Source organism: Rana temporaria, chromosome 4, assembly GCF_905171775.1.
Source record: "Rana temporaria chromosome 4, aRanTem1.1, whole genome shotgun sequence".
NCBI classification, from domain to species: Eukaryota; Metazoa; Chordata; class Amphibia; order Anura; family Ranidae; genus Rana; species Rana temporaria.
In genome coordinates this window covers 12,714,759-12,786,847 of record NC_053492.1, presented here as the reverse complement: position 1 = coordinate 12,786,847, position 72,089 = coordinate 12,714,759, and the positions used below count along the sequence as shown (strand labels likewise).

The window sequence follows — 72,089 nt, the reverse complement described above, 5'->3', positions numbered from 1 at the left end:
GAAGGGAACATGTGACAAGTGTGTGGGTCCACCAACATGTGAATGTTTTGTGTCATCCACAGATGTGCAGGAGGGAGCTGGTCCGTCTGCTGCCGGTGGCCATCCCACGCCATCTTCCCCGGAACAACCTCAGCCTGACCCCCTAGGAAGCCAAGCTCCTGCGGTGGAGGGGAGTGCCCCCACCTCTCCTGTCGAGGTGGTTGAGGAGGAGACGGTGACCCTGGATCAGGGTTGCCTCTATATAGAGAAGGCCTCTGTTTTACCTGGGCCCTCTCACACCTCCCCCCCATCAGGGCAAGCCCCTCTGGCTCAGCCCCCAGCAGGGGAAGCCCCTCAAGGGGCTCACCATACAGCCGGTCCCAGGCATCCTCTGCCCCCAGGAAGGCCACACGGAAGTCCCGTGGTGTTCCAGATTCCGTGCAGGACCAGATAGCAAGGGACCAGACCCGGCATATGGGGGAAATAGCCGGGAGCCTGCACTGGGTAGCTGACAGCATGGCCTCCTCGGCTCTGATCACTGATGCAGTGCAGGATGTCAGCGGCAATTGTGCAGCAGTGGTCACCTGCCTGGGGGAGCTGCAGGCCACCACTGCCAACCTTGTTTCAGAGGTTCAGACCCTCACTGTGGCGGTCCAGGCCAACACGGCTGCCATCCAGGAGGAGGGGAGGCAGGGGCAGCACAGTGGTGCAGTGGGTAGCACTTTTGCCTAGCAGCAAAAGGGTCGCTGGTTCGAATCCCGACCACGACACCATCTGCTTGGAGTTTGCATGTTCTCCCTGTGCCTGCGTGGGTTTTCTCCGGATACTCCGGTTTCCTCCCACACTCCAAAGACATGCTGGTAGGTAAATTGGATCCTGTCCAAAAATTGGCCCAGTATATGTATATCAGTGTGTATGACTGTGTGTCCGAAGCGTGTCGAGATCCTACGGGGTAAAATGACCGCACCAGCCAAGCAGACACTGGCTGGAAAAAGCGCCCAGAGGCGATTCAGTTCGCATGTGTAGCGCTATACAAGTCATTCATTCATTCAACCTCACCCGCCAGCTGAGGATGCAGGCCCAGTCCAACCTGTTCCTCGGCCGCATTGCCGTGGCCTTGGAGGGCAGGCAGCCATCACCTGCCAGGAGTGGCAGACCTGGGGATCAGCCACCTCCAGATGCCCCACCTCCTCCACCCGAGGCTCCCCCAGGCAGGCAGCTGAGGAGCCAGAAAGGTGCCACCAGGCGTAGCCCACGTCGTGGCAAATGAGTGCCGTATTTTTTTTGCTTGTGCTCAGGATATGAGTTTTTTTGATTTTATTTTTGACTGCACACGGTCAGTAGTGCTGCTACAGTGTGACTGGTGTGTGAATGTGGGGGTGACATTCCTGCCCGCAAAGGGGTTTCACCCTGGGTCGTCGAGGAGAAGTGATCCCCACGACCGTGTGAATGTGGTATGAATGGACAGCGACATAATTGGGGCCTTGGCGCGGCGTTGCTGCTCCCAAGTCCTGCATGGTGTGCCATGATGAATGTGTGTGTTTAACATCCAAAGATGCCTACCACAAGGCATCTCCTGACTGCTCTTCCCTCAGGAGACGGGGTACCCTCGGTTAGGGGGGGGACTGTGTGGTTCGGGGGTCAGGTCATCACCAGGCCCTTTCTCATGGTGTAGTTGTGCAGCATGCAAAATGCACCGATGATCTGGCACACAAAGTTTGGGGAATACAACAGGGTACCCCCGAACTTATGCAGGCATTGGAAACTGGACTTCAGGAGGCCAAATGTGCGTTCCACCACTGCACGGGTACGTATGTGTGCAGCATTGTAGTTGCTCTCTCCTCTGGTTTGGGGATTCCGGAATGCAGTCAGGAGATGGGGCCCAAGTGCATATGCAGAGTCACCTGGAAGGGAAAAGACAGGAGGATGTTAGTCGTGCATGTGCCCCTCGTGATGTCTGCATCATGGGGTCGGACAGTCATGCCTGACTCCCATGTCACTCACCAACCAGCCAGCTGTCCCTGTACACCTTCTGTTTGAATTCTGTTGGGATGGGGGGCGTGGCCAAGAGCGGCATGTGAGCAGACGTGCCTCACAGAGCTCCCTACCAGCATCCTGGAAACGATCCTTCTCCCGGCCGAATTACACCCCAGAACGGGTCCCGGAACATACTGCAAGGTAGCCACTCACCTCGGGAACGATCCGGTGCCACGTACGACAGCTGTACCGGCATGATGACCCGAAAACAGCTGAAGGGGGACGAGATGCTGGATGTCCAAAATGGCGCCGCCGCGCCGCAGCGGGCTCGAGGAGACAGGAAAGAGCAGGGTAAGCAGCCGCCCAAGACTCCCAAGGCACAGGGGAGGGAAGCCCCCCTAAAGACATGCTCTACTATGCGCAGAAAATGAACAGTGTGGCGGATCGCCCCTCGGATGAGGAGATGGATGCCACGCCGGCCATATTCCAAACGCTGCAGGCAGGGGTGTCCTCCATGCAGGCCTCACATCAGGCCTCGGCCCAGCTCCCCCTGGAGGTGTCTGAGGAAGAAGGGGGGGAGGACGTGGAGCAACCCACCCTGGCAGAGATCCTTAAGGCAGTTAATAAGTGCACTGCCTCAGTTCAAACGTTACAGGTACACTTTGGGGGCCTGAAGGAGGAGGTGGGACTGATACGCCATGACATCCAGAAAATTAGGGAGCGCACTACTGCGGTGGAGGGCCGCGTCAGTGAAGTGGAGGATAGAATGGCTCCCATGATTAGAGAACTACAAGTAGCAGCCAGGATGGCGACAGCCAATGACATAAGGAACGAAGATATCGAGAATCGCCTGAGGAGAAGTAACATTCGTATAGTGGGACTGCCAGAAAAGACGGAGGGCAGGGACCCCACCGCATTTGTGGAACATTGGCTGAAAGAGGTATTCGGCGAAGAGGCTTTTACGCCATTCTTCTCAGTCGAGAGGGCGCACAGGGTTCCACCTAGGCCCTTACCCCCGGGCAGCCCGCCCCGCACTATGCTGGCTAAACTCCTCAACTACAAAGATAAGGAAATAATCCTGCGCCTTGCCAGAGAAAAGCGCAACATACAATTTAACGGGGCTAGAGTCTCTTTTTACCCCGACTTCTCGGCGGAAGTACAGAGGCGCAGGGCCAAGTTTGGGGAGGTGAAGAAAAGGCTATACCGACTGCGTGCCAAATATGCCATGTTGTATCCTGCTAAACTCAGAATTATTGCTGGAGGTAGAGCGCAGTTCTTTGAGTCGGCGGCGGAGGCCTCGGGATGGCTAGATGCCAATGAACACCTGGTGAGACAAGCGGAAGGCCCAGCGGCAGAAGCGGATTGAGTCCCGAGCACGATGAGTCCCAAGATGTTTACAGGGGAACAGATAGCTTGCCTTCGTTACTAATCTGGTTTCTTTCCCCAGTGGGGGGTAATCTTCTCATCCTTTTTGTTTTGTTTTTTCTCACAATTTTTTTTTCAATTTTTTCTTTTTTTTCTCGATTTTTTTCTCCTAGAAGCCATGTTTATTCAGATACAAGGTCATGCGACCGGGAGAACAATATTTCTATTCACACAGGTGGTGAGCTTGTGTATTTCTCATGCGACCAGACTTGCAGCTGAAGTACCCAGAGAGGTACAGGGCCTGTACGGTTGAATGCCTGTTGCATCGAAGGCCTACATGGGTTCTTGTTTACACCCAGAAGTTTTTCAGGTTTGAGTTTTATTTCTACTTGTTTTTGTTTTTTTTGCTTCCGCATTCCAGAGAATCCCTAATTAGAGGTCACCAGGCAACACCTACGAATTTTCCTCCTTACTTTGAGACTGGGTCCCTGATAATTGGTCCTGATACTGATGCTGGATGCCGCCAGTCTCACCTACCGGTACTGTATCACGCTACACGGAACCCTTTTGTACTGCTTTTTTTCTTTATCTCCCCATGCTACTTTTTACAATGGGATATGCTGACTGTTTCCACAATTTTTGCTGCGACGTGTGTGATTTTTACGGTAGTGTGCTGGACTGAAGGGATGGGGAGGCGGATCTCTGCTGGGACACTGGGGCTATGTACAATAATGTGTGATGAATATGTGTGTTGGTATGATGGATGCGGGGGTCCATCACAGGCCGAGTTCGGCAGGTGGGCACCCTTATCCAACCTATTGCAGGGGGGCCTTTGCTCCCCAGGGGTTCCGTGATGGCAGGTATTCCGTTGGTCTCGTGGAATGTCAGGGGTTTGAGTGAACCACTCAAGCGCACCATGGTATCTACTGCACTTAGAAAGCACCTCCCGGCGGTGTGTGTTCTCCAGGAGACCCACCTGACCCCAGAGACAGTGTCATGGATGGGATTTGCTTGGGCGGGATGGACATATCATTCTACCCACACATCCTACTCCAGGGGGGTGAGCGTGATGATTCATAGAGCGCTAGATTTCCAAATGCTTGACTCCAGGGTAGATCAGGAGGGCAGGTTTGTGTTTCTGTTCTGTAGACTGCACCAATTGACCCTAATATTAGCGGCGGTGTACGTCCCGCCCCCATTTAACCCCACGATAATGCGCATTCTTCTGGCATTTCAGCTCAGTCACCCGGGGATACCACTAGTTCTGGTGGGGGATTTTAATGGGATAATTGACCCGGTTCTGGATAGGCACCCTCCCCCCCTGGGCGGACAAGTGAGGGCTAGGCCCGCTTTGGCTAAGTTCATGGACGAGGTGGGGTGGACGGATCCCTGGAGAAATAGGAACCCCTTGGAGAGGCAGTTCTCTTGCTTTTCTAAAACCCACATGTCACTTTCAAGGATCGATTTATGCTTATGCTCCCAGGATGCGTCCCAGTACATCGAGAAAGTGCAATACCTTCCTAGAAATATCTCGGACCATTCTCCCCTTTTGCTTTATTTGAGGGTCAGGCCAGAGCCACACCTACCAAGGGCACCGTGGAAACTAAACGCCTTCTGGCTGAATCTCTTTCCATCCCACACAAAAATTGGCCGTGAAATAACAACCTACTGGCAAGCTCATGTAGACGGCCCCGACCCGGGGGTCACATGGGATGCATTTAAGGCCTTCCTGAGGGGGATATTTATATCCGAGGTTAACGCTGTTAAGCATAATACAAATGCACTTAGAGAGCAGGCTGCACGCATGGTTAAACGCTTAGAGGCAGAATACATCGCCAACTCAGGGGAGGGTGCTCGTGAGGCGTGGATAGCAGCTCAAGATGCGCTTAGCAGAATTGATGCTTCTACCGCAGACAAGAAAAGGTTCTTTAACAAATTAGCTTTTTATGAGGAGGGGGAGCAGACGGGCAAACTATTGGCCAAAATAGTGCACTCACAGGAGTCATCCCCATCCATTGGGGCCATACGCAACAAAGTGGGGAAGGTGGTGAATACCCCAGATCTGGTCATGGGCGAGCTAGTGGATTTCTACTCAGAGCTCTATGGCACGAGGCAGGCACACACAGTGGAGGAGGTTCGGGATTTTCTGCAGGGGATAGAGCTACCGTCTTTGACGGAGTCCCAGGCAGAGACTCTAGAGGCTCCCATTACTATGGAGGAGATGGTTGCTGCCACTGACTCTTTCCCCAATTCCAAGGCACCTGGGGACGATGGCATTCCCATTGAAGTCTACAAGCAGTATGGCGAGGTAATCCTACCCAGGTTGCTCCAGACACTGAACTCAGCCAGGGTTTCGCAGCGACTCCCTGACTCTATGAGACAGGCGAGCATAGTCCTACTACTTAAACCAGGAAAGGACCCACTAGACCCGGGCTCCTACAGGCCGATATCGCTCCTCCAGACCGATATTAAAATTCTAGCCAAGGTATTAGCTGTGAGACTTAATAAGGTCATAGCGTCCATTATCCATCCGGATCAATCTGGTTTTATACCGGAAAGGTCCACAGCCATCAATCTCCGGAGGCTTTTCCTCAACATGCAGTCACCGGCGGACAATCTTGGGGATAGGGCACTGCTGTCGCTTGATGCACACAAAGCATTTGACAGCATCGAGTGGCAGTACCTATGGGCGACACTGTCAAAATTTGGATTTGGGCCGATATTTCAATCCTGGGTTCAACTTTTGTATAACTCCCCATCGGCGGTCATTAGAGAGGTGGGCAGAGTGTCTTCCCCATTCCCGTTACACAGAGGAACCCGACAGGGGTGCCCCCTGTCTCCTCTGTTGTTCGCCATCGCCATAGAACCTATGGCTGAGATGGTGCGCTCCAACCCCTTAATATCCGGCTTCCAATATGGACAAATACACGAAAAAATTATGCTTTATGCGGATGACACTATGCTGCTGCTCGGGGACACGACGGGCTCCCTAGGGGAGGCCATGTCAGTGATTCAAAGGTTCGGGTCGTATTCTGGACTGAAAATTAATTGGACCAAGTCAGCAATTATGAGGCTAGACTCTACAACGCCAGAGGGAACCGAGCTGCAGAATATCCCTGTATCAGTGAAATTTAAGTACTTGGGCGTTTGGGTCACACCGCAACCGCGTGATTATATCAATCTGAACCTTTCCCCCCTACTGAACCGGATTAGAGACAAGGCGAAAATATGGTCAAAACTGAAAATGTCCCTAGTAGGTAGGGTAAATCTTATAAAAATGATTTTTATGCCACAGCTCCTGTATATCCTTCATAATACCCCGATGGTAATCCCCCTGAAGTACTTTAGAATAATAAATTCCCTATTCAGGGCCTTTCTCTGGCTTAACAAGTCCCCTAGAATCAAACTAGAACAGTTACAGAAGCCCAAGGAGCTGGGAGGGCTCGCCCTCCCTAATCCGTGGCTTTACTATCTGGCAGCCCAATTACAGCACATTGCCCGGTGGGTGTCGGGAGGTCGCGGAAGGGATCCTGTAAATGATTTGTTGAGGCACTCCACAGGCGCGGATACAGTAATTATGGGCCTAGAAGCATTACAATTTGCCAAATCTAACAAACGCTTTCCCACCTATGCTTTGATCCAAAAAATTTGGAACAAGGCACGACAGCTACAGGATGTTGAGGGTTTTACAAGGCACAGTCCCATATGGAAAAACCAGTATTATAAGGAATTGGCTCAGCTGACCTGTGAGGAGAGATGGAGAAGGATAGGGGTGACACATTTGGTCCACATTTTTTCGGGCGGTAGGCTACGTTCCTTTGCGGAATTACAGGAGAGATTTGGACTCCCTCAGTCCATGCACTTCTATTATTTACAGCTCAGGCATGCCGTTAGGGCCCAAGCGGGAGATAACCCCTGGACCCTCTCCTCCGCCCCAATCTTCCAATACATGTCGGGAGTGAAATGTTTTAGGGGCTTTATTTCAGATTCATACTCCATGTTGCTGTCCTCATTTCTGCCGGGGTTTCCTGCAAAGGTGCTGTCTTCTTGGGAGAGGGACGTTGGTATCTTCGAGGAGGATCAATGGGAGGGAGCATTACAGGCAGTTCAGGGGTGCTCACTTAACGCTGCACAACGTCTATCACAATTGTATATCTTGATGAGGGTACATTACACGCCTGCAAGATTGTTTAGAATGGGCCTGGGGGAAGATGATATCTGTTCCAGATGTGCACGAGACCGTGGGGACCTCATTCATTTAATGTGGAGGTGTCCCAAGTTACACCTATACTGGAGTGGGGTTCTTAGTACTCTGTCCGCGGTGTTTTCGGCCACGGTCCCCCGGGACCCGAAGGTCTGTATCCTGGGGATCCTGGACGATATACCGGTGGAGGACAATCCTAAGCAGGCTATTGGCAGGGCCCTTTTCCAGGCCCGTAAACTCATTCTTCATCATTGGAAGGCGGTTGAGCCTCCCAAGATTAATGAATGGATAGCACAGATGGGCGTCACGTTACGCCTGGAAAAGTATATTTACCAGCACAGGGGCCGACGGGGGAAGTTTGATCTCCTGTGGGCTCCATGGCTAGATACCCCTGGGCTGGCACCTCTTGAATTGGTCCTGGAGAGACTATTGGTTTAGATGCTGAGGCGGGTGGCGAAAGCATGGTGGAGGATGGGGCTCAGTTAGGGACTGGTGGGTGACGTGTGTAATAATGCCAATTGTATGGAGTGCGGAGGGAATCTCTATGTTTTGTTTTATAATGCTGGTCTCCCCTTCTCTTTTTTTGTTTGGGGGGGGATTGTTCTATGCAATGCCAAACATTTTCTGGAATAACTGACTTAGTTTAGTACAAATACTCTGTACCTGTGATTGTTGTCATATGTGTCAATAAACATTCTTTTTGAGGGAATTCTGTTGGGATGTTGCTTTGACGGTATATGTAGTTGTCGTGGCTGGACCCTGGGTGTTTGGCACAGACGTGCCATATGAGGCATTGGGCATCCGCTATCACCTGTACGTTGATGGAATGCCACTGCTTCTGATTGCGGTATATGTGCTCTGTGTCACGGGGGGGCTGTAGTGCCACATGTGTGCAATCAATGGCCCCCACGGTGCGTGGGAATCCTGCAATCCTGTAGAAATCCTGCATTGCCTTCTGCCGCAGATGCTCATGGGTGGGTCTGATGATGTGTGGGACATGCATGTGAGGATTGCGGGGACAACCTGGTGCACGCATCTGCTCATGGTGGATTGTGACATCCCAGCCACGACTCCACTTGTACGCTGAAAAGATCCACTTGCAAGGAAATGGAGTGTTGCCAGTACCTTGACCAGTGGCTGCACTGCATGTGCGCGATGTGTCTTGCTGGTGATGTCATCATGCAGGGTTGTGGCTAATTCCAGGATGGCAGCAGGGCTGAATCTGAAGATGCGATACACCTCCGATTCCCCCATGCCAAAGACGTTCATGCGCGTTCGGTATATCCTCTCCCGTGCCCTCCTACGTGCCGGTGGACCCATTAGTGGTGCTAGGACCACGGCTGCCCCTGGCAGACAGATGTGTTGTCCTGCAAGTGGGGTTGCTCAGCTTGTCTGTAACGGTGCTGCTGTAGCTGCTCTACACCTGACCTGTGCACGTCTGGTGCAGAGATAAACCAGCTTTTTGATGGAATAACTTTAGGCCGGACGCACGACTTATGCGCACCACGTGTACCCTGCGTCGGGCGCACGTACATGCGTGAATCGCCGTATCTCCCTCATTTGCATATTTGAATAGGAAATCAATGGGAGCGCCAGATGCGTCCAGCGTAAATATGCGCCCACAATACGCCTGCGTAGGAAAGTTACGTCGGTCGGAAAAAGAAGCCTATTTTCAGGCGTATCTAGTTCTGTGGGTACGGCGCATAGATATGCCGGCGCATATTTACACTTACGCGGCGTATCTGTAGATACGCCGGCGTAAGTCTTTCTGAATCTGGCTAATTGAACCAACCCTCCAAATCATTTTGGTGGAGGAGGGATTATAGTGTGGGGTTGTTGTTCAAGTGAAGGGAACTCTTAAGACATCAGCATACAAAGACATTTTGGACAATTTCATGCTCCCAACTTTGTGAGAACAGTTTTGGGATGACCCCTTCCTGTTCCAACATCTTAGTTCTAATAGTGTGTATGGGGTCTTAGAGTGCACCAGATTGTATGTAAGATTTGTATCTGCCTGTGTGTGGTCAGCCAGCTGGACTGGAGTGGAGTCTCCTTCTAGTGCTAGCCTGAGGCAGTGCGGGCTGTGAACGTGTATCACGGACAGTCTCATTGCTCAGAATAAGTTCCCCATCATACCCCAAGTCAAAGACAACGCCCGAGTTGGCTAGCCACTGCAGGGGCGTGTGTTTCGTGGCAGTGCCGCTTAGTGATTGGTCCAGAGTACAGCAGGTATAGTCAGTGCAGTCTCAGGAGACGGGAGGCAGCATTTTGGGACCTCTGCAGATTGTTTTAGTTATGTAAACGTTTAAGTGCTGGCCATTGCACTATATAAATATCATAAAGTAATCGAACAATATAGTTTTTAAATCACTAGTAGCGCTGTAAAAAACATATAAACAAAAAAAATATATATACGAAAAAATATATATATAAAATAAAGTCCACTGTGCTCAAACCGAAAACATTTTTTTAACCCCTTGCCTACCAGGCACTTTGACCTCCTTCCTGCCAGGCCAATTTTCAGCACTGTCGCACTTTGAATGACAATTGCGCGGTCATGCAACATTGGCCCAGATTCAGGTACATTTGCGCTTTATTTGCGGAGGCACAGGGCAACGATTTTGCCCTGCGCCCACGCAAATATTTTGCGCTGCCCTCGATTCACGGAGCAGTAGCTCCGTAAATTGCGAGGGCGCGCCGGCAAAATTGCCCGGCGTATGCGCGCGCAATGTAAATGATCCCGCCGGGGGCGGGAATCATTTAAATTAGGCGCGCTCCCGTGCCGAGCGTAGAGCGCATGCTCCGTCGGGAAACTTTCCCGACGTCATTTGCGACGTCCTTTGCGACGTCATTTGCCGCGACGTCATTTGCCGCAGACGTCATTTGCGACGTTATTTGCCGCAGAGTGAACGTGAATGGCGTCCAGCGCCATTCACGAATCACTTACGCAAACAACGTAGATTTTAAATCTTGCGACGCGGGAACGTGGGTATCCTATAGCATTGGCTGCGTCTGCTATTAGGATGTGTAACGTTACGCGAAACCCGACGTACGCAAACTACGTAATTTGCGTACGCAGGGCTCACGCAACGTTGTGAATCGGTGTTAGTATGCAATTTGCATACTATACACAGATCACAATGGGAGCGCCCCCTAGCGGTCTTTGCTAGAATGCAGCCTAAAATCTGCGTGGCATAAGAGCCTTATGCCATGCAGATTTTAGGCTGCAGTCGGCGTAGCGATGTTCCTGAATCAGGAGCATTCACTACGCCGGAGCAAGTAAGCAATTGCGCCGTGTAACCTATGGTTACACAGGTGCAATTGCTTCTTGAATCTGGGCCATTGTACCCATATGAAATTTTTATTATTAATTAAATTAATTATTTTTTTTTTCACACAAATATAGATTTCTTTTGGTGGTATTTTGCTAAACAAACAAAAAAAGACTGATTTTTTTTGTTATAAAACAGGTAGGTATCTTTTCTCCTTCACTGATGTGCACTGATGAGACTGCACTCATGGGCAGGTGGCACTGATAGGCAGCATTGATAAGCAGCACTGGTAGTCAGCACCGACCGGAGACACTGATAAGAAGGCACTGATGGGCACTGATTGGCAGCACTGGTGGGCAATGTTGCCTGAGTTCCCTGAGTATCAGTGTAGATATCCCTTTAACACAAGCGGGTTATCAGCTCTCTCCTCCTCTCTTCGTGCTCTCAGTGTGAGGAAAGGAAAAGTGATGGCCGTCTTGTGTTTACATCTGTGACCAGCTGTGATTGGACACAGCTGATCACATGGTAAAGGGCTGCTGTGATTGGCCCTGTACTCTGATCTGTGATCAGCTGAATCCTTCGTACTCAGCGATCACAGAGTGCGCCACAAGATCATGGGAGTATGTCCATGTACGCCCTCCCGACAAAGTAAGCCTGTGCTGTAGCCATCTTTAGCGTGGGCAAAAAGTGGTTAAACAAAGTATAAGAATCCAGTGAATTCTGTCCTAAGAAACTTTGAAGTTCTTTTATAAACACAAAGTCCACTCCTGTGTCTTTTTCTACTTTATACATATATCACTAATAGTGACTACCACCAATCACCCCAATCCAGTGTAACTCACCAGATCCTATTGCCTCTCATATTTCAGATAGGCAAAAGCACATTAGAACAGAATCCTGACTAGTGTTGCTTCTCCTCAACAAACCCCTGTCCTTCTGAACTCCGCTTTGAGTGTGATAATAGGCTCATGAGATGTAAGGGAAAAAATGCTTCTAATAGTGTAATAAAATCCAAGGGCCAGATTCACAAAGAGATACGACGGTGTATCTACAGATACACCATCGTATCTCTGACTTACACTGGTCCTATCTATGCGCCTGATTCATAGAATCAGATACGCATAGATAGGGCTGAGATCTGACAGTGTTACACTGTGTTACACTGTCTGATCTTTTTTTCAATTTAAAAATGGCGCCGGGGGCGTTCCCGCTGATTTACGATAAATAATATGTAAATCAGCGAGATACGCAAATTCACGAACGTACGCGGACCCGACGCAGTCTTCTTACGACATTTCCGTAGCGGCGTACCCGTCGTATACTTACCCCTTCTTTTATCAGGCGCAGCCAATGTTAAGTATAGCCGGCGTTCCCACGTCGAATTTGAATTTTTTAACGTCGTTTGCGTAAGTCGTTCTCGAATACGGACGGACGTCGTTTACGTAAGCGTCGAAACCACTGACGTCCTAGCGACGTCAGTGGGAGCAATGCACGCCGGGAAATTTCGCGGACGGCGCATGCACATTTAAATCGGCGCGGGAACGCGCCTGATTTAAATAGTACACTCCCCTAGCCGCGGAATTTGAATTCCGCCGGGGGATTTAGGATCCACCGTCGCAAGTTTGGAGGTAAGTGGTTTGTGAATTAGCCACTTGCCTCCTAAACTTGCGGGAGCGGATCTTAATTCACGTAGATCGAGCGGATCTATAGATCCGCTGAGCTACGTGAATCTGGCCCCAAAAGTCTATATTTTTTTTAATATATAAAATGAGGCTCACCAGGCAAATTCTTGAAACTCAGCATATCACATATAGCATACCGTATATACTTGAGTATAAGCCGACCCGAATATAAGCCGAGGCACCTAATTTTACCACAAAAAAATGGGAAAGCGTATTGACTCGAGTATAAGCCTAGGGTGAGAATGCAGCAGCTACTGTAAGCGGAAAAGAGGGTCAACAATGCCCATTTGCACCCTCACTTTGCCCATTTGCAGACTCGCTGTGCCCATTTGCAGCCTCACTGTGCCCATTGCATGCCTCACTGTGCCCATTGCAGCCACACTGTGCCCGTTGCATGCCTCGCTGTGCCCATTGCAGCCTCACTGTGCCCATTGCACGCCTCACTGTGCCCATTTCAGCCTCACTGTGCCATACCTGATCAGCCCGTGTCATGCATTGCAGTCAGACGCCGGCCATCCAGTGTACAAAAGCCGTGCCTCCTCCTCGTACTCGTCCGTGATAGGCGGAACATTAATTTTCCATGGGACGAGGACAAGAGGACGTCTGTGATAGGCGGAACACTGAACAGTGACTCACTGCTGGGAAACTGAGTGTTCCCCTATTACGGGACGAGGAGGAGGTGCGGCTTTTGTACACTGGATGGCCGCCGTCTGACTGCATGGCATGGCTCATCAGGTATGCAGATGACACAGACTCGAGTATAAGCCAAGGGGGGCATTTTCAGCACAAAAAAATGTGCTGAACAACTCGGCTTATATACGGTAATTCACATGCCCGCTGTATGTACAGAGGATCAATAAACCCACTTCCTGTTTATGCCCATCCACTAGGGTGACCACGTGTCCCGGACTGCCCGGGATTATCCCGTAATTTAAATTTGAGTCCTGTGTCCCGGACACCTTCAATCCGGGACAATACATTGTCCCGAAATGAAAAAAGGACTGGCTGCCAGCCTGCGACAGTGCCACTGTAATAAAATATTGCCAAACTCACTGGTTGCTACGGCCGCCCCGCTTGGCGTGTAGCAACCAGTGACGTCACATGCAGAGTAGGCATGTGCAATTTTTTAAGTTACGAATATGTTTTCCGTCAATTTTCGTTATTTTAGTTAACATACGAATAAACAAATGGTTTAGCGCAATTAATAACGAATAACGATATTTTCAAAATAACGAATATGAAAAACAACGAAGATACGAAAGATGAAAGAAACGAAAACATAGAAACAACGAAAATACCGAACCCAAAAAAAATAATAATTGCGAAAAACAAAATGAACGAAAATGCAAACTTACTAATATTCGAAGACCGAAAAGAAAACAACCGAAATGCCGAACAAAGACTAAAAAACGAAAATCAAAACTAACGAAAAATAAATTACGAATCTTCGGAAATCTGAAATGAAAACAACGAAAAAACAAAATAATGTAAATTAGCTTTCGTTAGTACTGAAATATTTCTGGACATTGATCAATAGCCACTGAGCGCTGTCCCTTTCCTCCGAAGAGGTTTGTTCCTTCACCCAATGAGCTTCTTTCTCATTACCTCCTGGCTCATTGTGTCTTTTTCTGTGTTAGACTGCAGTGCATCTAATTTCTAGATTTGTATTTGTAATATCTGACATATTTTAGTTTTCTTCTACATCAGACTTCATTCTAGACAGGGTGTGTGTGCTAACTAAGACAGTCAAGTCAATCGCAGTAAAGTACAAATTACAAAATGACGACGAGTAGTGTGTCAAATAAACGTAAAATGTATTCTAACAGAATTACGAATGCAATAAAATCTACAAAAGTAAGTTTTTACAATCAAAGGAAATTAGACACGAAAATACGAATGATCATAAAGCAACGAAAATATATTTCTTACGAAAATACGAATGCGGCATGATGGAAAATATATTGTAAATACGAATAGCAAAACAACGAAAATTAAACTAATGTAAAAACGAAGGAACTAATAAAATCATTTTAAAAATACGAACGCGGCAGAATACAAAATATAACGAAAATACGAATCTCGATTCAACGAAAAATAAACTAACAGAAAAAAACGGAAACGGAAAAAAGAGTGTTACGAAAATACTAAAGAGTACGAATACGATAACTAACGTCTTACGAAATTACGACTCGCTACGAATCACGATAAACGAACAGAAACGAAACAGAAATAAACAAACTTTTTTGCTGTGCACATGTCTAATGCAGAGAGGGCAAAGGGAGGCGGCCCGCCAAGGGAACAGGCCTTTACCAGTACTGCCTCCGTCTCCACCCCCGGCCGCGGCAGCAGCAGAGAGAGCAGCATCGCATTCGCAAGTCACTCACATCACCGCTGAATCCGAGTCCTCCGACCAGACCTTAACCTCCAGTCCAGTGGCCTCTCGGCGCCGGCGCCGCGGGCGGCGGCATTCTGTAGTGCCTTAGATCCACCGGCTCGGCTGAGCCTCAGCTGTCCCCGGTCGGTCCCGTCTCCCGACCTCCCGCTCCCGCAGTGCATTTCAGGCTGCAACCCGTGCCTGCACAACATCCGACCTCCTCCTCCCGCCCGAGCAGCCCAACTGCCTGCAGGACCAGGGAACCAAGAAGTAAAGAAGACCAGCCCTGGCTGAAGTCTGCCCCACGAGACCAGAGTGACAGAGTCCAGATTAAAAGGTTAGCAGAGCAAATGAAACCGGAGCAGATGATCAGGTGACAAATAGCTTCTGATGGGGCACAGTGTCACAGTCACGGCAATTGATAGGCACACTCACACTGGCACTGGCAGCATTTGATCATGGGGCACAGTAGCGGTAATTGATTGGCACACTGGCACTCTGATGGGGCACAGTAGTGACAATTGATGGACACACTGGCACTCTGATGGGGCATTGTAGCAACAATTGATCGGCACAATGGCAGCATCTAATGGGGCACAGTAGCGACAATTGATGGGCACACTGACAGCATCTGATGGGGCACAGTAGTGGCAATTGATCGGCACACAGGCATAATCTGATGGGGCACAGTAGCAGTAATTGATCGATACGCTGGCAGCATCTGATGGGGCACAGTAGCGGTAATTGATGGGCACACTGGCAGCATCTGATGGGGCACAGTAGCGGCAATTGATCGGCACACTGGCAGCATCTGATGGGGCACAGTAGCAGCAATTGTTCGGCACACTGGCAGCATTTGATGGGGCACAGTAGCTGTAATTGATAGGACAACTGGCAGCATTTGATGTGGCACACTGGCGGCAATTGATGGGCACAGTGTCAGCAATTGATGAGTACAGTCGCTACGTTTGATGGCACAGTGGCGGCAATTTATGGGCACAGTAGCTGCTTTAATGGGAACAGTGGCTGCAATTGATGTTTTGTTTTTTTTCAGTTTTTTTGCGCCCCCCCCCCCCCAACAAAAATTTTGAGCACCTGCCACTGCTTTGCCACACTTGTCAGCCTAATTTATTACTGTCCCCCACTTATCAGCTTCATGTATTACTCTCACAGTAATACACAAAGCCGACAAGTGGGGGTCGGGGGGGCCAGTAATACATAAAGCTGACAAGTGGGGGACAGTAATATATGAAGCTGACAAGTGGGGGCAGTAATACATGTAGCTGACAAGTGGAAAATTTGAAGGTGATACAGGGGAACAACAACTGAGGGGACAATAATAAAGAAGGTGACACAAGTGGGGGACAGTAAGGAAGAGGAAGGTGACACAAATTGGGGACAGTAATGGAGAAGAAGGTGACACATGTGGGGCGCAGTAACAAAGAAGGTGACACATGTGGGGGACAGTAATGAAGAAGGTGAAACAATTGGGGGACAGTAATGAAGACGAAGGTGACACAAGTTGGGGACAGTAATGAAGAAGGTGGCACAAGTTGGGGACAGTAATGAAGAAGGTGAAACAAGTGGGGGGCAGTAATGAAGAAGAAGAAGGTGACACACGTGGGGGACAGTAATGGAGAAGAAGGTGACACATGTGGGGCGCAGTAACAAAGAAGGTGAATAATGTGGGGGACAGTAATGAAGAAGGTGAAACAATTGGGGGACAGTAATGAAGACGAAGGTGACACAAGTTGGGGACAGTAATGAAGAAGGTGGCACAAGTTGGGGACAGTAATGAAGAAGGTGAAACAAGTGGGGGGCAGTAATGAAGAAGAAGAAGAAGGTGACACACGTGGGGGACAGTAATGAGGAAGAAGGTGACAAAAGTTGGGGTCAGTAATGAAGAAAAAGAAGGTGACACACGTGGGGGGCAGTAATGAAGAAGGTGAAACAATTGGGGGACAGTAATGAAGAAGGTGACACAAGTTGGGGACAGTAATGAATGAGAAGGTGACACAAGCAGGGGACAGTAATGAAGAAGAAGGTGACACAAGTAGGGGACAGTAATGAAGAAGAAGGTGACACAAGTTGGGGACAGTAATGAAGAAGAAGGTGACACAAGTAGGGGACAGTAATGAAGGTGGCACAAGTTGGGGACAGTAATGAAGGAGAAGGTGACACAAGCAGGGGACAGTAATGAAGGTGGCACAAGTTGGGGACAGTAATGAAGAAGAAGGTGACACAAGTTGGGGACAGTAATGAAGAAGAAGGTGACACAAGTAGGGGACAGTAATGAAGGTGGCACAAGTTGGGGACAGTAATGAAGGAGAAGGTGACACAAGTAGGGGACAGTAATGAAGGTGGCACAAGTTGGGGACAGTAATGAAGGAGAAGGTGACACAAGCAGGGGACAGTAATGAAGGTGGCACAAGTTGGGGACAGTAATGAAGAAGAAGGTGACACAAGTTGGGGACAGTAATGAAGAAGAAGGTGACACAAGTAGGGGACAGTAATGAAGGTGACACAAGTTGGGGACAGTAATGAAGGAGAAGGTGACACAAGCAGGGGACAGTAAAGAAGCTGACAAGTGAGGGGATATGAAGGTAACACGGGGGAACAACTGAGAGAACAGTAATGAAGGTGACACAGGGAACAGAGGGGATGCTAATAAAGGTGAAACACAGGGAACTGAGAGGACATCGATGAAAGAGACAGAGAGACGTGAGGGGACACTAAACAGGGTGAATTTGATAAACTTGCCAGAGTAAGTAAAGTACAAAGGGCCAGATTCACAGTCGAGATACGACGGAGTATCTCAGATACTCCGTCGTATCTCTCAGAGTATCTATGCGACTGATTCATAGAATCAGTTACGCATAGATAGCCCTTAGATCCGACAGGTGTAATTGTTTTACACTGTCGGATCTTAGGATGCAGTACCGCGGCCGCCGCTGGGGGGAGTTTGCGTCGTAAACCAGCGTCGGGTATGCAAATTAGGAGTTACGGCGATCCACGACGGATTTTCGCATTCGCTACGTCGCCGCTAGTCTAGTTTCCCGTCGCAAAGTTAGTCGTCGTTTTAGGTGCCCTAACTTTAGTCAGCAAACGTATTGCTGTATAAAGTATGGCCGTCGTTCCCGCGTCGAAATTTAAAAATCAACGTCGTTTGCGTAAGACGTCCGGGAATACGAAAGTACGCTACGCACGTCGCCGTTCGAAAAAATGACGTCACTTCGCGCAAAGCACAGCGGGAGTTACGAAACGGAGCATGCGCAGTAGGTCCGGCGCGGGAGCGCGCCTAATTTAAATGGCACACGCCCATTTAAATTACGCGGGCTTACGCCGGAGGCTGCCAGCGTAGGTTTTCATTGCAAGTGCTCTGTGAATCAGGCACTTGCGATGAAAACTTGCGGCGGTGTAACGTATCTACGATACGTTACGCCGCCGCACATCTACATGAATCTGGCCCAAAGTGACTTTATAAAAAAAAAAAAAAAAAAAAACTAAAATATATTTTTTTTTTTGGGGGGGGGGGGGGGGTTTGGCATGGGTGCGGGGGGGGATGGTTGTCCCTGAATGGCAGTTTGGAAATGTGGTCACCCTAATTTCATATTGTACTTGTTTGTAACCTAAATATTGAAATGTGCACTTAAAACTGTAATTTTGTAACTTTTGGATATGCCAGTAAAAACTTGGCTCTGCCAGTAAATTGTGGGTGTCATGTCAGTAAATTTCAATCTGGAAGGTTGGCAACACTGTTTCTATCCCCCTAGTGGGAGTGGAGATGACCCATCTATAAGAAGATACAGTACGTATACACACAGCACAAGGCCGTGTTCACACTATGAGATGTTTCTCAGGTCTGCGGTTCCTCTGACTTCCACAAGATGGCGATCTCACTACTCAGACAGGAAGTCAATATGGAAGACAGGAAGTGATGTCAGGTACACACAGGAAGTGAGTTCAATACAGGCAGGAAGTGCCATGTGATACCAGGTGGAGAGAAGATATTGCTGGAACTGGAAGGAGGTAATAAGATGTTATTTTTCTTCTGTTTATTGAAAAGACAGAGCCAGGTCTTCATGATGGATGGGTTTGTTGTCACCGGCTGCAGGACACCAGGTGCAACCAAAACCAAATACACAACCTAGTGGTGACCCCCTGCTTGTGGACCCCCTCCCCCATCTGCATTATAACCTTTGTTTTTGCCTAGCACCCAGGAGTGAGTGTTTTTTCTTTTTTTTCTTTTTCTGTTAGAAGAATTTTTGTTCTGGTTGATTTCTTTGTCTTTAATCAACTGCGGTGCTGGGTGATAGGTTGCATAAATATAGATTCAGGTAGTCCCGCCAGAACTCTCATGGAACGTATGCAGTTCCTTGCTATGGTGGGCTTAACTGCGACAGCGTGATCTGTATGGGGCTTGACCCCTCGACAGACATGTACCACTGTAAGACCTGACATTTGTAACTCCATGTTCACACTTATGAGCTGTGGGAAACGCTGCAATCCGTGCGTGTTTCCCCGCACAGCTTTGCAATCCCACTGCCCTTGCAATCCGCTGCCAGTGTGAATACAAAGTTACCACACCCCAAATTAGGGTTGTCCCGATACTAGTATCGGTATCGGGACCAATTCCGAGTATTTGCGGGAGTACTCGTACTCCCGCAAATACCCCCGATACCGAAATAGAATACTCCCACTCCCCCCGAAGCGGGGAACATTACAGCATTCGTTTGAAAAGCTGTAGTCTTTCCCGCCGCGTATAGACACTCCCCCCTTGCTCGGGTGAACTGTCCAATCCCGAGCAAGGGGGAGTGTCTATATGCAGCGCGGCGCGAAAGACTACAGCTATTCAAATGAAAGCTGTAATGTTCCCAGCCCGTATTAACCAAGCGGGGATGCGGCGCGGCAGCGGGGATGCGGCAGCATGTATGGTAAGGGGGACATGGCTGCATATATGGGGGGGACATGGCTGGATATGGGGGGGACATGGCTGGATATGGGGGGGACATGGCTGGATATGGGGGGGACATGGCTGGATATGGGGGGGACATGGCTGGATATGGGGAGGACATGGCTGGATATGGGGGGGAGATGGCTGCATATGGGGGGGGGGACATGGCTGGATATGGGGGGGGGGGACATGGCTGGATATGGGGGGGGGGACATGGCTGGATATGGGGGGGGGGACATGGCTGGATATGGGGGGGGGGACATGGCTGGATATGGGGGGACATGGCTGCATATATGGGGGGGACATGGCTGCATTTGTGGGGGGACATGGCTGCATTTGGAGACACATTTAAAAAAAAAGTATCGGTATTCGGTATCGGCGAGTACTTGAAAAAAAGTATCGGTACTTGAACTCGGTCCTAAAAAAGTGGTATCGGGACAACCCTACCCCAAATGCAGTGCGTCTGCTTGCACCAGATCGCATGATGCTAAAAAAACATGCGATTTGGATTGGTGTTGCTCCAAAAAAAGGTGTATGCACTTCTTTGGTGCAATTTGAGCCTATTCAAAATGAATGGGCTCAAAGCACACCCCGACTGGCTTGCATGTGAATTGCACAAGAATGCGGTTCCTGTGCGATTGGTGTGAACTGAGCCTTAGGCCAATCTTCATAGGAGGATCAAAGGTGTTTTTCCACCACTGGATGGAGAACTACAAGTCCTAGGTTTGTTTTGGTGGACTGTGAGTAATCGGGTTTGCACACAAGTATTCCCTTGCCCCAAGTGTTTACTTCTCCCCCTTCCTCTTGGTTATGTCTGATATTGATTTATCTTTCATGGCTTTTCTGGGGGGTTAGGGGCTGGAAAACTGTAGAGCAATGGCCTGGGGGAACAGATGCATCCCTTTGCTTGCATTTTTCCAGCTCTTGGGGCACTATTGCTCCCACTGACTCCAACAATGTGGCACTATTGCCCTCACTGACACCAACAATGCCATGACATTTTCTACTCTTACTGGCCTCGCCCCCCTAATATATGAAGGATAGTTAACGTGGCCATTTGTTTAGAAAGTTTGGGAGGGTAGAGGGCTAGTGCAGGGCTCGACAAATCCCGTTTTTTTTTTTTGAGCTGGCGCCATCTGGTGGTGAGCCGTTGGTATTACAAGTTACCACCAGATGTGTAAGCTGGCGCCATCTGGGGGTGGCCGTTGGTATTACAAGTTAAGCATTACAAGTTAAACAGCAATTCTGATGTAATTTTTCACTATTTTCACTGCCATCTTCTTCCCTCTAATTAGAACCCCCAAACATTTTATATATATATATATATATATATATATATATATATATATAATTTTATCCTAACACCCTAGAGAATAAAATGGCGATCGTTGCAATACTTTCTGTCACGCCGTATTTGCGCAGCGGTCTTACAAGCGCACTTTTTTGGGAAAAAATTACACTTTTTTTAATTAAAAAATAAGACAACAGTAAAGTTATCCCCATTTTTTTTAATATTATGAAGGTTATGTTACGCCGAGTAAATTCATACCCAACATGTCACGCTTCAAAACTACGTCCGCTCGTGGAATGGCGACAAACTTTTACCCTTTAAAAAATCTCCATAGGCGTTGTTTAAAAAATTCTACAGGTTGCATGTTTTGAGTTACAGAGGAGGTCTACCAATCGCGGCGATACCTCACATGTGTGGTTTGAACACCGTTTACATATGCGGGCGCTGCTCACGTATGTGTTCGCTTCTGCGCGCAAGCTCGTCGGGACGGGGCGCGTTTTCTGTCTCTTAACTTTTTTAGCTGGCTCCTAGATTCCAAGCAAATTTGACAACCCCTGGGCTAGTGCAAGATGGGGGTGGGGTGGTTGGATATGTGCTGGGGGGGGGGGGGGAGTGCTTTGAGAGGGGTCAGATTTGTGCTGGGAGGTGCTTTGGAAAGGGAGAGGACTTTTGCTAGAAGGGGTTGTAAGATTTCAATCCACATATTATAATATGAGTTGTTCTCCTTCTCAGCCATTCTGTCCCCCTCCCATGTCCATCTACAAAGCATATAACGTTTTCTACAGACCTCGATCAGCGTGTGTCCCTCCTCCTCCTGTGTTTGTGTGTAAACAGAGCCGAGGAGGAGGCAGCTTTGATCTACTCTGCTGTATGTGAGACAGGCTGCCGTCAGAGAGGGGAGACATACATTAGATCAGTGGTCATCAACCCTGTCCTCAGGGCCCAGTAACAGGCCAGGTTTTATGTATTACCTTGGGGAGATGCAGACTAGAATACTGCAATCAGAGAGCAGCAAATGATATCCCCAGTGATATATTTCAGATATCTTGCAAACCTGGCCTGTTAGTGGGCCCTGAGGACAGGGTTGATGACCACTGCATTAGATGGTCGAGCAGACTTGTCACTCATGGTGCAGTCCGGTCTGAATAATGTGTTCAGGTCTTGGGCACATGGAAACCTGAACACATAATTCAAAAAGTGGACTGTCCGGGAGTGAAATCCAGGCAGGTGGCAACCCTAGAAGTGGAGGGTGGTGGAGTCATCCCTCACCAGTGCAGCGGCAGTGAGAATTGGGTCTTGCCAAAGGTAGATCACTTCTATCAGCCTTATCTTCAACCTGCCACATCTCTGCAGGTTCCTCTGTTTGGTCACAATGACATTTACCGTTAGTGAACTAATGCAGGCGCCAGTCTAGAAATGAGGGGGGGTTCGTATCCTTGGGGGGGCACTCCCTATCTGCAACTAGTTATATCAACCATGACCAAGTCATGACAGGCGGGTCGTGAGGTGGTAGGGCTCCCCATTACTAGGGATCCTAAAACAGTATGTGCTTTCTGTGGGGGACCAGGGATGTTTTCACTGATGGAGCCACTCTGCTCCGACTGCCAAACTCCTCCAGTCTAGGCCTCTGTCCCATCCTCGGATGCCACGCTTAGGGGTAGATTCATGTAGAAGATACAACGGCGTATCTCCAGATACGCCGTCGTATCTCTGAGTGTGCGGCGTCGTATCTATGCGCCTGATTCATAGAATCCGTTACGCATAGATTGGACTAGGATCCGACCGGCGTAAGTTTCTTACGCCGTCGTATCTTAGTTGCAATTTAAGGCTGGCCGCTAGGTGGCGCTTCCGTATATTTACGCGTCAAATATGCAAATTAGGTAGATACGCCGATTCAGAAACGTACGTTTGCCCGGCGCATTTTTTTACATCGTTTACGTTAGGCTTTTTCCGGCGTATAGTTACCCCTGCTATATGAGGCGTATCCTATGTTAAGTATGGACGTCGTTCCCGCGTCAAGTTTTTAAAATTTTACGTCGTTTGCGTAAATCGTTCGCGAATAGGGCTGGACGTAATTTACGTTCACGGCGAAAGCAATGGACGATTTGCGGCGGAATTTCGAGCATGCGCACTGGGATTTTTTCACGAACGGCGCATGCGCCGTTCGGAAAATACGTCAAATACGTGGGGTCACAGTAAATTTAATTAAAACACGCCCACACCATCCACATTTGAATTACGCGGGCTTACGCCGGACCACATACGTTACCCCCGCGTAACATAGGGCGCGAGTTCTTTCTGAATACGGAACTTGCGCCCTAAATTACGGCGGCGTAACGTATCTGAGATATGTTACGCCGCGCGGTGTTCGATGGCAAGAAGGCCCCTCCTATATTGGATCTCTTCTAAGGTGGATGCCTCATCTCCTGCTTTAGATAGTAAAGAGGAGCTACCAGAGGCTACTTTGGTGCACAAGAAGGAGCTGGTCTCTCATTTTATCATGGCAGTCTGGGAATTATAAAGAGAGGCGATTCCCTGTCTACTTCGAGAGATTCCCAGGTTTCGCATGGGACTCGCAAGCAAAACTGTTTCCAAAGTTTTTCTATATGACCCCTTATTTGACCATTTTATTTACAAGACTTGGTCATGTTGCAGATAAGTCATTCACCTTGCCTAAATGTTTCTCTGTGTACTATCCTTTTAACCACTTAAGGACCGCCTCCTGCAGATATACGTCGGCAGAATGACACGGCTGGGCACAAGCACATACAGGTACGTCCTCTTTAAGTGCCCAGCCGTGGGTCCGAAGCTCCATGACCGCGGGACCCACAGACCCGATCGCCGCTGGAGTCCCGCGATCGGTCCCCGGAGCTGAAGAACGGGGAGAGCTGTGTGTAAACACGGCTTCCCCGTTCTTCACTGTGGCGCTGTCATTGATCGGGAAACACGATCAATGATGTCACAGGTCCAGCCCCACCCCCTACAGTTAGAAACACAGATGAGGTCACACTTAACCCCTTCAGCGCCCCCTAGTGGTTAACTCCCAAACTGCATTTGTCATTTTCAAAGTAAACAATGCACTTTTTGCTGTGAAAATGACAATGGTCCCAAAAATGTGTCAAAATTGTCCGAAGTGTCCGCCATAATGTCGCAGTCACGGAAAAAATCAATGGTCGCCGCCATTAGTAGTAAAAAAAAATGTAATTAATAAAAATGCAATAAAACTATCCCCTATTTTGTAAACGCTATACATTTTGCGCAAACCAATCGATAAACGCTTATTGCGATTTCTTTTACCAAAAATAAGGATGAGCTCTGGCGTGTTCGCACAGAACACGTGCAGAGCCCGCCAGGAAGTCGGCACCCGCGCTGCGCTAATCACAGCCAGGCAAACATTTCATAATCTCTGCAGCCGAGCATCGGACAATGTCTGCCTGGCTGTGATTAGCGCAGCGCGGGTGCCGACTTCCTGGCGGGCTCTGCACGTGTTCTATGCGAACACGCCGGAGCTCATCCTTAACCAAAAATAGGTAGAAGAATACGTATCGGCCTAAACTGAGGGGAAAAAAAAAATTCTATATTTTTTGGGGGATATTTATTATAGCAAAAAGTAAAAAAAATTGCATTTTTTTTCAAAATTGTTGCTCTATTTTTGTTTATAGCTCAAAAAATTAAAACCGCAGAGGTGATCAAATACCACCAAAAGAAAGCTCTATTTGTGGGAAAAAAAGGACGCCAATTTTGTTTGGTAGCCACGTCGCACGACCGCGCAATTGTCAGTTAAAGCGGCGCAGTGCCGAATCGCAAAAACTGGCCGGGTCCTTTACCTGCCTAAAGGTCCGGGGCTTAAGTGGTTAAGGAGGCGTTTCTCCAAAAAAAAATTTACTCCTCCTATAGTAGACCCTCATATTTCAAGACTTAAAGCCACCATTATTTTGTCTGAGGAATGCCCCTCTTTAGGGCACCCATCAGACAGGAAGATGGAAAGCACTGCATGTTCTATGTGTATGCGCTTTCAGGCACCTAAATCTGTCTGATCCTCGTTTCTGCCCTAGTTTCCCAGACCCTGAATAAATGGGTAAAGTTATTATGCCAGGGCGTGGCTTCAGAGCAATCTCCCCTGCTAAAAAAATTGGCAGATCAGTTGGTTCAAGGTTTGCAGTACTTGTGTAATGAAGCCCTGGATTCCGGCTATCTGGTCTCCCATCTGATCTGCTCTGGCTCATGTGCTGGTCTGCAGATCAGATGACCAAGAAGGTTCTGATTGAGATGCCCTATGCAGGCAGTCGTCTTTAGTATAATGCCGCGTACACACGGTCGGAATTTCTGACAACAAATTTTTGATGTGAGATTGTTGTCAGAAAATCCGACCGTGTGTATGCTCCATCGGACATTTGCTGTTGGAATTTCCGAGAACAAATGATTGAGAGCTGGTTCTCCATTTTTCCGACAATAAGTTGTGCTCGGAAATTCCAATCGTGTGTAGCCAATTCTGACGCACTAAAATCCTACGCATGCCTCGGAATCATTGAACTTCATTTTTCTCAGCTCGTTGTAGTGTTGTACGTCACCGCGTTCTTGGCGATTGGAATTTCTGACAACATGTGTGTGACCGTGTGTATGCAAGACAAGTTTGAGCCAACATCCGAGGAAAAAATCCACGATTTTGTTGTCGGAATGTCCGATCGTGTGTACGCGGCATATCTCTAGATGACATAATCAAGAACATCAGATAGCAAGAGTACCTTTCTACCATGGGTACAGAAGTATAAGGACACACAGCGTAAGTCCGGCCCTTTTTCTGCTCACACTGCAGGGAGCCACCCCTAGAGTGTTTTTCTGTTTTGGTTTCACTTGGTATCCTGCAGGTGGTGACCTCAAATACATTCTCAGGCCCCTTTCACACTGGGGCGTTTTTCATGCGGTACAGCGCTAAAAATAGCGCTGCTATACCGCATGAAAAATCATGCCCTGTAGTCTTCAATGTGAAAGCCCGAAGGCTTTCACATTGAAGCGATGCACTAGCAGGAACGCTCCAAAAGTCCTGCTAGCCGCATCTTTACCGTGGTATAGGAGCGGTGTGTTCACCGCTCTTATACCGCGCCTTCCCATTGAAATCAATGGGAAAGCGCGGTAATACCGCCCGAAACGCGGGCGGTATTAACCCTTTTTCGGCCGCTAGCGGGGGTTAAAACCTCACTGCTATCGCCCGAATATCGCGGTAAACAAGATGGTAATTATTGGGGCGAGGTGCTTTTTGACAATTGATACTTGTCCACTAATTTTATTTTTATTTTACGATGGTATAGCCGCGCTACAAATAGCGCGGCTATACCGTCACCGCGCTGCACGCTGCAATGTGAAAGCAGCCTTACATGTCCTTCAAAGAACAGAGAAAAGGACTTTAAGGTGGATACAAAAATCCTGCTTTTATAATTATACCTAGTAACCCCCCGTCATGTCGTCATCTTCATCTATAGCAGGGGTCTCAAACTGGTGGCCTTCCAGCTGTTGCGGAACTACAAATCCCATCATGCTTCTGCCTGAGGGAGTCATGCTTGTAACCGTCAGCCTTGCAACGCCTCATGGGACTTTTAGTTTTGCAACAGCTGGAGGGCCACCAGTTAAAATTAGGGTTGTCCCGATACTAGTATCGGGACCGATACTGAGCATTTGCGCGAGTACTTGTACTCGCGCAAATGCTCCCGATGCATCTCCGATACTTTTTTTTTTTTCTTCCTCTGAGAGGGGGCGGAGTGCGGGCGGAGAGGAGACTGAGAGGGGGCGGAGAGGAGGCTGGGAGGAGGCGGAGAGGAGAGCTGTCCTCGGGTATGTAAGACATGCCACTGGAGGAGAGCTGCTGCGCCGTCTAGTTGTTCGGCACTCGGGGAACATATCAGCTTTCATTTAAATAGCTGTGTGTTCCCCGCCGCGCGTTGTCATATATAGTCCCTTCCCCTTGTCCGGGCACTTTGATAGACAGATCACCCGTCCCAGGATTGGACAGGTTATCTGTCTATCAAAGTGCCCAGACAAGGGGGAGGGACTATATATGACAACGCGCGGCGGGGGAACACACATCTATTCAAATGAAAGCTGATATGTTCCCCGAGAGACACAGAAGGCTGCATATGGGAGAGACACAGGAGGCTGCATTTAAAAAAAGGTATCGGTAATCGGTATCGGCGAGTACATGAAAAAAAGTATCGGTACTTGTACTCGGTCTGAAAAAAGGGGTATTGGGACATCCCTATTTAAAACCCCTGCTCTACAGTCACTGTGATGTCTTTTATCTCCAGCAGATGACGATACACACATATATAGTGTGGAAACCTAGATTAACCACATAAGCCCCGGACCTTTAGGCAGCTAAATGCCCAGGCCAGGTTTTGCGATTCGGCACTGCGTCGCTTTAACAGACAATTGCGCGGTCGTGCGACGTAGCTCCCAAACAAAATTGGCGTCCTTTTTTCCCCATAAATAGAGCTTTCTTTTGGTGGTATTTGATCACCTCTGCGGTTTTTATTTTTTGCGCTATAAACAAAAATAGAGCGTCAATTTTGAAAAAAATGCAATATTTTTTTCTTTTTGCTGTAATAAATATCCCCCAAAAACATATATATAAAAAAAAATTCCCTCAGTTTATGCCGATACATATTCTTCTACCTATTTTTGGTAAAAAAAATCGCAATAAGCGTTTATCGATTGGTTTGCGCAAAATTTATAGCGTTTACAAAATAGGGGATAGTTTTATTGCATTTTTATGAATTTTCTTTTTTTTTACTACTAATGGCGGCGATCAGCGTTTTTTTTTTTCATTAAATGAGACATTATGGCGGACACTTCGGACAATTTTGACACATTTTTGGGACCATTGTCATTTTCACAGCAAAAAATGCATTTAAATTGCATTGTTTATTGTGAAAATGACAGTTGCAGTTTGGGAGTTAACCACAGGGGGCGCTGTAGGAGTTAGGGTTCACCTAGTGTGTGTTTACAACTGTAGGGGGGTGTGGCTGTAGGACTGACGTCATCAGCCTCCACAGTGAAGCACGGGGAAGCCGTGTTTACATACGGCTCTCCCCGTTCTTCAGCTCCAGGGAGCGATCGTGACGGAGCGGCTATAAACGAATAGCCACGCCGTCGCCCCTGATCGCTCCCCGAGGGAATCCGACCGCCGCATGTAGCGGGGGGGGGTCCCGATCGGACCCCCCACCCGCTAGAAGGCAAGGACGTACCTGTACGCCAATTTGCCTGTACGTGCCATTCTGTGGACGTACATATACATGCGGCGGTCGGGAAGTGGTTAACCCCTTCAGGGTCAGAACATTTCCTCTCACAGCTGCTCCTTCTCCCAATGTCCCCCCATCCAGATTCAGCACATTCTATGACCTCACATATCCTGAACGCAATGTCCCTCCATCCAGAGTCAGCCCATCCTATGGCATCACAATGACTTCACAGCTGCTCCTCTCAATGTCCATCTATCTGGCTTCTATGCCTTTTTTCTGATGCTCTTTTCGAATGTGGGCGCACCCTTGGCATCATCACCTGCAAAGCAAGTACTGTTGGATCTGCATTGTATGTAATGATATCAGAATGCCTGCGACAAGCGTTTACGCTATGTAGTGTGTGAGTAAATTATGCCTCATTCCTCCAGTGGGGCTTTAACAAAATGGAGACCTAACTGGTGAGGTGGGGAGGCTTGTGGGAATTTAATTTTGTTCTGCTATTCATGTTCAAATACAGAGTTTTCTTCCTCTGCAGTCTGGAGACCATCACACCACCTCCCTTTCTGATAGAATAGAGAAATGCAAAGGAAATTCCAATAGTCACCAGAGCGCTTACTGAGCTGCTGACAGGAGAGGTGAGCGGTGCCGGGAATTCTGGGACATTATCCAGTAACAGACAAGGGATGTGTCTGGAGGGTGACTGTATCATTGTGTGTGTCAGGTTCCTATAAGGTGTCAGGATGTCACTGTCTATTTCTCCATGGAGGAGTGGGAGTATTTAGAAGGACACAAGGATCTCTACAAGGACGTCATGATGGACAATCAGCCGCCCCTCACATCACCGGGTAAGAGGAGACTTTATTGTAAAGGAGAGAGCAGTACGGAGGATCCACCTAGATCCCCCATCATCTGATAAACACATAGAAACAATGTATTCAGTCAGTGTGTGTGTTTCCTACAGATGGATCCAGTAATGGGAACCCACCAGAGAGATGTCCCCGTCCTCTGTATTCCCGGGATTCTACACAGGAAGGTCACACCATCCCTCACCATCATCAGGTAGATGAGGAACAATCACTGATGGTTATGATTTATTCACTGCATGTTTGTTACAATGAATTCTTTATTCTATATTTAGAGTGGAAGCCTTGGGAGTGTTGTTAAAGAAGAGTTTAAAGAGGAGGATGAGCAGTATGGAGTGATGAAGGAGCTTTTTGAAGGACACAAGGATATGATGGAGCCACCTAATACCAGAAACCCACCAAGGAGATGTCCCCGTCCTCTGTATTCCCGGGATTCCACACAGGAAGATCACACCATCCCCCACCATCATCAGGTAGATGGTTAACAATTATTGGTAGTTCTGATTTATACACAGCATGTTTGTTACAGTGAATGTTTTATTATATATTCAGGGTGGAAACCTTGGGGATTATAATATTGTAGTTAAAGAAGAGGATGAGGAGTATGGAGTGATGGAGGAGTTTTCAGAAGGACACAAGGATATGATGGAGCCACCTAATACCAGGAACCCACCAGAGAGATGTCCCCGTCCTCTGTATTCCCGGGATTCCACACAGGAAGGTCACACCATCCCTCACTGTGACAAGGTTGGTGGGATGGAGCATTTCAAACATGGACTTGTGGAGACGATGTGTGGATTTTGTTACGTGATGTCACAATATTGAAGCTTATAGTTTTACAGATGATATTTTCTCTCATTCTCTTAATTTAGGGTGAAGATCTAAAATATATAAAAGTTGAGGTTAAAATAGAAGAAGAAGAAGAGAGGTGTGTGAGGAATGATCAGCAGTCTATGGAGGAGGATGGAATAACAGGGACATTTATAGAGGAGGACACTCCTACAGAGATCAGCACAGGTGGGTCACTAACACTAAATACATTCCTCCACCCATACTGCTCACTGATTGGTCCAGAGTAGGGCAGAACTGGGTGATATCGGCCACTTACCTGAGCTGTGTTTCCTGTCCTGTATTTATATCAGATAATCTTCCTTCTCTGTGCTGCCGACACAATTTTATTTATCTAGACTGGAATTATTTAGCTTCTGGGGGGGCAGCAATATGTTGACTTTCACCATAGGCATAGCTTGACCTTGGCACCTGGGGAATATGCCTTAGGTTTTCTGCCTCATGCCCGGGTCTAGAATGATCCCTAAAAGAGCAATTCTCCAAGGGTTACTTGCTCTGATATTTTCTGGCTGTGTCGGGTGGAGGGATATGTCTGTATAGTCTCAGACCCAAGTCACTGAGTGCAGTCTCAGGAGATGGAGGCAGCGGTGTGGGACATCTACAGCTTGTCTCAATTAAGTAAACATTTAAGCTATCGCCGGACTATTACACTATATAGTTTATATTGCATATAATGTAGTCCTGATCCGCTGCCATATTATCTCTGTTGTACTTTGCATACTCTAGAACCCTGCACTATATAGCATAATTTATGTTGGCATTATGTAGTCCTGACCCCTGCACTATATATTCTATCTTGTGCATTACATAGTTCTGATACCATATAGTCCTAACTGTTGTATGTTACATAGTCTGGACTTCTGCTCTCTACCCTCTCTCCACTGCTATATATAAACATAATAAGTATTCTCTTTTTGTTACACCCATTTTCTACCAGCTGGACATTTTATATCTGATGATTTGATTGGAGCATAGACATTTACATGTTGATAATAATGTGATAGCCTCCTCAAACTTTGGAACCTTAAACACAAAGTGATGAGGGAGGAGTCAATAACCCAATGATGGAGGTCTTTATCTTGGTTGTTCTCTCCCATCCTCACTCTCTGACCTCTGGTGGGGCTCAGCCCCGCTGTTTTTCATGACTAAATCATGGATTAAATAAAGCTGTGCAGTCCGTGTGTTGAGAAGATGGCAATGAGTGATAGAGGAGGTGGGGACACTCGTCCTATAATCCCCTCATCACTGTCACGCCTATAAAAGACAATTCTCGTTGTTTCCTCACTCTCTATCTAAGGTTCACAAATAAAGAAATTAACTGGTAGGGGATCAGAGGACCCATTTGTGACAGACCTAACCAAAATAGGGGCTTCTGGAGAGGACTGGGAGAAAGCCTCTTACCCTCGGATTATGGCCCAGGGAGAGAGCAGATCATTCTCTAATGATGGACCACTACTTGATGGACGCTGAGAATAGGTTTGGTATACTTCAGATGGGACAGTAATAGTTATTCACAATGGGGTGGATTCAAGAAGCAATTGCGCCTGTGTAACCATAGGTTACACAGCGCAATTGCTTACTTGCCCCGGCGTAACGAGTGCTCCTGATTCAGGAACCTAGTTACGCCGACTGCAGCCTAAGATATGCGTGGCATAAGGCTCTTATGCCCGCATATCTTAGGCTGCATTCTTGCGATGGCCGCTAGGTGGCGTTCCCGTTGTGCTCAGCGTATAGTATGCAAATTGCATACTAACACCGATTCACAACGTTGCGCGAGCCCTGCGTACGCAATTTCCGTTGTTTCCGTATGGCGGTTTTTGCTTTAGGCTGCCCCTGCTATTAGCAGGGGCAGCCAATGTTGCGTATACCCGTCGTTCCCGCGTCACGAAATTTAAAATTTACGTAGTTTGCGTAAGTGAATCGTGAATGGCGCTGGACGCCATTCACGTTCACTTTGAAGCAAATGACGTCCTTGCGACGTCATTTGCCGCCATGCACGTCGGGAAAGTTTCCAGACGGAGCCTAATTTAAATGATTCCCGCCCCCTACGGGATCATTTAAATTGTGCGTGCTTGCGCCGGGCATTTTGCCGGCGCGCCCACGCAATTTACGGAGCTTCTGCTCCGTGAATCGAGGGCAGCGCAAAAAAATTGCGGGGGCACAGGGCAAAATCGTTGCCCTGCGCCTCCGTAATAAATGCGCAAATCTACTTGAATCCGGCACAATATCTCCAAGGAAATATAAAAAGACTATTCCTGATTTGTTTGATTCTGAACTATACATGAAAAGAACTGGTCACATTGATCTCTTCAATGTAGGTGCCAAACAGTCTGCTACTGGAGTCTCCTGCTATTGTCTTCTTAATAAGGTGTTCTGTGTTTATACTTGGGATAATGTATTCTGCTTTACCCCTGTTGCCGTGCAGTCTGTTCACCTGGGCTGGTTTAAGTGCTGCTTTAATTAGCATGTTAATGATATCATTGTCAGCCAGTAATTGCTAGAGGAGGGTGGGTGGAAATGAGTCGGCCCTACCTCGTTATCGAACCCATTGTGTGATATTTTGGGTAAATATCACTGCCCCATCTGAAGTAATCCAACCCACATTTTCAGTGTCCATTAAGTGGTGGTGCATCATTAGAGAATGATCTGCTCTCTGAGCCATAGTCCGTGGATAAGAGGCTTTCTCCCAGTCCTCTCCTGAGGCCCCTATTTTGGTTAGGTGTGTCACACCATTTACTAGTTACCTTGAGGGGGGAATTGTAAGATCCTCAGAGACAAAGCTGCCTGATGTGGGCGGAGTCCTGGTTTAGGGGAACCAATCTGCTCATGTCTAGTAATAATCTTTTTATTTCTATTTTAGTAGATGGACGGGAGATGAGGAAAACCTCAGAGGATTGTCTCACTTTGTCTCCAGACTGTAAAGTAGAAGATGAGGACATCACACAGTATAGTCCAGGAGAAAACCCGACTACTTCAAATGTCCATCCGGCACCACACAGTGTAGATGGACCATCGTATTCCTCTTATACTGAGGAACCTCAGACTGTGAGGGACGGTGCCGGACCATCGTATTCCTCTTATCCTGAGGAACCTCAGACTGTGAGGGACGGTGCCGTCCTTCCAACAGATAAGAAGTTTCCCTGTACTGAGTGCGGGAAGAGTTTCCGTTATAAATCCAGTCTTAATGTTCATAAAAGATCCCACACAGGTGATGAACCACATTCCTGCCCTGAGTGCGGGAAATGTTTTTCAAAAAAGTCCCGTCTTTCCAGACATCAGAGATCTCACACAGGGGAAAAACCATATTCCTGTCCTGAGTGCGGGAAATGTTTTTCAGCCAAGTCATATCTTTATGATCATCAGAGATTACACACGGGTGAGAAGCCGTATTCCTGTCCTGAGTGCAGAAAATGTTTTATGAGAAAAGCAGAACTTGTCATACATCAGAGGTCTCATACCGGGGAAACACCATATTCCTGTTCTGAGTGCGGGAAATGTTTTTCAAGGAAATTCAATCTTTATGGACATCGGAGATTGCACACAGGTGTAAAGCCATATTCGTGTTCTGAGTGTGGGAAATGTTTTGTACAAAAATCAGAACTTGCCAGACATGAGAGATCTCATACAGGGGAGAAGCCGTTTTCTTGCTCTGAATGCGGGAAATGTTTTTCACAGAAGTCCCATCTTTACGCACATCAGAAATTGCACACGGATGTGAAGCCTTATGTCTGTTCTGACTGCGGGAAATGTTTTTCACAAAAAAGCAATCTTTACAGGCATCAGAGATTGCACACAGGTGAGAAGCCGTATTCTTGTCCTGAGTGCGGGAAATGTTTTTTATCTAAGTCCAGTCTTATTAATCATCAGAGATCGCACACAGGAGAGAATATGTATTCCTGTTCTGAGTGCGGAAAATGTTTTGTACACAAATCGGTACTTCTTACACATCAGACGTCTCACACAGGTGAGAAGCCATATTCCTGTCCTGAGTGCGAGAAATTTTTTTCACATAAGTCCGATCTCAGCAAACATCAGAAATTGCACACAGGTGAGAAGGTGGATTCCTGTTCTGAGTGCGGGAAATGTTTTATGCGAAAATCAGAGCTTATTACACATCAGAGATCTCACACGGGGGAAAAGCCGTATAACTGTCCTGAGTGCGGAAAATGTTTTTCACGGAAGTCCAATCTTTACAGACATCAGAGATCTCACGTGGGGAAAAGCCGCATTCCTGCCCTAAATGAGGGAAATGTTCCTCAGTGAAGTCCTGTCTTCCTGTACATCAGGGATCCCACACAACCCTCGAGGTGTATTAGTGCCTTGAGTGCGGGAAATGTCTTGTATATGAATGTTGCTGGACATCACAGCTCTCATGTGGGGAAGAAGCACACCCTGATATACACCTCAGATATACTCCATGGCTGATCTTCATCATGTAAGAAACACTTCATAAGGAGATCAGAGATCACCAAAGACATGGATGAAGTGTTGTACCATGTTGGCCATTGATGGCAGTATGGAAATTAAAATGGAGTCATTACCTTTTTGTGGTGTAAACTTTCACTAACATTTAGAGGCCTATAAAAAAAAAAGAAACCAGCATTCAGCTAGCCATCAGAAATATATATTTTTTGTTCCATAAATCTTTTATTGAAAAATAACCAAGAGAACAGTACAAAAAGCAAGAAAACCGTCCAATGTGGTTCAAGTGGATGTAAACCCTCCATACACCCAGTGACGTGAACAGCCTCAGATGATACACTGAGATGAACCAAATCTCCCTACATAGGTTTTACATGTATATCTGCTGTTTTCACATTTATATACTGTTTAGAAAGTTCAGATCGTGTTAGGAGATTTTCTCTTCCTGTTTAACACAGAGTGTGATGTCAGGGCATACAGCCAAGATGGCTAACATTGCTGATTGGAGGAAAGGCACGCACCCCTCTCATCATAGGCAAAGACTCAGAGGTGTTATATAATAGGACCAGCTCCCTGCTAATCTATTTATAGGAACCTCCCCGGACAGAAATTTTAGGCTGCTTTTATTTGTGTCTGAGAATTTGTCAGTTTTCAGGCTGATAACAGAGGGAACAGTTCAGGAGAGAGCTACAGGACTCAGCTCTTTGAAGAGGGATAAGAAAACACTACAGATATATGTGCCCAGCTCAGATTTCATGAATCGGGTTTACATCCACTTTAAGTATATATCATACATAAACACATTTCAGTGTCGTAAATGAGTAGAAGAGACCTCAATACAATGTCATGACTTGGTTACAGGGATATAGTACAAAAGAGGAAAGACACCAACAAAGCCTCAACAGTGACTAGTCAACACCCAACCGGTAACCGTACGAACCTAAACATACATGGTATTGGTTGGGAGCATGTAGTTGGTACATCAAGTTTCAAAATGGCAAGGATTGTGGGTATGTAGGTAGAGGGATTGATGGTCTCAAATGTGGCTTAAGTAGTATGACCGATTGAAGTCCGGTGTGGGGGGGGGTGTAGATGGGATCAGGTAGACAAGGGGGAGACGTGAAGCATGGAAGCCCTCGGGGGGGATATTGACAGGCCTGGCTAGTTGGGCTAAGCTGGAGTGGGGGTGTAGCATAGGACCAAGATAGATCCTTCACTAAGGGTGGTGCTATAAGGTCTGAGTCCTTAAACAGGAACCACCATGTCCAAGTGGAAAGGTACGAGGTCAAAGTTTCTCTGCTCGCATGTACCAGTTCTTGCATCTCTCCCATACAGTGGAACCATTCAGTGAGTCCCAGAGACTTGGTAGAACGCCAGTACCTGGGAATGAGCATTTTTGGCTGCATTATTCACATTTATATACTGTTTAGAAAGTTCAGATCGTGTTAGGAGATTTTCTCTTCCTGTTTAACACAGAGTGCGATGTCAGGGCATACAGCCAAGATAGCTAACATTGCTGATTGGAGGAAAGGCACGCACCCCTCTCATCACAGGCAAAGACTCGGAGGTGTTATGTAATAGGACCAGCTCTCTGCTAATCTATTTATCGGAACCTCCCCGGACAGAAATAGTAAGGGTGAATAGTATAGGGTTTGTGTATAGTTAGAGAGTGGTATGTCTGAGCGGTGTAGCAGAAAAGTGGCTGGTACGAAAGGTAGGTCCTGTTTTTTGATCTGGCTGATCGCTGAGTGGATGGCCTCCCAGAAAGGGCATATCAAAGGGCAGGACCACCATATGTGTAAGAGCGTCCCTGAGTGGATGGACTCCCAGAAAGGGCAGGACCACCATATGTGTAAGAGCGTCCCTGAGTGGATGGCCCCCACAAAGGGCATATCGAAGGGCAAGATCACCATATGTGTAAGAGCGTCCCTGAGTGGATGGCCCCCCACAAAGGGCATATTGAAGGGCAGGATCACCATATGTGTAAGAGCGTCCCTTTGTCGGTTTGACAATGCCAATATATGCCCATGGAAGCAGAAAAGATAACATGGAGGCGTGTGAGGGTGCGGTACCAGCGACTACGTAGTTTAGAGTTGTTTTTTTGGATTTTAACATTAGGAGATCATTTTAGGAGTTTGATATTTATACGGGACCAGTCTTCGTTGGTGAGATCTAGCTTTAAGTCCCTAACCCATGCCGCCGTCACAGTCTCTTAGTCTAGGGAAGAGGTAGGGAACAACATTGCGTAGCGCTGGGAAACCGTCAGAAATTTTTGTTTGAAATATTATTGTAACATATTAAAATTGTGTTTTGTATTTCATTTCATGCAGTGATTTGCTATGATCATCGTATTCATCTAGTGGCTGTCACGTATCTGGTGGAGATTGAGATGCAAAGGGGGCTTTCATTGCAGCTCTTGTCCAACACCCTTGGTAGTGGTAACAGGAGATGTAAGGACACAGAGTGGCTCAAGGGCTGATGTAGTGGGCAGTGCCAGCTATTGGTTGCAGGGTACAGATGGCCATGGATCTCCAGACAGGGACCAGCGACCGGAACACTATTAGGTAGATTCAGTAAGAGTTAGGCCGACTTATCAGTAGATAAGTCGACCTAACTCAGAATCTACGCCGACCTATGTTTAAGCGTATGCTCAAACAGAGATACGCTTAAACATATCTAAGATAGGACGGCTTGCGCCGTCCTATCTTAGGTTGCAATATTTTGGATGGCCGCTAGGTGGCGCTTCCATTGCGGCCAGCGTAGAATATGTAAATTAGTTTATACGCCGATTCACGAACGTACGCCCGGCCGCCGCAGTCGATTTACGTTGTTTCCGTAGCGCATTACAGGCCTAAAGTTATTCCATCTATTAGGTGGAATAACAATGTTAAAGTATGGCTGCCGTTCCCGCCGCGAGATTCAAATTTTTTACATCGTTTGCATAAGTCGTCCGCGAATCGGGATTTACGCCGTTTACGTCCACGTCGAAATCAATAGGCCCGTGCGGCGTACGTAACCGCAATGCACACTGGGAAATGTAGTCGCCCGGCGCATGCGCAGTGAAAAAAAACCGTCAAAAACGTGAGGTCAAGCCTCATTACCATCAAACATGCCCCCCTCCAAGTCATTTGAATTTGGCACCCTTACGCCTGCCCGCTTTAGGCTACGCCGCCATAGATTAGCAGGCAAGTATATTGAGAATCATTACTAGCCTAGCTAATTTACGGCGGCGTAGCCTAAACAGGCTAAGCTACGCCGCCGTAACTTTGCACTATTGTACCTGAATCTACCTAAATGACTCTTGATTAGCAGACAGGAGCAAAGCCAGATAGATCATCAACAGCTCAGATGGACAACAAAGCACAGGAACATCTGGCAGAGTCAGGATACGAGCTGAGCTTTTCTTACAGTAGCAATAATGTAGTAATGCCACTAGATGGCGTTGACGATCATAGGAAATCACTGTTTTAATTAAAGTACGGCCAGAAATGGTCACGACTGGGAGATATGCCTCGTTTCCACTGAGCGGAACGGTTCGGGTCGGTACAGTTTAGATCGGTTAGAAAGGTCCGGTCTATTCTGGTGAGCGTTTCCACTGCAAGTCGGACCGTCAGGGGCCATACAGGGTTTATAAAAAAAAGCCTAGCGTGTCCACCAATCGGTGGAATGTATTGTAGCTCCGCCCTAACCGAACCGTTCCGTTTTCTATGGCCCCACATCTGAAGCAGGACCCAGAATGGTGCGGTACGGTTTGGTTTTATGGCACACTTTCATAATGGAAATACCCAAAATAGCGTACCGATCCGCTCAGTGGAAACGAGGCATTCGTTTCCTTTTATCACGCATGCAACATTTTCCATTTATAAATCAATAAAAAACATTCAAACAGCACAGTTTGTTTTGTTTTATTTTTTTTACCCCAATTTACAGACGGAATGTACATGCACTTTCACAAATGTTTTCTGAATAGAACCCTTAACGTCCGTCGATATTAAACCACTTTAGCTCCGGAAGGTTTTACACTCAGGCCATTTTTTTTTGCTATGCGGCACTGGGTTTCTTCAACTGACACACAAGGATGTGAAATTCCCTTCCACAGGCGGTGGTCTCAGCGGGGGGCATCAATAGTTTCAAGAAACTATTAGATAAGCACCTTAATGTCCGAAACATATAGGGTTTTACAATGTAATACTGACATATAAGCACACACATAGGTTTGACTTGATGGACTTGTCTTTTTTCAACCTCACCTACTATGTAGCTATGAAAATTTCACGGTCATGCGATGCTGTCCCAAAACAAAATGTGTAATTATTTTTTCCCACAAATAGCGCTTTCTTTTGGTGGTATTTGATCACCTCCTGTGTTTTTTATTTCTTGTATAAATGAAAGAAGACAGATGAAAGTTATAGCGCCTACAAACTATGAGATACATACTGGAATTTTTATACTAGTAATGTCAGCAATCAGTGGCTTATAATGAGACTGCTATAGTGCGGTGGGCATGCTTACACTAACTAATGCTGGGGGGGGGGGGGGGGGTAACTGACTAACTGCTAGTGACAATTCAGTGATAATAATGTGCACTGTCACTGTACTAATGACACTGGGCAGGAAGGGGTTAACATCTAGGGCGATCAAGTTGTTAAATGTGTGTCTAACCATGTGTGCTGCTTTTACTGGGAATATATTTAAATTCCCTTTTTAGCAGGGAATGAACAAACAATGAGTTGCCCTATCACTGAACACAGCTCTGTGTTATTTACATTCACAGAGCTGTGTTTGGCGAAGTTCAGAGCCGATCACAGGGTGCTTTACAGGCATACTTTACACACCCCCTAGGTACGAAATTTAAAGGAATATTTCACTTTTATTGTTTCACTTTAAGCATTATTAAAATCACTGCTCCCGAAAAAACTGCCGCTTTTAAAACTTTTTTTAACATTGATTGATTGATACATGTCCCCTGGGGCAGGACCCAGGTCCCCAAACACTTTTTATGACAATAACTTGCATATAAGTCATTAACCACTTCCTTTTTGGGCACGTATACCCCTTCCTGACCAGGTGAAATTTCAGCTTCTGGCACTGCGTCGCTTTAACAGACAATTGCGCGGTCGTGCGACGTGGCTCCCAAACAAAATTGGCGTCCTTTTTCCCCCACAAATAGAGCTTTCTTTTGGTGGTATTTGATCACCTCTGCGGTTTTTATTTTTTGCGCCATAAACAAAAAAAGAGCGACAGTTTTGAAAAAAAGTCAATGTTTTTTTACTTGTTACTATAATAAATAGCCCATTTTTTTTTTTTTTTACTTTTTTTCTCAGTTTGCGCAAAAGTTATAGCGCTTACAAAATAGGGGATAGAATTATTATTAATTTTTATTATTAATTTTTTTTACTAGTAATGGCGGCGATCTGCGATTTTTATTGGGACTGCGACGTTATGGCGGACACATCGGACACTTTTGACACATTTTTGGCGCCATTCACATTTATACTGCGATCAGTGCTATAAAAATGCACCGATTACTGTATAAATGTGACTGGCAGTGAAGGGGTTAACACTAGGGGGCATGGAAGGGGTTAAATGTATTCCCTGGGTGTGTTCTAACTGTGGGGGGAGGGGGGTGACTGAGGGAGGTGACCGATGCTGTGTCCCTATGTACAAGGGACACAGATCGGTCTCCTCTCTCCCCTGACAGGACATGGATCTCTGTGTTTACACACAGAGCTCCACGTCTTGTCCCTGTAGCCGCCGATCGCGAGTGCCTGGCGGACATCGCGGCCGCCAGGCACGCGCATCGGTATCTCAGGAATGCGACGGCACGGGCGCCCTCTAGTGGCCTGGAAGAGCGGAGGACGCATATATGCGTCCTGTCAGAGATTTAGAACCACCCTGCGGCCGCACATATTCGTACAGCTATCGGGAAGTGGTTAAAATTAGCACTTTAGATTTCTCCCACACAGGGTGTTTAGCGGCTTTTCGAATTTGCCGCAAACCCCCCAAATTGTTCGCTGTTCGGTGAACAGGCAATGTTCGAGTCGAACATGAGTTCAACTCGAACTCAAAGCTTATCCCTAATTTTTACCACTAAACTGAGCTTATACAATGAAATACAGTATTTAGAAGTCCATGACACGATTTTGATGTTGAATTTTAAAAGCAGCAGCAAGCCTGACAATCTCACATGTTTGATAATCTAAAAGAAGGCTGCTGCTTTTAAAATTCAACATCAAAACAGTGTCATGGACGTCTAAATACTGTATTTCACAATATAAGCTCAGTTTAGTGGTAAACATAATTGTGAAAGGCAAGGTTTCGGTGGGTGTAAAAAGATGTCCGCTTGGCGTCTTCAGTGGGCTTACTGTGGCCGAGTGCAGGGTGTACTAAGATGGCCGTGGCGGAACGTCGCCTCTGTTTCACGATTTGACAGGTTGCCTAGTCTGACGGAACAGTGTTCACACTATCAGACGTTTCCCCAGGCTGCAGTTCCACTCGGCTCCACAAGGTCTTGATAGACAGCCATAGATAAAGATAGATAGGAAGTCTCTATGGAAGGCAGGAAGTGATGTCATATATATAGACAGGAAGTTTGGGGTGAGAGGGGAGTCGGGAGGAAGTAGAGAGAGAAGACATTGTTGGAACTGGCAGTAGAGGAGGTAATAAGATCTTATTTTTCTATTTACACCCAGTAACCCCGTCATGTCCGTCCTCTTCCTCCATAGTCACTGTGACTTCTTGTATCTACAGCAGATGATGATACACACATATATAATGTGGATACCTAGATTAACCCCTTTAGGAGCAAAACATTTCCCAATTTACAGGACTGGAACATTCTCTTCATTTTTTAGGTCTCAGAGGAGCTCTAAGATACGGAGGGGGAGCTCTTGGTCTATGATGGTCATCCCACCCACACTTACATTTCCGGCCTCCTTAGAGAATTCCATCCAGGAAATGAAGGCGACCTTCATCTTCTAACCAGCTCACTAGTCAAAAAAAATGTTCCAGGATACCAAGTGGAATGAAGAAGGGTAGTCCTTCAACACTTGGTGGGCACTCATTCTTAGATGAGGACTGTTTTTAGAGCATCATGTCAGGGGTTGGGGGTCGGTGCTATGTATCTGGGGGAGGCAGTCAAATAACTTCCCATGACACAGGTTCTGACTGTGTGCAGTGCTAGAATTCAGAGCCCACTGCCACTTTTGACAATATCCAGATACTCCAGTATACTTGGCACCCAAGTGTAGCACCCTCCTAGTTAGGTTGCCAATAGGTTGAGGTAAATTTTAGTTTTTGGCTCCTCTGTAGCCAGTGGAGCAGGATTTGATTGATCCAGACTGTTCTAGGTTCTACTGGCTAAAGGTTCAACTACTTCCCCCTGCATTCCAGTAAGTTCTGGAATATATTGGGTTGGGTGAGGTGGACCCTGAGCTGAATATTAATGCAGCCTCAACCAATCCCTGGTCAAGAAGGTGAGGCTGAGGTGTGCATATATAGTCATGGGCCTACAACAGCAGGGTCCTTTGCTTTGGTGGAGGGAGACTCAGCCTGGAGGGGCTGTCTAGCTAGAGTTTACAGGAGGTTATTTGTGGTCCCAGTTCAGGTTGAGCTGGCAGCTGACTTCTGAGGCAGAGAGAACGGTCTGGAGGAAAGTCTGCTGAGGATCTGGCTTGGAGGCTCACATTACAGGGTATGGCTAGTATTGGAAGGTGCTATCCATGTATACGAGGACAAAATTTGTTTCTGTTTTTGTCCTCTTTTGATAGAGACTGTTCCAAACTTGATGGCTCAGATCTGTTTCAAGTGTGGGATCCCCCTGAAGCTATATGTCCACAACCATTTTCATTAAAGGGGTTGTAAAGGAATTTTTATTTCCCCTAAATCGCTTCCTTTACCATAGTGCAGTCCTCCTTCACTTACCTCATCCTTCAATTTTGCTTTTAAATGTCCTTATTTCTTCTGAGAAATCCTCACTTCCTGTTCTTCTGTCTGTAACTCCACACAGTAATGCAAGGCTTTCTCCCTGGTGTGGAAAAAGCCTCTTGAGGGGGGAGGGGGCAAGCAGGCAAGTCAGGACACTCTGTACTTTCCAGATAGAGAAAGGACCTGTGTGTTTGTGGACGTCTTGACAATCCTGCTCGCCCCCTCAAGAGGCTTTCTCCACACCAGGAAGAAAGCCTCGCATTACGGTGGTGAGTTACAGACAGAAGAACCGAAAGTGAGCATTTCTCAGAAGAAATAAGGACATTTAAAAGCAAAATGGAAGGATGAGGTAAGTGAAGGAGGACTGCACTAAGGTAAAGGAAGCTATTTAGGGGGAAAACAAATTCCTTTACAACGCCCTTTAAAGGCCTGCCTGTAAAAAAGGCTATTTTCTACTAGAGAACATCCTCTGTTAAGTTGCACTAGTTCTGGCGTATCCCAAGACTCACCCTATTCCCCATGAAAGTTCTTCAAACAATAAACCCAAAGAAGAAACATCTGCCTGGTTATTGAGTGGAGAGACTGATGCTGTGTGTCTGGGTGCGCTGCACCCAATAGGGAATAGAACCTGGGATAAACAGGGAAACCCCTTCGCCCTGCTGATCTCCAACCTATCCACACTTTGCTGCCTATAGAGGGAATGGAACAGAATACTCCCCCACAGTGCTCTACTCCTCCAGCAGCATCCTCCTGCCATCCCATCCAATCCCTTCTCTTACTATAGAGCAGTGGTTCTCAACCTTCTAGCGCCGTGACCCCTTGATAAAATTTCCAAGTTGTGGGGACCCCTAAAAGTAAAATTTGCGTGGCAAGACAAGTAATTCGTGCCCCTAACCCACAGACATTTAGCGCTCCCTGAACCCCTTTCCACTCGTACAGTGTTACATCCTAAAATGTACCATAAGGGGTTTTATCACTCTTTGTTCTCCTTTCTTTCCCTTGTAACTCTCTCTATCCTAATTTCTTGTTTTTTCCCCCATCCCTCTCTCTAGCCATCTTTCTTGTTATTTCTCTTATTATTTCTCTCCCTTTTCCTCTCCCTTCCTTGTATTCTCTATTTTTTTTTTTTTTCCTTCACTTACTCCTTGAAGGGAGGCCACAGGAACATACCAGCTGGGCGGCTACAGGCTCCAAAGACAGCCCTGCTGGGGGGGGGGGGGCACAAAAGGCTGGGAGAGCGGTGTGGGCTTCAGGAACAGCCCAGGATTCGGTGACCCCTGGCAAATCATCATTTGACCCCCGAGGGGGTCCCGACCCCCAGGTTGAGAACCACTGCTATAGAGAGTGACATCACTCCTGTCAGTCATAAGGCTGCCGGAGATTAGAGCCTTGCAGCTGGAGTTCTGGCAGTTATGCAGATTAGCCAGAAAATCCAGAGAAAGTCAACAATGTCCCCTTCCTGAACATCATGGTGACCCTACATTGACCTCACAGCACTGCCTCAGAGCAAACAAGTCAAAGGAAGGATCATTATTATCATTCCTTGTCTGCAAATCGAAAACTAATCACTACCAGTTTAGGAACAAACAGAAAAGGGAATTTCTGATCTGGCAGGCCAAGACGGTTCTGAGTAAACAGTCCAGATTAAATGTGTTCCCATGGGGTCAGTAGTCCTTAAATGTACAGCAACCCTCCTATTACCCCCCTCACATCCACATCCTATTATTGTGTGGCCAATACCATCCAAATAATTCTTACTTTCATTTATCAAAGTTATCCGTCTACAAGGAGACCCATAAAGACCAAATGACGGCACGAATGAGGATGGAGGAGGACCGGAGTCACATGACTGAGAAGATACTGAACCTCACCTTGGAGATCATCTACCTGCTGACCGGAGAGGTGAGGAGGATTCTGGGGGGTCACATGACATCACTCTTATCTCTATTAATAAAACACAGACCTGACCGGAGAGGTGAGGATTCTGTGAGGTCACATGACATCACTTGTATCTCTATTATTAAAACACAGACCTGAACAGAGAGTTGAGGATTCTGGGAGGTCACATGACATCACTCTTATGTCTATTAATAAAACACAGACCTGACCGGAGAGGTGAGGAGGATTCTGCGATTCTAACATGATAATTCTATTGGTTCCCCAATACAGAGATTTCCTCCTCTGAAGTCAGGAGATCATATGACCATCACAGTGCCTCCATGTGACTCCCTAAAACCTGAGAGACACAACATGGAGAAGATTCTAGAAGTCACCAAGAAGATGATGGAGCTGCTGACAGGAGAGGTGAGCGGTGCCGGGAATTCTGGGACATTATCCAGTAACAGACAAGGGATGTGTCTGGATGGTGACTGTATCATTGTGTGTGTCAGGTTCCTGTAAGGTGTTACAATTGTTGTATACAATTCCTATAAGGTGCTGTGTGTGTGTGTTACAATTGATGTCATTTTTATTATATATTTTGTGTGAAAACCTGAGTGATTGCAAAGTTGAGGTTAAAACAGAAGAAGAAGACATGTATGATTGTTACAGTGAATGTCTTATATCTTTTAGAATGGAAATCTCGGGAATGATAATATTGTTGTTAAAGATGAGTATAAAGAGGAGGATGAGGAGTATGGAGTGATGGAGGAGTTTTCAGAAGGACACAAGGATATGATGGAGCCACCTAATACCAGGAACCCACCAGAGAGATGTCCCCGTCCTCTGTATTCCCGGGATTCCACACAGGAAGGTCACACCATTCCTCACTGTTACAAGGTTGGTGGGAAGAAACATCTAGAACATGGACTTATGGAGACAATGTGTGGATTTTTTTTTATGTGATTTCACAGTATTTAAGCTTATATTTTACACGTTATTGTTTATCATTCTCTTGGTTTAGGGTGAAGATCTGATAGACATAAAAGTTGAAGTTAAGGCAGAAGAAGAAGAAACGTATGTGAAGGATGATCAACAGTCTATGGAGGAGGATGGAATAATAAGGACATTTATAGAGGAGGACACTCCTACAGAGATCAGCACAGGTGGGTCATTAACACTAAATACATTCCTCCACCCATACTGCTCACCGATTGGTCCAGAGTAGGTCAAGGACTGGGTGATATCGGCCTGTAATTCCCTGGTCCCTTACCTGTGCTGTGTTCCCTGTCCTTGTTTTTGTCAGAAACCATGAATCAGACTGAGACAGAAGTACAGTTAAATCACAGTTGTTAAATAATAATAATAAAAAGATAAACAGAGTAAGCGTAGTCAAAACATAGCCAGAGTTCAGGAACAGGATAGGATAGTCAGCCAAGCCAAAATCAGAGAGCCAGAGATAAACGTAGTAGAACAGCAAGCAGGATCTGGAGCCAGAAGGAACATCAGACAAGCATAGTCTTCAACAGGAACGCAGGAGATAGTCTCTGTGATGTTTACCAAGGCGAAGGCAGAAAGCAACTGAGCTGGAAGGCTTAAGTAGGCAGGACTCACGAGCCGGATCATCAACAGGTGAGTCACTGTTAGTGGTGCAACGGATCACCGTTGATCCGTGATCCGAACGGGTCACCCCCTTCGGATCGGCACACACTGTGTTCCGCGGATTGCCGTTGTGGTCGTAACATTAGGAAAGGTCACGGCTTCGGCCTAGCTCCGGAGCCGCGGCCATCTTGGTACACCCAGCGGCGGCCCTCCTCTCTGTTTGCACCCACAGAGGAGGAGGAGCCTGCACTCGTGGGACACACACACCGCTGGGTGTCTGTACTATGGGGGGGTGTCTGTACTACTGAGGGGGGGTTGTCTGTACTACTGAGAGGGGGGGGCGTCTGTACTACTGAGTGGGGGGGGGCGTTTGTACTACTGAGTGGGGGGGGGGGCGTCTGTACTACTGAGAGGGGGGTGTCTGTACTACTGAGAAGGGGGGTGTACTGTTGGGGAGGGTCTGCACTGAGGGGGGTCTTTACTGAGGGGGGACACCATTTTTTTTTTACACCGGATGACACCAACCTTAGTGATGCCACTGCAGTGGGGAAGATGTGAATGATATGATGGTACATCATCTGCTGGATAGGGTCCCTTCCCCCTGATACTTCCATAGTGAAGGCTTCCCGCAGGGTGGGCTTCCTACCCCCATCTCCCTGTAGGGTCGGGTGACCCCAGAGTTCCTTCGCTAGCTACTCACACCACATGGATTCCTATACTGTTTTAAAAGCCAAGCTAAGCATAATTTATTTTAGAATAGCTCCATGAAAGGTGGTGAGCTCCTGTCACAAACGTAACACCCACTTGTATATATTAAGTAACACATCTTCACCCATTGTCATGACCATGTTTAAATATTGATTCTCAGAAACTTTTATCACATAAAATAGTATTAAATTTAAAATCTAACAGGAGTGCAGGACTTCTTGTGTTGGGAAGATGGCAATGAGTGATAGAGGGAGGAGGGGACACTTATCCCCTCATCACTGTCACTCCTATAAAAGACAGTTCTCGTAGTTTACTCACTCTCTGACTAAGGTCCATGAATAAAGAAATGATCTGGTAGGAGATCAGAGGACCCATTTACTAGTTACCTTGAGGGTGGAATTGTAAGATCCTCAGAGACAAAGCTGCCTGATGTGGGCGGAGTCCTGGTTTAGGGGAACCAATCTGCTCATGTCTAGTAATAATCTTTTTATTCCTATTTTAGTATATGGACGGGAGATGAGGAAAACCTCAGAGGATTGTCTCACTTTGTCTCCAGACTGTAAAGTAGAAGATGAGGACATCACACCGTATAGTCCAGGAGAAAACCCGACTACCTCAAATGTCCATCCGGCACCACACAGTGTAGATGGACCATCGTATTCCTCTTATCCTGAGGAACCTCAGACTGTGAGGGACGGTGCCGTCCCTCCAACGGATAAGAAGTTTACCTGTACTGAGTGCGGGAAGTGTTTCCATTTTAAATCCAATCTTAATGTGCATATAAGAACTCACACAGGTGAGGAGGCGTATTCCTGTCCTGAGTGCGGGAAATCTTTTCTAAAGACATCACAACTTATCTCACACCAGAGATCTCACACAGGTGAGAAGCCATTTTCCTGTCCTGAGTGCGGTAAATCTTTTTCACGGAAGTCATATCTTTGCAGACATCAGAGACTGCACATGGGATTGAAGCCGCATGCCTGTCCTGAGTGTGGGAGATGTTTTTCAAAAAAGGCAAATCTTTACACGCATCAGCGATTGCACACAGGAGAGAAGCCGCATGCCTGTCCCGAGTGTGGGAAATGTTTTTCACAGATGTCCATTCTTTACAGACATCAGAGATTACACACAGGAGAGAAGCCGTATTCCTGTGCTGAGTGCGGGAAAAGTTTTGTACAAAAATCACTGCTTGTTGCACATCAGAGGTCTCACACGGGAGAAAAGCCGTATTCTTGTCCTGAGTGTGGGAAATCTTTTTCAAGGAAGTCCAGTCTTTACTTACATCAGATATCTCACATGAGGGAGAAGAATCTTTTATGAGTGAGGGAATTGTTTCTCACTGAAGTCCTGTCTTCCTGTACATCAGGGATCCCACACAACCCTTGAGGTGTATTAGTGCCTTCAGTGCAGGAAATGTCTTCTATATGAATCTTGCTGGACATCAGAGCTCTCATGTGGGGAAGAAGCACACCCTGATATACACCTCAGATATACTCCATGGCTGATCTTCATCATGTAAGAAACAGTTCATAAGGAGATCAGAGATCACCAAAGACATGGATGAAGTGTTGTACTGTGTTGGGCATTGATAGCAGTAGAAAAATAAAAATGGAGTCATTACCTTTCATTGGCTGAGTACATTGTGTGGTGTAATCTTTCACAAAAGAAATATAAGCTGCTAAATTAATAGACCTCCCAGCATGTTATTACCAGGCTGCAGCTAGGGGAAGCTCTAATGTTCAGAGTGTGACCACAGCAGAGTGATCCTATCTAGCACACATTAACCCTTTCACTGCCAGAGCTGTGGCTGCATTATTTTTGTACACATGTCAAAAAGCACATTTTGGGCCTGAAGATTAGTTAAAATCCTCAAACACATATTTTCTGAAAACGGAGGCCCTGGAGAATAAAATGGTGGTAAAGCGTGTATTATTTCTATACTGGTGGGCATCTATTTGCTTACGGTTAATGTTCTACCATACAGGGCCGGCCTTTGGGGTTGTGCGAGCTGTGCGGCCACACAGGGCGCCAGGGGCGCCGTGCGGCCATCCAGAGGCGTACTAGGGGGGGGGTGGGGGCGTACCACACACTGGGGGGGTGTGAGACCAGCAACGGGGGGGGGGGGCTACTCTGAACGGGGGGGTCTGCATTGAAGGGGTGGATACACTGAAGGGGGGTCTGTGTAACATGCAGGGGGTCCAGAGCTGCAGGGTTCTGTGTAATGTAAAGGGGTCCAGTGATGCAGGGTGTTGTGTGATGTAAAGGGGTCCAGAGTGCTGTGTAATGTAAAGGGGTCCAGTGATGCAGGGTGCTGTGTAATGTAAAGGGGTCCAGTGATGCAGGGTGCTGTGTAATGTAAAGGGGTCCAGAGTGCTGTGTAATGTAAAGGGGTCCAGTGATGCAGGGTGCTGTGTAATGTAAAGGGGTCCAGTGATGCAGGGTGCTGTGTAATGTAAAGGGGTCCTCTTTGTGTATGTTTAGGTGACCAGGGGGCGAGGGGTGAAGATGGGGGGGGGGGGGGGTGCCACAGGATTAGTTTGCACAGGGCGCCTGAACACCTAAGGCCGGCCCTGCTACCATACCCAACTTTTTGAGATGGAAATGAGGGACACCTATCGGCAAAATGATGCAGGTATAAGACATACCCCCGGCTACGCCCCCTTAAAGGAGAATTGTACAAAAAAACAAGATTGGTTAATCCCACAAGTGCTTTTTTTAACCACTACTATTCCTTTATATTGGCTTTTGGAATTTACAAATGCAGCAATTTAGAAATCAGATGAAGGGTTTAGCTCTGGGAAACACCTTTTGATAGATAAATACAGTAGAACCTCGATTTAAGAGTAACTTGGTTTGAGAGAGTTTTGATTTGCGAGCAACTTATTTTTATTAAATTCTGACTCGGTTTGCGAGTGTTGACTCGCAAGACGAGCAGAATTCAAGCTAAATAGGCCTGCAGTACCTAATTTGGCCTGAGGTACGGGGGAGCAGAAGCCGAGCAGAGACGGAAATAGGCCTGCAGTACCTCATTTGGCCTGAGGTACGGGGGCACAGAAGCCAAGCAGAGATGGAAATAGACCTGCAGTACCTCATTTGGCCTGATGTACGGGGACACAGAAGCCAAGCAGAGACAGAAATAGGCCTTCAGTACCTCATTTGGCCTGAGGTACGGGGGCACAGAAGCCAAGCAGAGATGGAAATAGACCTGCAGTACCTCATTTGGCCTGAGGTACGGGGGCACAGAAGCCAAGCAGAGATGGAAATAGGCCTGCAGTACCTCATTAGAAGTAGTTCTTCTGCGTCCGGTTACTTTGAATAGATTACTCAGGAAGGGAGTTCCCTCTGTTCACTGAGGCCCTGTCCTGGGGGGGGGGGGGGTCGCTGCCAACTTAATTATCAAACCCACTCTTCCCCTTAGCAAAGTTTTTGGCTCTCTTACCGTATTTAGCTACAAATTTAGAGTATTATAATATGTAGCGCCACCTTTACTTTCAGTAAGGGCACTACGCTAAAGTTAGTGGGGGAATGAAAGATATAATTTGCTCTCATTCCGAATTATGTCAAATTTGTCTGTCGCCAAATCTGGATTGTTCTGTGCGCTAGACTGCTTTCTAGGGATGCGGTACCATCTCTGGGCGGCAGGTGGCGCCAGAGAGGTACAGGCGGAGCCGCTTTTCCTCAGCAGCCAATTAGAGGAGTTTTCCCTTGCGGGGCATGCTGGGGAGGAGTATTTCTGTGACGGAGGCCGTTGTTCTTGGTTCTTCGCGGGGTTCCTGGTTCCAGGGGCGACACCTACCTTTAGGGTGTGCGCACATCGCGGGCCCCACCACTATGGCCTACCTAGCCTGGGGTCGTGCGCAATGGGGAGTTCCTGACTCTGGGCCCTCCTGGCCCGGAGCAACTGATGCCACAGAGGGGCCCCAGTGACTGACTGGGTCCTCCTTCTACTGAGGAGAACCCAGGCTGTATGCCGTTCGGTGGGGGATCGGCATGAGGAGAACCCGGAGGTAGGTTGTCCAAAAGGGCTTGAACGAACCATCGGGGATCTGGTGACTGGGACATTGACAGGTACACTTCCACTGTCAACCGTAGCGCAAATTTACTGGGAGGATAAGCTCAACCATTTAGCTCATCCAAGTTCTAGGCCTGTGGCAGAGGCTCCATCAGAGCCAGGTCTGTGGCAGAGACTTGTTCCTCCCAGCATCCTTAAAGTAACACTTCGGCTGCCAGGCCTGTGGCAGGGGTCTGTCCGGGGGCACTTCACCCACTCTGGCTGGAGTGGCGACAAACTGTATCTACTACTACTAAAAACAGGATTGCTTTCTTCTTCATCCAAGCCTGATACCGTAAAGTTCTTTACCTCATCAACCTTTCCTGTCCTACCTCATGTTGCTCAGTGACCCAGAGGACTCCGCACCGAATGCCTACGTTGTAGGTCCTGCAAAGCCTGTGGAAGGATCCTCATATTCGTGCTATCAAGGAGAGGGATCATTACTGGCTGGCAACTCTCCTTGATCCACGTTACAAGAATAAGGTTGCGGACCTTATCTTGCCGGCGCAGAGGGTGCAGAAGATGAAACATCTTCGGGAGGCCTTGCAAAAAGGTATGTGCAACGCGTTCCCAGAGACTGGGGGCGTTACAAAATCCAGGTCCTGGACAACGTGTTGCTGAGGCTTCGGTCAGTCACAGAAGGAGCGGTGGAGAAGGTGGCCGTCTGACCGATGCGTTCAGACAATTTTTTAGTGCGCAGACCAAAGGTATGACCGGTTCCAGCAACCATCGCCAGCGTCTGTTTTACATGGTGCGGGAATACCTAGGGGCAAGATCAGACTTGGACACCTTTCCCACGAAAATCCTCTGGCTTACTGGGTCTTGAGGATGGATCACTGGCCAGAGCTTGCACAGTACGCAATTGAGCTACTGGCTTGTCCTGCATCCAGCGTTCTTTCAGAACGCACATTCAGTGCTGCTGGAGGCTTTGTAACCGATCACAGGGTGCGCCTCTCCACCGACTCGGTCGATCGACTGACCTTCATAAAAATTAATCAGACTTGGATCACCACCAGCTACCAAGCACCTAATGCTGATGTAACTGAATATTTTTTTTTTAAACGTCAGATCCCTTCAATACTGCCTATGCTGATGCTGAGTGACTATACTGTTATGCTTGCTGAGTGACTATACTTTTCTTCCTCAATGATCATGCTGATAGCTTGTAAGAACATTTTTGGTTCTGGGCACCGCCACCAGTGGCTAAGGCCCAATTTTTCTGCCCCTGTTTAACAGGGGCGTGTAATTACAATTTTTGATGCAATACTTTACAGCGGGCTCATTCCTGCGCTCCAACTACAGTATCTGTGAGGGGTTGCAGTTTTGTAGCACGAGTGCCTAAGGCCCAATTTTCTGCCCCTGTTTAACAGGGGCGTGTAATTACAATTTTTGATGCAATACTTTGCAGCGGGCTCATTTCTACACTCCAACTAGAGTGTCTGTGAGGGGTTGCAGTGTTGTGGCACCAGCACTACCACCACCAACAAAGGCCCAATTTTTCAGCCCCTGTTCAACAGGGGAATGTATTTACAATTCTTGATCTAATATTTCACAGCAGGGCCCATTCCTGTGCCCACCAAGAGTAACTGTGAGGGCTTACAGAGTTGTGGCGCCAGCACTGAAGGCCCAATTTTTCTACCACTGTTCAACAATGGCATGTAATTACAATTCTTGATATAATAGTTCACACAGCAGGGCGTTCCAGCGCCCACCAAGACTGTTGTAGCAACACCTAGAGCCCAAATTTCTGCAAACATTTCTTTCAAACATCCAACTTACAAACGACTCCTACTTGCAAACGGAAGGAGACAACAGGAAGTGAGAGGAAATCTACCCCTAGGAAGGGAAGTTCTCTTATGTAAGAGGTGTCTCCTATCCACTGATGCTTTATCACCAATCCTTGTTTCACTAAAAAACCCAAATTTTCAAAACATCATTTGTCATTGGAACAGAAAGTGAAATGCAATCTTCTGAACAGAAGCACACAGACAGCAAAACAAATGTGTACAGGGGTGATAACCCTTCTCTATGTTTTCAGAAAAGCTTAAAAATAGATTTTATGGCTGGAGCTACACCTTAAAAAAGTACCAGTTCAAAATACAAACAGATTTTACTTAAAGCGGGGGTTCACCCTTAGAGGGCACTTTTTCCCCTTAGCTTCCTGCTCGTTTTCTCTAGGGGAATCGGCTATTTGTATTAAAATATGTGCAGTACTTACCCGTTTACGAGATGCATCTTCTTCCGTCGCTTCCGGGTATGGGCTTCGGGAATGGGCGTTCCTTCTTGATTGACAGTCTTCCGAGAGGCTTCCGACGGTCGCATCCATCGCGTCACGATTTTCCGAAAGAAGCCGAACGTCGGTGTGCAGGCGCAGTATAGAGCCGCACCGACGTTCGGCTTCTTTCGGCTACGAGTGACGCGATGGATGCGACCGTCGGAAGCCTCTCGGAAGAATGTCAATCAAGAAGGAACGCCCGCTCCCGAAGACCCATACCCGGAAGCGACGGAAGAAGATGCAGCTCGAAAACGGGTAAGTACGGCTCATATTTTAATACAAATAGCCGATTCCCCTAGACCGAACGAGCAGGAATCTAGGGGAAGAAAATTTTTTTTTTTAGAAATGGGTGAACTCCCGCTTTAACAACAAACCTACAGTGCCTGTCTTGTTTGCACGGCCTGTATAATGCTGTTCAAACTATATAGGGCCAAAGGGGCTGGTAATGACCTGGGGGGAGTGGGGGGAAACCCATGCTATTTTTCTCAATGATTTTCATGCATATTGCAGGGACCAGACATTACATTAAAGCCGCAAGCAGTTTTAAATTACCTTTTTCTTATAGTAATCTCATTTTGTGAAGGGACAGTTCTAAACACGTGCCACCTCACAGGCAAACTATAGACACCCAGCAGGTACGATATTTAAAGGAACTTTTCTTTTTTTTTTTTTTCACTTTCAGCATCATTAAAATCACTTCTCCAGAAAAAACGACCGTTTTTAAAAAAAATTTTTCATTGATACATGTTCCCTGGGGCAAGACCCGGGTTCTCAAACCCGTTTTCCGACAATAACTTGCATATTAGGCTTTAAAATGAGCACTTTTGAATTTGAACGTTTGAGTCCCATTGACGTCAATTGGGTTCTAAATGTTCGCGCAAACGTTCGGTCTGTTCAAAGGTTCTGGTGCGGGGGGGGGGGGGGGGGGTCGGCTCATCTCTAATCAGGAATACTATGACTGGTGTGGCAGTCATCAGGGACACTGTAACTGGTATAGAGGTGATCAGGGAATGTACTCACCTCTGTTCATGGTTTTGAAGAAGTCCGGCTCCTGGAGACCAGTGATAGACCTGACGCATCTAAACACCTTTATCAAAAAGGAAAAATTCAAAATGGAGTCAGTGCTCACAATTCGTCAGACCATTCTACTGGGCGACTGGCTTGTGTCAATCGACTTGAAAGATGCCTACTTTCACGTGCCGATAGCGGTAGAGTTTCAGAAATACCTTCGGTTTGCAGTAGGCAGTACTCACCTCCAGTTCACTTGTCTCCCGTTCGGCCTTACAACATCGCCTCAAGTGTTTTCAAAGCTCTTACTGGCTGTCGTGGCCTTGATCAGAATGAAAGGCATTCGTCTACACCACTATCTGGACGACCTGCTGTTGCTTTTGCAGAACAGGGAACAACTATTGTTACATCGGGCCCAAGTTATTCTCACTCTAACCGAGTTTGGTTGCTTTTTGAACAGGGAGAAGAGTCATCTAGAACTCACACAGTCTCTAGTCTTCCTCGGTGCCCAGTTCAATACGGTTCAGAGTACCATTTCCCTACCCTTGGAAAAAATCCCAGTCGTCCGAGAAAGAGTTTGTCTAGCATTGGAGTCTCATTTCCTCAAAGCTTCACTTTGTCTCAAAATTATAGGCACCATGGTGTCCACGACCCCCATGGTGAGATGGGCACAGTGGAGAATGCGTCCTTTCCAGAAGGGTTTTCTCCAACAATGGGATCCGAGATCCCGGGACCATTTAATACGGATAACCTGGTCGATGCAGGAAAGCCTTCTCTGGTGGCTTCTGCGGAAAAATCTCCTCAATTGTCCCTCAATAGCCTCTGTCTCCTGGATCACAGTTACATCCGACGCCAGCAGCAGCGGCTGGGGTGCCCTTTGCCTGAAAGAAGTAGCTCAAGGGAAGTGGGACTTTTCGTCTCGAAAGGTGGTATCCAATATCCTGGAACTCCGTGCAGCCTTTTGTGCCCTTCAAGCCTTCATCCATCTGGTAAAGGGGTTGTCAGTCCTTCTAAGGATGGACAACACAACAGCTGTGTCGTACATAAAGAGACAAGGAGGCACTCGCAGTCTGTCCCTTTTTGAAGGAGGTGGATGCGATTATGTCATGGGCTCAGACACATCTGACAGATCTAACAGCAGTTTATCTCCCCGGAACTCAGAATCTACAAGCAGATTTCCTCTTGAGAACGTCACTCGACAACAACGAGTGGTCTCTCCACGGCAAAGTTTTCAGCTGGATCCTGTCACTAGGATTCGTTCCAGAAGTAGACCTGTTTGCATCCCCGTGCAACTACAAACTGGAGAAATTTTACACGAGAAATCGATGTCCCCAAGCGTTCGGGGTGGATGCTCTGACAGATCAGTGGACGTTCCACAGAGCCTATGCCTTTCCCCCAGTTCCAGTCATTCTCCGATTCCTGTCGAGACTCAGGTGGGAGGAGGTCGAGATGGTCGCAATAATTCCTTACTGGCCCAACAGACCATGGTTTCCACTGCTATTCCAGTTGAGCTTCCGGGATCCAGTTCAGCTCCCAACCAGACCAGATCTCTTGCTGCAGGGGTCGACCCTGAAATACTTACCGTAATTTTCCTTTCCTGATGGACTCCATGGCAGCAGGAGTTCCCTCCCTTTGCTGGAGTAGGCTATATTACGGAACACTGTCTATGGCCGGAAGCAAAGCTTTATGGGAGTAGGGTCCTATGAGGTATGAGAGGCGGGATTAACCCACACGTAGGCTGCCATGGAGTCCATCAGGAAAGGAAAATTACGGTAAGTATTTCATATAAATTTTCCTTTGTTTTACAAATGGCCTAAATTTAGATATTGGTTTTCTTACCCATTATACTACAGTTTTATGACCCCCCTCTGTGACTAACATCCCCCCTCAAGTCTTTAGCTCTCCCTCTGTCTTATCTCACTAACTCTGCTGTTATCTTTATTACCATTGATTTGTATGTGTTTGTTTTTCTTTCTTTTTTTTTTCTTCTCTGAGATTTTTTCTTGTTTTGTTTTAACATTCTGCCAAAAAAATTGTGAATCAGTACTGCTTGGACCTTGAAGAAGGGGTAACACCCCAAAAGCTTGTCCTGAAAAATTGTATGTTAGTGCAAATAAAAAAAGTATCACGGACAGTACTCCATTTTCTCCTTTAATGGGGAAAGTCCTATGTCTGTGTTTCGGCAGATATGACGATCCGTCAGAATTGGTAACGGAAGTGACGTTCCGTTGCCGCCATCTTGCTACACTCCGCACTCTTCCATAGTAATGGTACACAGAGAAGGGGAAAGCGGACATCTTATTACACGCACCAGAGTTTTGCATTTTACACTTATATTTAACAGTAAAGTGAGTTTATATACTGAAATTCAGTACTTAGAACTCTGTTTGACTGTTATGATGTTGAATTTTAAAAGCAGCGGTGAACTTGTTTTAAAATTCAATATTTAACTAGTCAGACAGACTTCTAAGCACTGTATTTGACTATATAAACTCACTTTCCTGTTAAAAATAAATGGAAAATGGTGGGTGTAACAAGATGTCTGCTTTCCCCCTTCTCAGAGTAACCTTACTATGGAGGAGTGTGGGGTGTAGCAAGATGGCGGTGATGGAACGTCACTCCCGGTACCAATTCTGACGAGTCGCCAAATCTGACGAAACACCTGCATACTTTTTCTGATCGGTGTCCCTCATTCCTATCTCAAAAAGTTGGGAGGTATGGTGTTGCATGGAGACAACCCCAATAGAGCTGCACGATTCTGGGAAAAATGAGAATCACGATTCTTTTGCTTAGAATGAAGATCACGATTCTCAAAAACTTTTTTATTCGACTGTGGTAATATTCATAATATATATTATAAGGGACAGTGGTTGTCGGTATTTTAAGTCTACTCCTCACATGCCCCCCTTTAACCACTTAACGACCACCACATGTATATATACGTCCACAGAATGGCACGTACAGGCAGATGGGCGTACCCGTATGTCCCTGCCTTTCCGCGCGTCGGGGGTCCGATCGGGACCCCCCCCCCGTTACATGCGGCGGTCGGTAGCTCTGGGAGCGATTCGGGATGAGGGGGCGGCTATTAGTTTCTAGCCACCCCCCCGCGATCGCTCCCCGGAGCTGAAGGACGGGGAGAGCCGTATGTAAACACGGCTTCCCCGTGCTTCACTGTGGCGACTGCATCGAATGTGTCATCCCTTTTATAGGGAGACACAATCGATGATGTCAGACCTACAGCCACACCCCCCCTACAGTTGTAAACACACACTAGGTGAAACATAACTCCTTCAGCGCCCCCTGTGGTTAACTCCCAAACTGCAACTGTCATTTCCACAATAAAGAATGCATTTTAAATGCATTTTTTTGCTGAGAAAATGACAATGGTCCCAAAAATGTGTCAAAATTGTGCGAAGTGTCCGCCATAATGTCGCAGTCACGAAAAAAATCGCTGATCGCCGCCATTAGTAGTAAAAAAAAAAGAAATTAATAAAAATGCAATAAAACTATCCCCTATTTTGTAAACGCTATAAATTTTGCGCAAACCAACCGATAAACGCTTATTGCGATTTTTTTTACCAAAAATATGTAGAAGAATACGTATCGGCCTAAACTGTGGAAAAAAATATATTTTTTATATATATTTTTGGGGGATATTTATTATAGCAAAAAGTAAAAAATATAGATTTTTTTCCAAAATGTATGCTCTATTTTTGTTTATAGTGCAAAAAATAAAAACCGCAGAGGTGATCAAATACCACCAAAAGAAAGCTCTATTTGTGGGAAAAAAAGGACGTCAATTTTGCTTGGGAGCCACATCGCACGACTGCGCAATTGTCTGTTAAAGCGACGCAGTGCCGAAGCGCAAAACCTGGCCTGGGCTTTTAGCTGCATTTTGGTCCGGGGCTTAAGTAGTTAATAGCCTGATACTCCAGTTTCCTCCAACTCCAAGAGCATGCTGGCAGGTTAGCTCTTGTCTACATTGGACATCGTGGGGCAGATTCATCAATAGATACGCCGGCGGATCTCCTGATCCGCCGTCGTATCTGTGAGATCCGACGGTCGGAGCTATGCGACTGATTCATAAGAATCAGTTCCGCATTGATCTCCCTTAGATCCGACTGGTGTAAGTGACTTACACCAGTCGAATCTTAGGCTGTAATCTCCCGCCGGCCGCTAGGTGTCGTCGCTATTTTTTACACGTCGCATATGCAAATGAGGAAAACCGCCGATTCACGTCCGTACGCCCGTCCGTCGCTCTTTTTCTACGTCGTTTGCGTTCGGCTTTTTCCGGCTGATAGCTACCCCTGCTAATATGAGGGGTAGCTAATGTTAAGTATGGCCGCCGTTCCCGCGCCGAGATTCAAAATTTTTACGTCGTTTGCGTAAGTCCGTCGGGAATCCCGATGGCCGCAATTGACGTACCCGCCGCTAACAATGACGTCCTAGCGACGTCATTTCGAGCATGCGCACTGGGCTTTTTTGCGGCGGCGCATGCGCAGTTAAATCGGCGCGGGAACGCGCCTGATTTAAATTGTACACTCCCCCTAGCCGCGGAATTTGCATTCCGCCGGGGGGAGTTAGGATCCGACGGTGCAGTTTGCGAGGTAAGTGCTTGGTGAATCATGCACTAGCCTCGCTAAATTGCACCGGCGGATCGTAAACCAGGTAGATCTAGCGGATCTAAAGATCCGCAGATCTACATGAATCCGGCCCAATATGTGTATGTGAGTTTGGGACTTATGCCGCGTACACACCATCACTTTATGTGATGAAAAAAAATGACGTTTTTAAAAACGTCACTTTAATTGACTGTGTGTGGGGGAAAACGTCGTTTTATGTCTTGTAAAAAACGACCAAAAAAAATTGAAGCATGCTTCAATTTTATGTGTCGTTTTTCAAAAGTGCACTTTTTACTTCACAGAAATTGACCGTGTGTAGCAAAAAACGTCGTTTTGTAAGACGTTTTTTCATCCACGCATGCCCAGAAGCTAGCTTCAATGGAAAAACGTGGTGGAACGTAACCTCACTTTGCAAGAACATTGTGAGAAAAACGATGGTGTGTAGGCAACTTCGTCTTTGAAAATTGAAGTTTCAAAAACGTCATTTTTTACTTCACAGAAAGTGTCGTTTTTTTTCATCACATAAAGTGATGGTGTGTATGCGGCATTAGAGTGTAAGCTCCATGAGATCTGGGAATGATGAGAAATGTACTGTATGCAAATTGTTGGTGCTGTATAAATACTAATAACATTATTATTATTATTATTAATATCTAGCAATTGGGGCACATGGAAATGCCAATTGAAGGTTTTAAAAGGGGGGTGTTGTATTCGACATATGGGAGCACATACATGTTTCTTGTAAAGATTTTGGATATTCTGGGATCAGGGAACATGGACAAGCAAATAAGTATCAGAAAGGTTCGGCTTAAGCATGATTAGAATGGTTACATTACACATAATGGGGTAAATGTGTATTTCTAGATAAGATTTTGGATATCGGGGTACATGGACAGAGCACTAAGAGTCAGAAAGTTCCTCAGGCATTGGAGTGAATAAAGCAAGTAAAGGTGTTGTCTTAGCCATATGGGGTGTAAGATTTTGGATAATCTGGTATGGGGGAACCTGGATAGAAAGTGAGGAATGGATATAGAATTGCACTGATATCAGTTTATTTTTCTATGTTTGAGTGTATTGCCTAAAGTTTATGACCAGGTTGTCTGGTGGGGTTTTTTTTGTATGTTTTTCTGTTTGTTAGTTTGTCTTAAACCTAATAAAAAATATCTTAAAAAAAAAAAAAAAAGGAATGGATATAGAAGGCTTGTATTTCCCATATACACTCAGCACTGCAGATTCGGGGATCAGAGGATGGGATTACAGATATGGGGGGGTCTCTCTATCAGTGGCTGGTGTGATGTTAAGTTTGGGGCGGGTCGGGTGACACAGGAAGGGTTGTAACCCTCAGGGGGAGGACAGGGGTCACCTGGCTGGGGGGTGACATTGCAGGAGATGCAGACACCCAAAGGCAGTACACGGCTCTTACCATCCAGAGCGGCGCCTTCAGCACCTCCGACAGCAGCGGCGGCTTTTTCCCACTGGTCGAGAAGTGTGGTGGTACCGCCCAGACATCACGCTGCATCTCTGATAACTGACGTCAGTTGCGATTGCTGACGTCAGTTCCTTTATCCGCCATTTGCATTCTACACTGGTTACGTGGAACCGGCGGTGACGCAGAAGAATCGCGGGGAGAATCGAGATTGCGATTCTCTCCGCGATTAATCGTGCAGCTCTACAGTACATACACACACCCACACATCACATAAGGCCGTGTTCACACTATGAGATGTATCTCGGGGCTGCAGTTCCTCTGAGCTCCACAAGGTGGTGATCTCTCTTATAGTTTCTATAAGGAAGTCTCTATGGAACACAGACAGGAAGTGATGTCAGGTACATCCAGGAAGTTTCAGGTGAGAGGTGAGTCAGGAGGAAATAGAGAGAAGACATTGCTTGAAGTGGCAGCAGAGGAGGTAATAAGATCTTATTTTCTATTTACACCCAGTAACCCCGTCATGTCCGTCCTCTTCCTCCATAGTCACTGTGACGTCTTTTATCTCCAGCAGATGATGATACACACATATATAGTGTGGAAACCTAGATTAAACCATTCAGGGGCAGAACATTTCCACACTTACGGGGCCGGAACATTCTCTTCATTTTGGAGATAAATTCTAGTAATATGACAATAAATAGACAAGATAATGACCATGCTGACCATACATGGCCTACAAAGGGCAATTATTACTCTGTACAGTCTCGAGGAATGAAGAGAAAGGGGAGACATGACTGAAACCTTTAAAGTGGAAGTCCGTGCAAAATCTAAAATCCCTGCATCTATAGACACCACAGATCTAACCTTTCTATCCCTGTAAAGAAAAGATGAATATACATATCTTTTTGGAAGCCGATCTGACCCACTGCAACCCGATCTCCAGCGGAAGCTCTGCAGAAGACATGGCCGACAATGACTGTGAAATGAACGGGAAGTTACTACGGGGCTTCCGTTGTCCTCCATCTCCTCTACACCCGCATCTACAGCGAAGCAGCAGCTGACAGCTCAGCATGGGATCCGGTTAGGGTTGCCACCTCATCCCTTTAAAACAGAACACATATGAATTACACAGGTTCTGAGGCTAATTTAATGCAGGTAAGGCACCAAATGAGTCTAATTACCACCTTAATTAGCCACAGAACCTGTGTAATTTTTTTTTTTTTTTTTTTTTATCTTAATTTTTCTTTATTGTTTTCCAAGAAATAAGCATATCTACAGATTTATATGTTTACATAGCTATAGTTTACATTGTCTGGTACAGTTACATTGTATTTCTACATATAGCCAAGCATATTTCATTTAAATTCCTTAATTTACCCCATCCCCTCCCTCTCTTCTCCCCCCTCCCACCCTCCCTATTAATATTATAAATTTATTTATAAAAAAGTAGAGGCAGATATCTTGATCTAAATTATCTTTTGTTTGGTTGACAGGGGGTACAAAGAAAAGGAGTAGATTAAAAAAGAGCGCGAAAAGAGAGATAAAGAAACACAATAAAGGAAAGAGGGTCCAATCTCAAAGACCTAGAAAGGGGATCCAGCATATCCAAAGCTGGAGAGAGCGCTATTAGATTAATTCATCCTTGTCATTCAGTTTTATCGTCTACTGGAGTACAAGGGGGTTTGTAATCCCCCTATAGAGACTATCTCTCTACAGATATTCCCATTTCTGTCAGCCAAGGCTCCCACACTCTTCTAAATCTGTTGTAATTTCCTTGCTTAATAAAGGCCACCCTCTCGCACCAAATCAGCGCATTGATGTTTTCAACCCAGTTCTCGACTGTTGGAGGAACATGCGCTTGCCATCTCTGTGCTATTAGCTTCCGAGCTTGGAAGAGGCACCTAAGCACGCTTTCCAGTGCTCCTGCAGGTATTCTATGCTCTTCCGTGTCCCCTAGTAGACAGGTTCTGACCTCCGGCTCTAAAGAGGTCTTAAAGATCTTATTAATCCTATTTATCACTTCTATCCAATATCTAAAAAGCTTGGGGCATCTCCAGAACATGTGGATAAAATCTCCAGTTGCTTTGCATCTGGGGCATTCATCGTTTACATTCCAGCCCAATACAAACATTTTTTTAGGGGTGTAATAGACCCTGTGCAGTAGAAATAGATGGGACAATCTCTGCGCAGGGGCAATTGACACCAATGTTCCTCTCTGTAAGATTTGGTTCCACTGCTCAGAGGTTAGCAATCCAATGTCTCTTTCCCATCTTTCTCGACTTTTAGAGACCCCAGTTTGACTTATGGCTTTAGCCCCCAATTTCCCGTACAGTACAGAAATTTGACCTTTTGTAATATTAGTCTGAATCATTTTAAGGAGCTCAGGGGTATGGGTCCTAACCATCGGATGAATCTTGAATTGGGTTTGGAGGGCGTGCCTGACTTGTAAATATTTAAAGAATGTTTTATTTGGTATGTTAAATTCACTCCTCAATTTCGAAAATGTTTTAATTAAGTCACCCTCATACATATGTAATACCCGTGTTATCCCCTGATTCTCCCAGATCTTAGGGATTTCAATATCTTTAAGTTCTGTCAAGTTTTCATTATGCCCAAGGGGGGCATACTCGGTTACACCGGTATATCCCAGCAAAGCTTTAGTAGTTTGCCACACCTTGTTGATTAGCTTTACAGTTGGGCACTGATAGTGAAGTGAGTCTGCCTCCAGGGCTTCTATTAGGATTTTATGTGGGGATCTTAATAGGATTAATCTAAAGTCGTTATTGCCCGAATTTTGAATACCACAACCCACCATGTGTTGCAGCTGAGATGCCAAAAAATATGTTCTAGGGTGTGGGACCGCCATCCCCCCCTCCTTCACCGGGAGCTGCATAGTCTGCAATCTAATTCTGGCCTGGCCTCCCTTCCACATTAACTCCCTGAATAATGTTTCCATTCGTTTGAACCATATTTGGTTCACCCAAATTGGAGAGTTGTGGAGAACGTACAGTATCTGGGGTAGCCAGATCATTTTTATCAGGTTGCATCTCCCAGCTACAGAGAGGGGGAAGCGGCCCCAAGCATCCTTCTTTAATCTCAGTCTCAACAATAGTGGAGCTATATTATTAGTGGTGTACTCCTTAACTTCACTAGTGATCCAAACCCCCAAATATTTCAATTTTGTTGATATTTTCAGCTGGGGCATTTCAGCGATTGTCTGAACCCCCAGCGGGTCTAATGGGAGTAGGGCCGATTTATCCCAATTCACACTCAGCCCCGAGAATCTTCCAAACTCCTTAATCATTTGGACCACTGTGGTCAACGAGCTATCCACATTTCCTATAAAAAACAGGACATCGTCCGCAAAAAGCGATATCTTGTCCTCCTCTGTACCCCTTCTAAATCCTTGTATGTCTTTATTTAATCTGGTTTTAATAGCAAGAGGTTCCATAGCAAGTGCGAACAGGAGCGGTGAAAGGGGACAACCCTGTCTCGTCCCTCTCTCAAGCTCAAATATATCTGAGACTTCACCGTTGATTTTAATTTTTGCTCGTGGTTCGCTGTATAGGAGTTTAACCCACTTAATAAATGTTGGGCCAAATCCAAAGCTTTCTAATACCTTCCATAGGTATGGCCACTCGATACTATCAAAAGCTTTAGCGGCGTCTAAAGCCAGCAGAGCTCTAGGACCCTCGTTCTCAATGGGGATCTGTATATTTAAGAAGACTCTTCTGATGTTTTTGCTAGTTGACCTGTTTGGAATGAATCCTGATTGATCCGAGTGGATAAGGCTCTCAATACACTCTTTTAAGCGGTCTGCCAATACTTTGGCAAGGATTTTTGCATCTGTACAGAGCAATGATATTGGACGGTAGGAAATCGGGTCTAGTTTATCCTTTCCCTCTTTATGGATTACAACAATCGTTGCCTCCATCATAGAGGAGGGAAGCTGCCCCTCTAAAAAAGCACTTTTCAATGTCTGAAGTAATTCTGGTAGCAAAGCTCCACCAAAGCGCCTATAGATCTCTATTGGGAGGCCGTCCGGGCCAGGTGCTTTGTGGCTGGACATCCCCGCTACTGCCCTCTGTAATTCTTCCAATGTGACTGGAGAGTCCAACCTTTCCCTATCTTTATCTGATAGTGTTGGAGTTGGGGTTCCCTGGAAGAAAGTTTCCATTCCTTCGTTTCCTCCCCTTGATTTGTAGAGAGATTTATAAAAGCCGTGGAATATTTGTCTTATCTCATTACCTTCCGTAGAGATATCGCCTGTTAAGGACCTAATTGCCAAAATATTTGAAGAGGGGGAGTTGGCCCGAGTCAACAAGGACAAAACTCGCCCCACTTTCTCCCCCTCCCCAAATTGGGTTTGTCTTTGAAATATTCGATGGTTCTCTGCCTTTCTCATAGTAGCCATTTTATAGACCTTCTGTTTGTCGAGCCACTCCCTTTGCCTGCTTGGGGACGGGGTCTCAATATATCTTTGTTCGGCTACCATCACTTCCCTTCTAAGGTCCTCCTCCCATATCCTAGACTCTCTCTGTACCCTTGCCACTCTCTGGATTAGCAAACCCCTCAAATAGGCCTTAAGCGAATCCCAGACCACTCCAGGCTTTGCCGAGCCTGTATTTATTTCGACATATTCTTTCAGGCTATTTAACAGCTCCTGTGAGTCTCCCAACAGCTCAAGCCAGTATGGACTAATTTTCCACTCTCTTTGAGAGGTGTTCTTACTCCTCCTAATCACTAAGTCCAATGGTGAGTGGTCTGAGATTCCCCTTGGCCCATATTCTATCTTCTCAACCATGCCCAGAGCCAACTCGTTTCCTAAGGCCATGTCGATTCTGGACAAAGTAGCATGGGAGCTAGATAGACAAGAATACTGTCGGATACAAGGATGTCGGGTACGCCAAATGTCCTTTAATCCCATCTCATCCAGAAATTGGGCCAGTCGGCTCCCTTGTTCCATATTTGAATCGTATGTCGAAGGGAATCTGTCATAGGCTCTGTCTAGCACTTCATTATAGTCTCCCACTGCTATTAAGGGAATGTCAGTTTTGTCTAACATAAATTCCACCAATTTCTGTAGGACATCAAACTTAAATGGGGGGGGGATATAAATATTGGCGATGATATACTGCTTATTTTCAATAGAGCAGGCCAGGAACACATACCGCCCCTGCTCGTCTATCCAGCTTCTCTCACATGTAAATGGCACACCTTTCCCCACCATTATGCTCACTCCTCTCGAATATGAGGAGTGTACAGAATGGTAGCGAAACGGGAATTTTCGTAGACCCAATTGGGTCATCGTGTCCTTAGTCAGGTGTGTCTCCTGTAAGCAAAGTATCCCTGGCCCCCTTCCCTCCATTGAGGCCAGCACCAGTGCTTTCTTAGTGGGGTCCCCTAACCCTCGTACGTTCCATGATTTAATCCTCAAAGCCATGGACTAAATAAAGTAGTAATGACATAAAATAAGATAGCCTAACATAGAGCAGCCGATTTTTTTCCCATCTCCTTCTCTCTCTCTCTCTTTCCCCATCCCTCTGCCACTTAACAAAACCAAGACCTCTCCTCTCCTCTATGATGACCAAGATGCCTCTTTCCCCCAAAATTCCCTCCCACTTTTCCCCTCCCCCCCTCCCAACCTCCCCCCTCCCCAATCCCCCCTTCCCCCTGCCCACCTGGGCTTCCCCATAGGGTTTCACCTGTGGCCTCACCACCCTCACCTAACCGCACCCATACTCCCATTCTCACACTTATTCGCCTCTCTCCCTCAGCAGAGAAGCGAGAACCTCTCATCTCCCCCCCCACCCCCATCTCCCTAGTCAAATTCCGAGCCTCCATCTCTCAGGGTCGGAAAAAGAGAATGTCTGCTTTCCCCCCCCTCCCCAAAGAAGGAAGAAAAAAAAAGAAGAAGAAAAAAAAAAAAAAAAAAAAAGGGGGGGGGGGGAAGTGAAGAAAGAAGAAAGGAGAAGAGGGACTCCACAGTTGATCAGATTAATCCAGTTATCGATCAATTTTTCAACCTACGTAAATTGGGGTCATTAGCATAATAAGAGTGAACATAGTGCACCCCCACCCCCCAATTAGTTGGGTAAACCAATTATCTGTCTATGTGATAGCTCAGGCCGACTGGAGCCTCTAATAATATATAGATAAACATAATATAGCTATAAAAAAAAATAAAGTGCCAATCAATTCAAAACTACACCCTCTATAACCCAATTAACCCCCATCCCCTTACAAAAAAAGGGAAGGGTACCCCTCCTTCCCCCCTCCCCCACCACCCACCCCCTCTCCCTCTCCCTGTAACAAGAAGAGAGAACCTCAAAATAGTGAAATGTTTAGTGCCATTAATCTTATAGTGCAAAAGATTTTTTTTCCTTTTCTTTCCCTTTATGCCCAATCGTACTCCAAAAAAAAAAAAAAAAAAAAAAAAAAAAAAAAAACCCCAAACAAACTAATTGTCTGTAGATATAAGGGCTTAAGAGCTCAAATAGATTGGGATCACTGGCAATATACCAGTGAACATTATATGGCTATATAAGTAGCAATAAGTGACAATAGGTACGTATCACACCCTCCCAAAAAAAAAAAAAAAAAAAAAAAAAAAAAAAAAAAAAGGGGGGAAAAAAAAAAAAAAAAAAAAAAATCTTTTTCTTTCCCTTTCCCCTCCCCTCCCCTTAATATATATTTTCCTTGTCTTCAAAAACCTCCCCCTCCCCCCTCCCCTTCCCCCTCTAAAAAAAAAAAAAAAAAAAAAAAAAACAAATAAAACAGAACGACAAAGAATAAATAAATAAAACACCCCCCCCCCCCAAAAAATAGTGAGTCATTATAGTGTTGTTATTCTGTAGTATTATTCTCCTTGTATAATCAATCGAATTATGAGGAGAAAAAAAAAAAAAAAAAAAAAAAAAAAAAGGAAAAAACCCCCACAAAATAGTGAGTCTTTATAGTGTTATAGTGTTATTCATCTTATAGTGTTTTTCACCCTTTCTTTTTCTTTTTGTAGACGATTAAATTGTGAGAAAGAAAAAAAGGGAAATTATTTCCGTAGCGTAGCCACTCCCTAAAAAAAAAAGGGAAGAAAAAAGGGAAAAATAGTGGCCCCTTCAACAAAAAAAAAAAAAAAAAAAAAAAAAAGGGAAAAATAGTGTCCCTTCAAAAAAAAAAAAAAAAGGGGGGGGGGGGAAATATAGTTATGTTGTAGTTATGTTGTATTAATGTCTAGAGATCCTTGCTGTTTGCCTCCAGCCATTGTGCCACCTCTGCCGGTGAGTTGAAAAAAAGAGTCCTGCCCAGGGCTGTAACCCGTAGCCGGGCCGGATACTGTAAGGCATATATCACCTTGTGGTGCTGTAGGGTGCGTTTTATTTGTGAAAATTCAGCTCTGCGTTTTTGCAAATCAGGGGAGAAATCAGGGTAAAATGAGATTCTCACTCCCTTATACATAATATCTCCCATTTCCCTGGCTTTTTGAAGCAGAGTGACTTTATCGCCATAATAAAAAAACTTGAAGAGTAATGATCTAGGGCGGCCTCCTTCCTGCAGGGGTTTGAAGGGAACCCGGTGAGCCCTCTCAATAGAGAAAAAGGGTGAGAAAGTGGCCGGGCCAAAAATTTCCCTGAGCCAGCCCTCCATGAAGGATATGGTGTTGGGCCCTTCACTCCGTTCCGGGAGACCGATAACTCGAATGTTATTCCTTCGAAGCCTGTTCTCAATTTCGTCTAATTTAGCTGCTTGTTGGTTCGTTTTCTCCTGTAAACCCCTGAGTTCGTTCTCGAACGGATACAGGGTATCCTCCACTGTGCTCACTCGTTCTTCCAGGGTGGTAACTCTTTCAACGGTTTTGCGCATATCCTGATGTATTGAGACGAGCTCATCACTCAGGTTCTTTAGCTGGTTATCAAAGCCCATCATGTATTCTTTACAGTCATTGACCGCTCGCAGGACATCCCTCAATGTGGGCTCTTCTACTGGTTCAGGGCCGGGTAAGGTAGTAAGGTCAGGTATCACGGGCGTAGCCAATGCAGCCGCGGCTCCGTGTACCTCCCCCCCAAGTCCTTTAGTAGTAGTCAGGGCTTTAGTTCCAGTTAGGTTTGTGGGGTTGGTTGATTTGGGAGCCGCCGACCCCTGACTTTTCCTAGCCCCCGATGAACTTGCGGAACCCTTGGGCTGTATGGCTGGTGGTGATGGACCTCCTTTAGTGGGCGTTTGGGATATGGGCTGAGATGGGTGAAAATAACGATCAAGTTTAGCCGCTGCAGCCTGGCTACCCTTCTCTTTTCCCCTAGTGGACCGTGTGGTAGGGGCTCCCTCTGAGTTTTGCTGGTCCTCAGGCCCACGTTTATTAGTCATGGTAAACATGGAGGAAAAGAGAGACACAGAAATACAAAACAAAATGCCCCTGCTATAATAAGAGAGAAGGGGAGGGGGGGCAGATCTCCCGGGGGCTCCCAAAAACTATCAAGAACCCCTGTATCACCAAAGTTCACCCCCTTGGGTTTAAATGGACTGCCGATTATAATATGCACAGGTAGTTTGTATAGCTTAAGCACCCTATACTCTGTCTAGCAGTCTATGCAGCAGGCAACTTAAATGCAAAAAAAGAAAAAAAAGCCCCAATAGAGTTAGTTGTTTCCTTTTCCCTTGCTCTTTGCAGAAGATAGTCTATTTATTAACAATAGGGAAGAAGCACACAGATTCAGCAATGTTTCTAATGCAATGGGCAGTAAGCGCAGAGAGCCATCAAAGAGCATTGAATACTTGTCCCTGCACGCTTCAGAAGTTGTCTCCTTACCCTCGTATGTGATGTGATTCTTTCCTCTTTTCCTTTATGTCTTTATGCAGTCCTCTGGCAGCTCTAATGATAGCACTGACGGCGTGAATCGTTTCCTCCAGCTCACCTTCCCAGCTCCCTGGGATCTCTCCCCCGCTCTCAGTGACTCAGTCGGGTCCCGATCCTCGCTGTGAAGGGAAACAGCACCCAGCAGCTTCTTGTGTGTACTCGAAATCTCGCGAGATTTCACGGGATCTCGGGCAGCTCTGTGGTTTCGAGTACCTCCGTACACCCCTCGATCCTCCGCTCGGTGAGGACTGCTCTCAGTCTCTTCCAGCCCCAACGCCACTCCACGATCTGGTAAAGGAGCCCAACGTCCAGAGGCAGAGTAAGAATGCTCCAAACCTCCAGTGTCCGTGCGTTTACTAGGTAAACCAGCAGTGTCAGCAGCGGTGTATAGGAGCACAGAGAGAGTTCAACAGGAAACAGCGAAAGGTTTATATATTAGACTCGAACAGCCCAAATAGCAAAAAAAAAAAAAAATATAGTACTGATCAAAAATGCACTATGATGCTTTAAAGTCTCAGCTCCTGGGGGGGATAAGGGCTCAGACCAGGATCCGAGTTTAAGTGCATTATATCGGCATGGTTTTCAGCTTGACAGGGGGGGAGAAGGAGGCTCTCATCTGCTCACTCCGCTCACTCCAACACCCTCACTCTCACTCCCTCCTGCATCCGGCCACGCCCCGAACCTGTGTAATTAATATGTGTTCGGTTTTAAAGGGATGAGGTGGCAACCCTAGATCCGGTTGGCGAAAGTCAGATCGGCTTCCAAAAAGCTATGTATACTCATTTAAAGAGAGGTGTTAGATCCGCGGTGTCTATAGATTCAGGGATTTTAGTTTTTGCACAGACTTCCACTTTAAATTCATGAAGGGGGTGAATAAGGTTCAGGAGGGCAGAATCTTCAATATGAAGCGAAAATCTAGAACACGGGAGGAAAGTTCAGAATTAATCTTCGAAAGTTTTATTTTACCTAAAAGAGTAGTTGATGCTTGAAATGGACTTCCAGCAGAGGTAGGGAGTCAGTCAACAGGAAGTGGATTCCAACATGCTCGGGACAACTATCCACTTGCCAACCGCCTAACTGGGAAAGTACATCATTACAAAGACGTTTAATATCGGTGTTATGGCTGCAGCTAGATAACCCTCGGTATTCTTTTTTTTTTCCTCAGGCGCCAGTCTTTCTGATAAAAGTGGACCCAGCGGCAAATGCACCGCTGGATCACTTTTAGAAGCAACAGGCAGAGATGAGAAAAGGAAAGATGGCTTCCACTCATCTCTATGGCCTAGGACAGTTATGGCGAACCTTGGCAGCCCAGATGTTTTGGAACTAAATTTCCCATGATGCTCAACTACACTACAGAGTGCATGAGCATCATGGGAAATGTAGTTCCAAAACATCTGGGGTGCCTAGGTTCACCATCACTGGCCTAGGAGGACCGGAGCGACATTGTGGCCTCGCTTCCCATTCTGGACCCATGAAAAACATTTTTTTTTTTTAAGGCAAAAGATCTTTTTTTTTTCCTATCATGTGCTTTTAGAGGTAGAGGAGAGATTTGGGGTCTTATAGATGACAGATCTTTCTATAAAGAGGACATGTCATGCTGTCTTGTTATCGCAAGGGATGTTTACATTCCTTGGGATAGCAATAAACTTTTTTTTTTAAAAGGTGTAAACTTTAGAAACATGTAATAAAATGAATTCTCGCACGCAGTGATGAAAACATAAGTAGGTCATGTCCACATATGTAAACAGTGGGGTAGATTCAGGTAGCTTTTGCACAGTTTTTACGGAGGCGCAGGGCACCGTTTTTGCCCTGCGCCCCCGCAAATTATCTGCGCTACCCTTGATTCACGGAGCAGTAGCTCCGTAAATTGCGTGGGCGCTCCGGCAAAATGCCCGGCGTAAGCGCGCGCAATTTAAATGATCCCGTAGGGGGCGGGAATCATTTAAATTAGGCACGTTCCCGACGTGCATTGCGGCAAATGACGTCGCAAGGACGTAATTTGCTTCAAAGTGAACGTGAATGGCGTCCAGCGCCATTCACGATTCACTTACGCAAACAACGTAAATTTCAAATTTCGCGACGTGGGAACGACGGGTATACGTGGCATTGGCTGCCCCTGCTATTAGCAGGGGCAGCCTTACGCAAAAACCGACGTACGCAAACTACGTAAACTGCGTACGCAGGGCTCGCGTAGGGTTGTGAATCGGCGTTAGTATGCAATTTGCATACTATACGCTGACCACAACGGGAACGCCACCTAGCGGCCTGCGTAAGAATGCAGCCTAAGATATGACGGCATAAGGAGCCTTATGCCAGTCATTTCTTAGGCTGCAGTCGGCGTAACGAGGTTCCTGAATCGGGAGCATTCGTAAAGCCGGCGCAGGTAAGCAATTATGTTTACGCAGACGCAATTGCTCTTTGAATCTACCCCAGTGTTCGCACCAAGACCTGCAATTAAACTTTGCTACAACATTCTCTGGAGGTATCCTTATTACCAACTATATATACCAGGGTATAGGTGCACAATTCCACTGGAACTGGTTACTGAGTAATTTCCAAGGAAGGGAATCTCCTCTGTTGACTGAGGCCCTGTCCTGGGTGGAGACACTGCCAACTTTATTATGAAAACCCACTTTTCCACTCAGTGAAGGTTATGGTTCTTTTATTTACCTACAGGTCTAGCGCACCATCCTGTTTGGAGAGGGCCAATTCTCATAACTCCCAAAAGAGGACTACACCTGTAAAGATTAAATGACGGCACAAACTAAGATGAAGGAGGACCGGAGTCACATGACTGAGCGGATACTAAACCTCACCCTGGAGATCATCTACCTGCTGACCGGAGAGGTGAGGAGGATTCTGGGAGGTCACATGACATCACTCTTATCTCTATTAATAAAACACAGACCTGATAGGTGAGGAGGATTCTGGGAGGTTAAAATACATCACTCTTTATTAATAAAACACAGGCCTGACCGGAGAGGTGAGGAGGATTCTGGGAGGTCACATGACATCACTCTTATCTCTATTAATAAAGAGAAGGAGGATTCTGGGATTCTAACATGATATTCCTATTGGTTCCTTAATACAGAGATCTTCTATGAAGTCAGGAGATCATATGACCATCACAGTGCCTCCATGTGACTCCCTAAAACCTGAAAGACACAACATGGAGAAGATTCTAAAAGTCACCAAGAAGATGATGGAGCTGCTGACAGGAGAGGTGAGCGGTGCCGGGAATTCTGGGACATTATCCAGTAACAGACAAGGGATGT

The 72,089-nt window shown here is 46.5% G+C and overlaps 1 protein-coding gene and 1 long non-coding RNA gene across 2 annotated transcripts; both read left to right on the top strand.

The window, feature by feature from the left end:
* Window positions 1-33,126: 33,126 nt before the first annotated feature.
* On the top strand, window positions 33,127-47,970 carry LOC120935530 (zinc finger protein 585B-like; the record flags this gene model as incomplete). Its single annotated transcript, XM_040347580.1, has 3 exons — window positions 33,127-34,302; window positions 45,293-45,349; window positions 47,212-47,970. Coding segments are annotated over 3 exons (1,920 nt in total), but the record flags the coding sequence as incomplete, so codon positions are not given.
* LOC120935933 lies at window positions 45,128-45,392 on the top strand. Its single transcript, XR_005748562.1, has 2 exons — window positions 45,128-45,168; window positions 45,293-45,392. It is a non-coding gene; the product is annotated as an uncharacterized LOC120935933 (long non-coding RNA).
* Window positions 47,971-72,089: the final 24,119 nt, after the last annotated feature.